The sequence below is a fragment of the Sminthopsis crassicaudata genome, chromosome 3 (genome assembly GCF_048593235.1).
Source record: "Sminthopsis crassicaudata isolate SCR6 chromosome 3, ASM4859323v1, whole genome shotgun sequence".
Lineage (NCBI taxonomy): Eukaryota > Metazoa > Chordata > Mammalia > Dasyuromorphia > Dasyuridae > Sminthopsis > Sminthopsis crassicaudata.
Genome location: NC_133619.1, coordinates 172,823,718 through 172,892,762, shown reverse-complemented (window position 1 = coordinate 172,892,762; position 69,045 = coordinate 172,823,718). Strand labels below are relative to the sequence as shown.

Genomic DNA, 69,045 nt, shown 5'->3' with positions numbered 1-69,045 from the left:
ATGGTGAATTCCTTATTACTCTAACATTCTCTAGGTTTTTTATAAACTTAGAATATAATTCTGTGGGTTGGATAGTACTTAGAAGAGCAATGTAATTTTTTTTTTTTCTTTTGTTATTTTCTTCTATTTTTTGTAAATCATATTTTTTCACTTACATGTAGTTTTTAGTATTCATCTTAAAAAAGAGTTTTAGTTTCAATGTTTCTCCTTCTCTCTCCCTTTCCAAAAGATAGTAAACAATCTGATATAGATTATACATGCATAATAATGTTAAAATATTTCCATATTAGTCATGTTCCAAAAGAAGAAAGAGAAAAAAAACCCAAAGAAAGTGAAAATAGTATGCTTTGATCTATATTCAAACCATCAGTTCTTCCCCAGATGTGGATAGCATTTTTCATCATGTGTCCTTTGGAATTATCTTGGATCAACATATTGCTGAGAGGAGCTAAGTCTTTCATAGCTGATCATCACATAAACTTGCTCTTACTATATACAATGTTCTCCTAGTTCTACTCACATCATTGAGCATCAGTTCATGTAAGTCTTTCCAGGTTTTCCTGAAATCTACCTGCTCACCATTTCTTTTTAAAAATTTTTAAAATTTTAATAGTGTTTTATTTTTCTGAATACATGCAAAGATAATTTTCAACATTCACCTTTGCAAGACCTTGTACTCCAAATTTTTCTCTCTCCTCTCCCCTCCCCAAGACAGCAAGCAATCTGATGTAAGTTAAGTTTGTGCAATTCTGCTAAACAAATTTCCATATTCATCATACTGAGCAAGGACAATCAGATGAAAAGGGAAAAAAAGAATGAGAAAAGGAAAAAAATCCAGCAAACCACAGCAAAGATGAAAATATTATGCTTTGATCCACATTCAGTCTCCATAGTTTTCTCTCTGTTTGTGGATGGCACTTTCCATTACAAATCTATTGAAATTGCCTTGAATTACCTCATTATTGAAAAGAGCCCCAAATCCTTCAGAACTGGTCATCACATAATAGTCTTATTACTCAGTTTTAAGTTCCTTGTCATTATAAAAAGGCTGCTACAAACATTTCTGCATACATTGCTCCTTTTTATTCTTTTATGATCTCTTTGGGATATAGATTAGTAGAGATAAAGAATACACATAGCTTGATAGTCTTTTGGGATTTCAAATTGCTCTCCAGAATGGTTGACTCATTTCACAATTCCACCAACAATGCATTAGTATCCCAGTTTTCTTACATCCCTTCCAACATTCATCATTATCTTTTCCTGTCATCTTTGAGAGTGAGAGGTGTCTTAATTTTCATTAAACAATAGTGATTTAGAGCATTTTTTCCCCTATGATTTAAAGTTTCTAAGGAGTTAGTTTGGAGGTATTTGCAGTTAAAATTCACATGGGTTAATCCCAGCTCCCAGTCTTTCTTCAGATCTTTTCAGATTGTATCAGTAGGACCCCTGTTCTACCTCAAGTCTTCTTGATTTTTCAGGAGTTCATGTTAATCCTGAGGTAATTTATTTTCTATTTGTTGGGGAAATCAGGAGAGCTTGAAATTTACCAACCTTCTCAGCTATTTCCCCAGAATCTTCCCCAAATCACTTAATCCTGATAGCCTCTCCACCCTCATCCTCCCAAAAGAGAAAGTTGGCCACTCAATCAGGAAGAATGTAGGTTGAGGCTCTGCTCTGCTGCTATCAAGTCACTTAAATGTTCAGTGACCATATCTTTTTTCTCCCTTTTCTTTTTTATTAAAGCTTTTTCTTTTCAAAAACATATGCATGAATAATTTTTCAACATTGACCCTTGCATAACTTGTGTTCCAAGTTTTCCTCCTTTCCCTCCACCTCCTCTCTTAGATGGCAAGTAATCCAATTTAAACATGTTAAAAATTTATGTTAAATCCAATATATGTATACATATTTACACAATTATCTTGCTGCATAAGAAAAATCAGATCAAAAAGGAAAAAAAAACTGAGAAAGCAAAATGCACTCAAACAACAAGAAAAAAAGTGAAAACGTATTGTGATCCACATTCAGTTCCCACAGTTTTCTCTCTGGGCAGATGGCTCTCTTTATCACAAGATCATTGGAACTGGCCTCAATCTCAGTGACCATATCTTTGAAGAAAATATCCCTTTGTACTTTTACAATTGATGTTGGTTAGCTAAATGGACTGGGAAGCTAATCAGTGTCCAATGGGGGAGAAAACACATATGGAAGTGCGGCTCAAACCCACTGCATTAGAGAAAGATACCCTTATGTATCAGGGTTAGCCCTAGAATTCTTCTAATTTTTCCTAATTTTAGCACTAATAGGAGACCACAGATCTAAGAGTAGACAGGTACAAGTTAGATCCTGGAACAAATTTAAGATTTCAAGAGAAACGAATTTCCTGAGTCAAGTCCTACCCAAGAAACTGCTCTTCTGCGAGAAGACAGAGTTCTTAGATTGCAATATCTTGGAAGCGAATACATCCTCCCCCACCTTTCTCTCTCTAGGAGGCTGTGATTTAGGGATTCTCAGTGCTTGGACCTCAGTTCTCCTTTCCATAATTGCTGGGTCATTGAGAACATGTTTGCCTTAGCCATGTTTTTTCAGTTAAGGGGTTTAGTTTAGAAATTTTCTGTCCCAGCTTCTATTATCTTTTGGGCTCAAGAAGCTATCTCTGGGATTAAGTAGAATGCCTGAGGGTGACTGTGCTAATGAGCACAGGTATCTAACGGGGCCCAAAGGCTGCTCTCAGATCTGTGGTCTCCTATTAGTGCTAAAATTAGGAAAAGGCAAATTAAAAACAAAATCAAAAACATCAGTATCCAGAGACTATGATATCTTGGTATAAGTCAGCTCAAAAAAGGGAGCTCTAGCCACAAACAAATTTTATCTGATGTCCAGGAAATGTTCCTACTCCTTTCCAGAAACTTTTCAATAGATAATGCTCAAACCTTCCTAGTGAGCTGCTATCAAGTCCCATATGGAGATAACACAGTATAGTGAAAACAGTCAATACAGACAGCTCCATTAAAATTCAGACTTTCCTATTTCCTATTCACACACTCTTGGTGTGACACTGGGCAATTCCCTTTACCTCCCAAGGACTTGGTTTTCTCTTCTGTAAAATGAGGAAAGTAGAGGAGAAAACCTATGAGGTCATTTCCATAAATTAGGAATATTATGACAAGAGCTCACCTTGGTATAAGCTTGTCAAATTGATCTGGGAACTCTCCTAATCACCTTCTGTTCTGAAATGAGAAGGTAAGGTAAACTACTGAAACACACACACACACACACACAAATAAATCATTTGAAAATCATACATAAATAAAAAGCAATTTTGAAGGCTTGTAGGTTCTGGTTTGTTTTTTTTGTTTTGTTTTGTTTTTGGCAAGAAGCAAAAACTTTATTAAATTTCCTCTTAACATCACCACTTCTAGTTCAATGCCCACCTCCAATAACGTCTCACCTGAACAAAGTACAGTTTTATTTTTAAAATAATATTTTCTTGATGTATTTTTTAAAAATGCACTATAGTTGTTTCCAGTATCATTCCCCCCTCCTAGAGAGTCATCCCAAAGGATAAATTATATTTTAAAGACAAAAAAGAAAAAGATGGAAAAATCAGCATAGCTGATCAATGAATCAGAAAAATTTGATGTCCAACAGTTGTGGACCTCCTACCTCTACAAAGGGGTGGAATGGGGAATGTTTTGAGCCATGATAATTTTTAATAAGTCATCCTTCACTTTTGATTTTTTCCTTTTCATTTATATTGTTTTCATTGTGTATATTATTTTCTCGGCTCTATTTTACTTTGCAAAATTTACAATAGTTTTTTAGTAATGTCTTTCCTTACTATGTTCCACACATTGCCTATTTTCTGCTGCATTAGATTGTAAGCTCCATGAGGTCAGGGACTGTCTTTTGCCCATTTATGTATCCCCAACTATTATCTGTTTGGAATATACTAGATGCTTAATAAATGTTTATTGGTTGATTACCAAAATGATTTTCCTAAGGTGCAGATCTAGCTATGATATTTCTTTATTCAATAAATCCAATGGCTTTCCATGACCTCTAGTACCAAAGATAAACTATTTTGACAATTAAATCTTTTCATGACCTGGCCCCTACTCTACAATCCAGCTGTACTTCTGTTTCATATACATAATTCTCACCTATGAGCCTTTACAAAGGCTTTCCCCATGCCTCTAAGGCTTTCTCCTCACTTTATCTTTTTAGAATCTCTGGCTCTAGCTTTCTTCAGGACAAAAGTTCAAGCTCCATTTAGCAATGAAGACCTTTTCCTGGGGCCCTAACTATTGTTACTTTTTTTTTATTATTATTAACATTACTTTTCATCTACTATCTCTCTTATATGTGCCTATTTATTATATATTTTCTCCTCCATTAGAATGTAAGTAGGTCCATGAGCTTTCTCTCTCTCCTTCCTTCCTTCCTTCCTCCCTTCCCTCTTTTCTTCTTCTTTCCTTCTTTCCTTTCTCCTCTATTTCTTTTTTTTTTTTTTTTTTTTTTTTAGTATTTAAATAGTATTTATCAAAAAAATCTGATAAATTATATTAACTAATACAAAGTGAAGTGAGCTGAACCAGGAGAACACTGTACATAGTAACAGCAATATTATAAGGATAATCAACTATGAAAGACTTGAGTTTGATCAATATAGTCATTCAAAAAAATTCCAAAGAACCCATAATGAAAAATGCTATCGTCCTCCAGAAAGAGAACTGATGAGCTCTGAGTGCAGTTTGAAGCACATTTTTTCGCTTTCTTTATATTTCTTATTTATCATTATCATCATCATTATTATTATTCAGCTAACATGGAAACATCTTTTGCATGACTCTGCATGTATAATTGATATCATACTATTTGTCTTTTCACTGTATTGGGGGAAGGGCAGAACAGAAGAGAATTTAAAATTGCAAATAAAAATTAGTATTAATTTTTCCACTTAATTGATAAATATTTAATGTAATAAAAATAAAATGATAAAACAATAATGATAGGAATAAAGAAAAGAGAAAAGAGGAGAAAAGTAAGGAGCAAGAGAGAGGATGATTGGGAAAGATACTCTACTTGGGCAAAATATCCCAAAAGAGATTCCTTTTTATGGATGATAGGTTGGAGTAAATGACCTCTAAGGTTCATTCTAGTCATGAAATTCTAGGACTCAAAAAATAAGAGAGAGCCTCTTGTCTTTTTTTGATGGTGTTCTAAACGGCTCTTGGGGTAAAATGTTTTTTTTAATTGCCTTTCATTCATTCTCCTAGTCTCCTCCTGTTTCAAACAGCTTTGTGAGCTAGAGCGGACAAGGTTATCATGTTTAGAGACTATGATCCCTTTAGAGATGGTCCCTGTGTGGCCAACAAGACCCATCCCTGGAGTGTTAGTGTCTGTCTAATAACTTAATCAGTGCTAGATCCACTCTTGATAGCCCAGCTGGGATTTCCTTTGTGCCCCTGCAGATGTTGTTTTGCAAAAGCTAGAAGCTTTGGAATTTTTCTCTTTTTTTCTTTCTTTCTTTTTTTTTTTTTTTTATTATATATATATATATATATATATTTTATAATATTATCCCTTGTATTCATTTTTCCAATTTACCCCCCCTCCCTCTATTCCCTCCCCCCGACGACAGGCAATACCATACATTTTACATGTGTTACAATATAGTCTAGGTACAATACATGTGTGCGAATATCACTTTCTTGTTGCACAATAAACATTAGAATCCGAAGGTACATGCAACCTGGGCAGACAGATATTAGTGCTAACAATTTTCATTCCCCTCCCAGTGTTTCTTCTCTGGGTGCAGCTACCTCTGTCCATCATTGATCAACTGGAAGTGAGTTGGATCTTCTTTATGTTGAAGATTTCCACTTCCATCAGAATACATCCTCATACAGCATTGTTGTTGAAGTATACAGTGATCTTCTGGTTCTGCTCATTTCATTCAGCATCAGTTGATTTAAGTCTCTCCAGGCCTCTCTATATTCCTCCTGCTGGTCATTTCTTACCGAGCAATAATATTCCATAACCTTCATATACCACAATTTACCCAACCATTCTCCAACTGATGGACATCCATTCATCCTCCAGTTTCTAGCTACAACAAAAAGAGCTGCCACAAACATTTTGGCACATATATGTCTCTTTCCGCTCTTTAGTATTTCTTTGGGATATAATCCCAGTAGTAGCGCTGCTGGGTCAAAGGGTATGCACAGTTTGATAACTTTTTGGGCATAATTCCAGATTGCTCTCCAGAATGGCTGGATTCTTTCACAACTCCACCAGCAATGTATCAGTGTCCCAATTTCCCCACATCCCCTCCAACATTTGTCATTATTTGTTCCTGTCATCTTAGCCAATCTGACAGGTGTGTAGTGGTATCTCAGAGTGGTCTTAATTTGCATTTCTCTGATCAGTAGTGATTTGGAACACTCTTTTATGTGAGTGGATATAGTTTCAATTTCTTCCTCTGAGAATTGTCTGTTCATATCCTTTGACCATTTATCAATTGGAGAATGGTTCGGTTTCTTATAAATTTGGGTCAGTTCTCTATATATTTTGGAAATGAGACCTTTGTCAGAACCTTTGTTTTTAAAAATATTTTCCCAATTTGTTACTTCCCTTCTAATCTTGTTTGCATTAGTATTATTTGTACAGAAACTTTTTAGTTTGATGTAATCAAAATCTTCTATTTTGTGATCAATAATGATCTCTAGTTCTCCTCTGGTCATAAATTCCTTCCTCCTCCACAAGTCTGAGAGGTAGATTATCCTCTGTTCCTCTAATCTATTTATTATCTCCCTCTTTATGCCTAAATCATGGACCCATTTTGATCTTATCTTGGTATATGGTGTTAAGTGTGGATCCATATCTAATTTCTGCCATACTAATTTCCAGTTTTCCCAACAGTTTTTTCCGAATAATGAATTTTTATCCCTAATGTTGGAATCTTTGGGTTTGTCAAAGATTAGATTGCTATAGATGTACCCTTTTTTGTCCTTTGTATCTAATCTGTTCCACTGATCTACCGGTCTATTTTGTAGCCAATACCAAATGGTTTTGGTGACTGCTGCTATATAATATAGCTTTAGATCAGGTACACTTAGACCACCTTCCTCTGAGTTTTTTTTCATTAGTTCCCTTGCAATTCTTGACCTTTTATTCTTCCATATGAATTTTGTTGTTATTTTTTCTAGGTCATTAAAATAGTTTCTTGGGAGTCTGATTGGTATAGCACTAAATAAATAGATTAGTTTGGGGAGTATTGTCATCTTTATTATATTCGCTCGGCCTATCCAAGAGCACTGAATGTCTTTCCAATTATTTAAATCTGATTTTATTTTTGTGGCAAGTGTTTTGTAATTTTTCTCATATAATTCCTGACTTTTCTTTGGTAGATGGATTCCCAAATATTTTATACTCTCAACATTTGTTTGGAATGGAATTTCTCTTTGTATCTCTTGCTGTTGCATTTTGTTAGTGATATATAAAAATGCCGAGGATTTATGTGGATTTATTTTGTATCCTGCCACTTTGCTGAAATTTTGAATTATTTCTAGTAGCTTTTTAGCAGAGTCTTTGGGGTTCTCTAAGTATACCATCATGTCATCTGCAAAAAGTGATAGTTTGATTTCCTCATTTCCTACTCTAATTCCTTGAATCTCTTTCTCGGCTCTTATTGCCGAGGCTAGCGTTTCTAGTACTATATTGAATAGTAATGGTGATAGTGGGCAACCTTGTTTCACTCCTGATCTTACTGGGAAAGGTTGCAGTTTATTTCTATTGCATATTATGCTTACTGACGGTCTTAAATATATACTCCTGATTATTCTAAGGAATAATCCATTTATTCCTATACTCTCAAGAGTTTTTAGTAGGAATGGATGTTGGATTTTGTCAAATGCTTTTTCTGCATCTATTGAGATGATCATATGGTTCTTATTAATTTGATTATTAATATGGTCAATTATATTAATAGTTTTCCTAATATTAAACCAGCCCTGCATTCCTGGAATAAATCCTACTTGATCATAGTGTATTATCTTGGAGATGATTTTCTGAAGTCTTTTTGCTAATATCTTATTTAAGATTTTAGCATCAATATTCATTAAGGAGATTGGTCTATAATTTTCTTTCTCAGTTTTCGATCTACCAGGTTTAGGTATCAGTACCATGTCTGTGTCATAAAAGGAATTTGGTAGGACTCCTTCATCCCCTATTTTTTCAAATAATTTATATAACATTGGGGCTAATTGTTCTTTAAATGTTTGGTAGAATTCACATGTGAATCCATCTGGCCCTGGGGATTTTTTCCTGGGGAGTTGATTAATAGCTTGTTCTATTTCTTTTTCTGAAATGGGACTATTTAAGCAATTTATCTCCTCCTCTGTTAATCTAGGGAGCCTATATTTTTGGAGAAAGTCATCCATTTCACTTAAGTTATCAAATTTATTGGCATAAAGTTGGGCAAAGTAACTCCTTATTATTTCTCTAATTTCCTCTTCATTGGTGGAAAGATCCCCCTTTTCATTTGTAAGACTATCAATTTGATTTTCCTCTTTCTTTTTTTTGATCAAATTTACCAAAGGTTTATCTATTTTATTGGCTTTTTCATAAAACCAACTCTTGGTTTTATTTATTAATTCAATAGTTTTTTTACTTTCAATTTTATTGATTTCTCCTTTTAATTTTTGTATTTCGAGTTTAATTTTTGGTTGGGGGTTTATAATTTGGTCTTTTTCTAGCCTTTTAAGTTGTAAGCCCAATTCGTTAATCTTCTCTTTCTCAATTTTCTTCAAATAAGCCTCTAAAGATATAAAATTTCCCCTTATTACTGCTTTAGCTGCATCCCAAAGATTTTGATATGATGTCTCATCATTATCATTATCTTGGGTGAAATTGTTAATTGTTTCTATAATTTGCTCTTTCACCCAGTCATTCTTTAAGATGAGATTATTCAGTTTCCAATTACTTTTTGGTCTATTTACCCCTAACTTTTTACTGAATGTAGCTTTTATTGCATTGTGATCTGAGAAGAAGGCATTTATTATTTCTGCCTTCCTACATTTAATTTTGAGATCTTTATGTCCTAATATATGGTCAATTTTTGTATAGGATCCATGAACTGCTGAGAAGAAAGTATATTCCTTCCTATTGCCATTCAGTTTTCTCCAAAGGTCTATCATACCTAGTTTTTCTAATGTTCTATTTACTTTTTTAATTTCTTTCTTGTTTGTTTTGTGGTTTGATTTGTCTAAATCTGAGAGTGCAAGGTTGAGATCTCCCACTATTATAGTTTTACTGTCTATTTCTTCTTGCAGTTCTCTTAACTTTTCCTTTAGAAAGTTAGATGCTATACCACTTGGTGCATATATGTTTAGTATTGATATGGCTTCATTATTTATGCTACCTTTCAGCAGGATATAGTTTCCTTCCTTATCTTTTTTAACGAGATCTACTTCTGCTTTTGCTTGATCTGAGATAAGGATAGCTACCCCTGCTTTTTTGGCTTTACCTGAAGCATAATAAGCTCTGTTCCAACCTTTTACCTTTACTCTGTATGTATCTCCCTGCTTTAAGTGTGTTTCCTGTAGACAACATATTGTAGGGTTCTGCTTTTTGATCCAATCTGCTATCCGTCTCCGTTTGATGGGATCGTTCATCCCATTTACATTTACAGTTAAAATTACTAATTCTGTATTTCCTGCCATCGTATTATCCCCAGATTATACTTTTTTCCCTTGACCCCCCTGATCCTCCTCCCCGATATTTAATTTACAGACCCCCCTTGTGACGCGCAACCCTCCCTCTTTTTTTTTTTTTTTTTTTTTTAGGATCCCTCCCCCCTCCCTCCAAGTCCCTTCACTTATTCTCCTTTTCCTTTCCCCTTTTCCTCTCCCCCCTTTTAATGAGGTGAGAGAAAATTCTCTGAAAAACAAATATGTTAATTATTTACTCTTTGAGCCTCTTCTGATGAGAGTAAGATTCACACAATGATTCTCCCCCTCACTAAGTTCCCTCAGATATGGTGTATTTTCTATGTCTCTTCCTGGGATGTAGTTTCCCTCTTTTTATCACTCCTTCCCCTTTTTCTGAACCGACCTCCTTCCCTTTACCACACCCCCCTTTTTTTCTTTTATATCAGTAAAATCAAATTATCCTTGAGTATTTTTTATATACCCACAACAAAGTTACAGTTCTCAAGGGTTCTGTGTACCTTTTTCTGTTTCTCTTCAGTCTTGTGGATGTAGATCAAATTTTTTGTTTAAGTCTGGTTTTTTTCTTAGAAACATATAGAATTCCTCTGTTTCATTGAATGACCATCTTCTTCCATGGAAAAAGATGCTAAACTTAGCTGGGTAGTTCATTCTTGGTTGCAGTCCTTGATCTTTTGCCTTTCGGAATATCAGGTTCCAGGCCCTTCTATCTTTTAATGTGGAGGCAGCCAGATCTTGGGTGACCCTTATTGTGGCACCTTGGTATTTAAATTGTTTTTTTCTAGCTGCTTGCAGGATTTTCTCCTTTGTGTGGTAATTCTGCAGCTTAGCCACAATATTCCGTGGTGTTCTTTTTTTAGGGTCTATTTCAGAAGGGGTTCGATGAATTCTTTCCACATCTACTTTCCCTTCTGTTTCTATTATCTCTGGACAGTTCTCTTTGATAATTTCCTGTAAAATAGAATCTAGGCTCTTTTTTTGGTCATAGTTTTCTGGAAGTCCAATAATCCGCAGATTATCTCTCCTAGATCTATTTTCCAGGTCTATAGATTTTCCCAGTAAGTATTTGACGTTGTTCTCCAGCTTCTCATTTTTTTTTGTTTTGTTTGACTGATTCTTGGGTTCTCTGTGAATCATTCATTTCTATTTGTTCCATCCTGACTTTTAAGGAGTTATTTTCTTCTTTCACAGTTTTTAGTTCTTTTTGTAAATGCCCAATTTCGTTTTTAAATGAATTATTTTGCTCTATTGAGTTTTTTTCCATTTCCCTAATTTTTTTTTTTTGAGAATTATTTTCTTTTTCCAATTCAGAAATTCTATTTTCTTGAGACTTTTTTATCTTTTCCAATTCAGAAATCCTACTTTCCTGTGTTTTTTTAACCTTTTCTAATTCACTAATTTTGTTTCCCTGCATCTCCTGTGAATTCTTTATTTTTTCCAACTCCAATTTCAGGACGTTGTTATTCTCTATCATAACTTCCCTTTCCTTTCCCCATTTTTCTTCGATCTCCCTCAATTTCTTAAGAGCTTCTTCTAGGAGAGAGTTATGTGATGGGGGGCAGGAATCGTTCCCCTTTAGGTTGTTGTCTGCTGACTCTCTGCTGTTAACTTCCTCGGGGTTGGATACCCGCTCTTTCTCTGTATAGAAGGAATCTATGGTTTTTCTAGCTTTTTTGCTCATACTTAAAAAAAATCTTTTGGGGTCTGTCTCTGGGGTAGGAAATTATTTACTTCTTTACCAGCTTCCTCCCAGACGGGATGGATGCAGCGGCTCCTGAGCCTGAGCTAAGAGAGAGCTCTGGGAGAGAGTTCCCCACCCCCTCCCTGGAAGCGCCTCAGAGGTGATTAGCACTACTGTGCTTCGAGGGCGTAGAATAGTGAAGACAGCAAGAAGCTCAGCCTATGTGTCCGGGTGGGGAGTGGGTGTCTGCAGCAGGTGACGTAAGAAGCCCCTGCGCTCAAACTGGAAGTGTCTGCCAGAAACCGCGGTCCCTAGTTCAAAGGTTCCGCTTCTCTGGGACTTCCTGGAGCTGAGTTCCACTCCCTCCAGCTAAGCTAGGCAGTGTGTGTTGCCTTGGGCCGTATCCACCCACTTGTCAGTCTCTTAACTATTCTCAGGAGGTAGCTGAGGCCACACCCCCTGGTGCCTGAGTCACCCCCAGGGTCCGGGGAAAATCTAATCTGAGTTTTAAAATATTTTGGCTTTCTCTTCTGAACTGCTAAATAATTAGCAGAGAAGAGCTAACAGCCTGTGCCAGATTCCTTTACCTCAGTGGCTTCTCTGATCCCAGAGCCCCTCCCAGCGCAATGGGCGCAGTGTGCCACTACCCCACCGTCTGTGCTGGTCTCTCTTATTCCTCCCCTGAGAACTGATCTTTCCTGTTGAAACTCCAGATTCTCTTCAGCTGGTAAGTCGTGCTTCCAGTCCTTGTGGTATCTATCAGTCCTGAGCTAATTTTGAGACTTAATTTATCTAATTGGTTGTGAGGGAGTGAGGACGTTCACTGAGTCGTGTGTTTCCTCTCCGCCATCTTGGCTCCGCCCCCTCTCCTCTATTTCTTTAGCACTCATTACCTCTTTTTCTCCTTTACCTTCTTTTTCTTTCCATTTACATTATATTTAGTCTCTATATCTATTGTTTTATTAAACTAATTTTCTTCTAGATTGTGCATTTCACCTAGATTCTCTAAAATAAGTACAATTATTTAGCATGATTTATTACATTTTGTATATTATTTTATACATTTTTGCATATTATTTTGTATATTATTTCTTCTTTTCTTTCTTCTAAATCTTGGTACTTAGAAAACCCTTAATAAATGTTTTCTCATTACTTAATTAAATGGATCAGTAGAGGAGAGAAGGAAAGAGAATTAAAAAAAAATTCAATTGATCACTTTAAAAAATTCAATTTTTTCACTTAAATTCAAGTTAGAGACTGTATTTCAATTCTATATTGTGAACAGTTCAGAGAGACAAGGAAGAAGAAAGGGGAAAAATCTAGGACAAGAAAAAGAGTAACAGAGAGAGTCATTCAGGAAAAAAGAAACAGAAAAAAGGGAAAAAAGATACAGAAGAAGAAACAGAAGAAAACTTAAGGGGAAAGATGAGAGAGAGACAGAAAGATGGGGAGGGAAGAGACAATAAGGGGGATGAAGTGAACTTTTTCATTTTTCTAATTTCTACTTTGTGCCTGTCCTACCATAATGTGTGGTCAACCCTGTTTTCCTCACTTGGGTGGATAATCTTTGCTTTTTTGAAAAATGAATTTTATGGTCAAAGAATATTAACAGACAATTTTCAGGTGAAGAAATTGAAACTAGTCATTTCTAGTCATATAAAAAGATGCTCTAAATCACTATTGATCAGAAAAATGCAAATTAAGACAACTCTGAGATACCACTACACACCTGTCAGACTGGCTAAGATGACAGGAAAAGATAATGACGAATGTTGGAGGGAATGTGGGAAAACTGGGACACTGATACATTGTTGGTGGAATTGTGAATGGATATAGCCATTCTGGAGAGCAATTTGGAAGTATGGTCAAAAGTTATCAAACTGTGCATACCCTTTGACCCAGCAGTGCTACTACTGGGCTTATATCCCAAAGAGATCTTAAAGGAGGGAAAGGGACCCACATGTGCAAAAATGTTTGTGAGAGCCCTCTTTGTAGTGGCAAGAAACTGGAAACTAAGTGGATGCCCAACAATTGGAGAATGGCTAAATATTGTGATATATGAATGTTATGGAATATTATTGTTCTGTAAGAAATGACCAACAGGAGAAATACAGAGAGGCTTGGAGAGACTTACATCAACTGATGCTGAGTGAAATGAGCAGAACTAGGAAATCATTATACTTGTAAAAACAAGTTTATATGATGATCAATTCTGATGGATGTGGCTCTCTTCAACAAAGAGATGGATTCAAACCAGTTCCAGTTGTTCAGTGATAGACAGCCATCTACACCCAGAGAGAGAATTGTGGGAGCTGAATGTGGATCACAACATAACATTTTCATTCTTTTTGTTGTTGTTTGCTTGCATTTTATTTTGCTTTTCCTTTTTTCTTGTGAGTACGATAATTATATATATATATATATATATATATATATATATATATATATATGTATGTATGAATATATTGGATTTAACATATATTTCTATCATGTTTAACATATGGACTATTTGCCATCTAGGGGAGGGCATGGGGAAAAGGGAGGTAATTGGAACACAGGGTTTTGCAAGTGCTAATGTTTAAGAATTGTCCACACATATGGGATGAAAAATAAAAAGCTTTAATAAAATAAAAGAAAGCAAAATGAATTTTTCTCTCATTGGCTTGCTTATTTTAATTTCACTGTTTTACTTCATGTTATCCCATATTCTCCATGTGGGCTCAATACGTTGATCAAGCATTAATTTCTCTTTGACTTCCAATTTGAAATTTTAAGGAACTTTCTAACTATGTGGTTTACTAATATCTAAAATTTTCATTTCCCCCCAGTTCTTAGATTTTGTTACATTTTCTTTTTCTATAGATAATTGTGATATAATGAGTTTCTTTGATTTAAAAACATTTTTTTTTTTTACCAGGATATGAAATTTGGTTATGTGGCTGGCCCACAAAGAATAACTTCCCCTTTGTTGGAGCAGCACACCCATTTTGTGGATTTTAAGGATATTAATGCTTGATACTTTAAAACATTTATTATTTCTATTAGAAAAAATAGATTTTAATAACAGGAAAGAGTCACTTGTATGGAAAGAATTTATCTGTATGCATATACATGTATATGTGTGTACATATATGCACAGATATGTATACAATTCATACATATGTATTCTATTTGGGGGTACTTTAGCTCATGCTATCTGATACACAGAAGAAAAAATATTTAAAAATACAAATGAATAAATATAAATATAGTTTATCATTGTGGATAGAGAGGTAGCACTGAACCAGAAAAATCTGAATTAAAATTCCACCCTGGACACACATCAGTCATATAACCCTGGTCAAGTCTCTTAACTGCTCTACAATCCTAAATTGCAGGGAAGACATTTACCTGCATTGCTGGAGTGAGATTTCTCATTTAGGAATTCTCTTTAGTAATGAAATCACAAATTTAGTTCCCATCTCTAATATCTAGGGAAAGTCCCCCAACAGATAATTAATTTTAGAAGACTATCCAAGTGCCAGATAAAAATAAGAAAAGTTTAATCATTTCCCCTCCAGAAAAATTTTCCTGACTTTCAAGTGGGAATCTTCACATAAGTCAATAGATAATTGACTATAGTATGTACTATATTATTTTTTTTTTCTTTCCTTCTCTTGCAACCATATTCCTGGATCTTTTGATTTTTCTTTTCATCTTTACAATTTTCCAGGCCTAGTTAATCTCTCAATTCTCTTATCTTTCCACTTATTTTGCAAATTTAAAACTAATTCTTCTAACCTAGTTTTACCAGTTTAATGTGGCTACATATACTTGGAAGGATTCCTTCTTTCTCCACTTTTACTACACTGTCTCTTTTTTCCCCTTTAAACAGCCCCCCAAAGCTTGTTTAATTTTTCTTCTCTTTTCTTTTTTTTTTCTTTTTTGATAAGGCAATCAGGAAATGACTTGGCCAAGGTCACACAGTTAGTGTGAAGTATCTGAGGCTGGATTTTAATTGAGGTCCTCCTGACTCCAGGGTTGGTGGTGCTCTATCCACTAAGCCACCTAGCTACTCCTTAGTTTTTCTTATTAGATATTGTGACATTTACCCTTTATATCCAAATTCACAATAAATAAAACCTAAAGCAAATGTTTACTAATTTTATTTTAATTCCACTGGGTTTTCTTTGTGACCAGATATTTACTTTTCTTGTGCTAAATTACATTTCCCTAAGCCTATCTAGATGTTGATTTTGCACAGTAGAGCCAGCAGATACCAGTCTTATTTTATTTGAAAATGGGTTTGGCTTAGCCAATGTAAGAGCTTAATAAATATACCTTCTCAACTTTTTTTTTTCCCCAAAGTTAGGACCTTTATTATATCACTGATCTGAAGAAAAGCAGAAAAACACCTAAATAATAGAAGAAATCATACTAGGAAAAAGCACAGAGCTACTTGCTAGTCAGCTCCCACCAAATTAATTTAAGAGAATATTAACATAAAAATGATTAGTTTTGTCCACGTCTAAATAAACCGAATTAATTAATGAGAAGAATTAAGTTCTTACCAATTAACTAAAATAAGCGGTGGCCAAAGAAAAGATCATGTTGGGGCAAAAAGAAAATTTCAGTTTTCTCTGCAACCCTTAATAAGCTACTATGAATTAGAGGGCATTCATCTCTTAAACAGTGACCAATCATGATTGGATTAAAGTTTTTAAAGTTAGAGGGCTAAAAAAAGCATAACAGAAAGGAAGAAAGATGGAATGGAAAAATGAGTCAATTTATTGGTTTTTTGATCCAATTTTGATACTACAAAGACAGAAATTATCTGTGAGACATTCATATGTTTCACTCAAAGATTTGATAATGTATGATTCAGAAACTTTCTTTATTTGGCCCTTGGAATGAATTTTATCTTTCTCTTAGCTCAAGGTTATATTTGACTTGAGATAATATTGAGAGCACTGCTTTATTTCACATGTTTTCTGGAGAGAAACAAACAAAAGTCCGAATAAACCAGTTACATAAGTTTTCCTTCTGGACCACAAAGAACAAAAAAAGTATTATTCTTATTATTATTGTTTAGTAGTACTTCCAAGTTGATGGGTGTCTAATTTGTTTCTAAATCTTTGCTAGTAAAAAAAAAAGTGTTGCTAAACATATTTTGGTGTATATTTGATCTTTCTTTCTGCCTCTGACCTCTTTGGAGTCTGCCTAGTCATAGGATCTCTGACTCGAAGGAAATTGGTGTTTTAGACATGTTTTTAGCATAACTCTAAATTGCTTTCTATAGATGGATCAATACTCAGTTTCACAACATTTTATTACTATGCCTATCTTTCTATTTTTCCAAATACCAAAAAAGCAGATTTCCTCAGGAAAAGCATTCCTGTTCTTCTTTCCCATTACTATACCTGCCACAGCTGTTGGTTGCAATATATACAAAACTATATACTGAAAAAAAATCAATATTTGTCCTCCACAAATTGGGTAACTCTTTTCTTACTTTTTTTTTCCTTTTTTTTAACTGGAAGAAGATTTCCTCTTTAAAACTTCCTTGTAGTACAAAGAAAGCATTTTCTAAGAGACTTTCTCTGAATCACAGTAATCAAGTGAGATATTGGGTTAGCCAATATGCCAAGTGCTCCAAAACCCTGTCTGATAATTCATTTTCTATAAATGTGGCAAAAGTTTAGAGAGTGGGAGGAATTGGACTCATACAATTCTTTGGATTCAGTGCAGTGTTGATAACAATGATGAGGATTATACAGTTTAGTTGTATCTTTTTTTTTTTTTTTTTTTTTTTTTAATCCTTGATTTAAAGAACTTGAAATTCAGGATTTTTGTTATCCGAAAAAAAGAGTTGATTTTCTGATTTCTCATGGCTGTTCCCATTATTCCCAACTATTGTTTTTTTTTTTTTTCCCTACCTTGATTTAGATAAGTAGGCAATTATATTTTTCTGTCTTTTCAGCTCAGATTACTTTCATTCTTTACGTCAACCACTTGATGTCAGCATATCCAAAGGACCTGATAGTTAAACATAAACTGGAACATAATCTGTAAAATTTAGGTTTATTGAGTGTTATTGTCTCATTGTTCAGCAAGTTCTAGTGTGGGGATTCTCAGCATATGGTTGTAAGAGAACTAGAGAGGATCTTCAAAACCATATATAAACCAGTCATTTCATTAATGATTCCGTATCATATAAAAGCTATCACTATCGTTCTTTCTAATAATAAGAATAATAGCTAATATTTATAAAGCACTCTAAGAGCTTTATAAATATCTCACTTTATCCTCACAATAACCATGGGAAGTAGGTGCTATTATCATCTACATTTTACAAATGAGGAAACTGAGGCTGAGACAAGTTAAATGACTTATGTAGAATTACAGTTAGTAAATCTCTGAGGCAGGATTTGAACTCAGGTTTTCCTGACTCCAAGTTCAGTACTCTTAATAGCCCTTCCATCTCTACATAGATTGATAATAACATATCTTGAAGATGTTCTGGTATCTCAAGGCTACTATTCCAGAGGCAGTTAAGGTAAAGAGAATGACAGAGGATCTCATCATCTAGTGTCTTTTAAAAGCTTCTATTTCCAGCTATGCAATCAATCAAAAAGGCTCCTCCATATCATGTGTTTAGCAGACTATAAGCAGTTCCAAAAATGTTCCAAAGTCTTTCCAAGAATCTTCCAGTCCAAATCACCACAATTCTCCAGGAAGCAGGCTTCTGGACCTTTCCACATAGGGGAATTGCATCAGCGGCACTCTGGACATGCTCAGAAGGCCCGGGTTCCTTGGTCAGTTCCCCATTACAAAATAAATTTTTCAATTTTTCAAATACATGTTATTGTTGGGATGCTTTACTTGGGCACAAACTGGCCAGCCTGGCAGATTTGTTTAATTGTTTTGACCAGCTTGTGACCAGTGAAAATATGTTTCACAAGGGATGGGAGGGCATTCTTTCCCAAGTGAGTAACTTGAGGTAGGCCAGAAAGAAGTTTCCACTGGTTTACCTCTGGGATTAGACATTGGCCCGAAGGTGTTGGAAGCCACCCAGAAGGAGAAAGGGTGTGTCCCCTTTCTTTAGCAAAGGCCTGTTCTTGGGACCTATATGAGGGAGTGAGGAGTCAGGGAGCTGGAGAACCAAAGGTACCATGGTCAAGGGCAAATGGGCAGCAGCATGGGCAGCTGAATCTACAAGCATATTTCCCTTGGCTTGAAGTGAATCTCCCTGCTGGTGTCCTTTACAAAACATAACAGAGACCTCTATAGGACTGTGGATAGCTTGCAGTAATTGTAGAATTTCCTTTGTAAACTTAATAGGAGAATTTTTTGCTGTTAAAGATCCCCTTTCTTTCCATATAATCCCATGAGCATGAAAAACATGAAAAGTATATTTGGAGTCAGTATAGATTTTCACTCTCATTCCTTTTCCCAGTTCCAAAGTCTTAGTAATGACAAGGAGTAATGGGCAGAAGTCCCAGGAGATAGTGGCTGAGCCTCCAAGGGGCTATGGAGACCCCCCACAGAATAACCTGGCTTCCTTTCCTCGTTTTCAAGAAAACTGAACCCACCAGTAAACCATTCACTGGGTTGTCTAGAGGAATATCCCTCAAGTCAGACTCATTGGAGAAGGCTTCCTCACAATTGTGAATAATGTTACTTAACTGAATGCTGTCAAGAAGCAGAGTGGCAGGGCTGAGAGTGTGACACATCCACACAGTCAAGGTGGGGGGTCTAGCAGGAGAGCCTCCCACCATGAAGCCTCTGATGCCCTTTGGCTTCCAAAATGCTCTGAACCAATGGGGAGTTAGAACCTCCAATGGTTGGCCTAGGGTGTGCTTGGAGACTTCCTCGATTAGAAGGGCCATAGCAGCCACTGCTCTAAGGCAGGAGGGCCACCCTAAGGACACTGAGTCGTTTCTTTGAGAAGTAAGCAAGGGGCCTTGGATTGGGGCCCAGAGACTGAGTCAAGGGCCTGGCCCTGGTTTTCATCAACATACAGAGTAAAAGGCTTTTTGTCTAAATTAGGAAGGGCTAAGGCAGGGGCAGAGGTCAATTTAGCTTCCAAAACCCTTGATCTGGTCAGGGACCCAAGTTTGTCAAGCCTTGAATAGAATCACAGAGGGGCTTAGTAATAATCCTGAAATTAGGTGTCCAGATTCTACAAAATGCGCAGGAGAGTACGCAGTTGTTTCTTAGAGGCAGGTTCAGGAAGGGATAAGAGGGTCTAGTTCCTTTCTGCTTTGAGAGAATGGGAGGTGGGAATTAATTCATAGTCCAAATATTTAACAGACTGATAAGCAATGTAGGCTTTGGATAAAGAATCTTTATAGCCCCTGGAAGCCAGGAAGTTAAGAATCTTTATAGCCTCAGCCAGAGAAGTCTCTGGTGGGTGGCAGATTAAGATATCATCTACATATTGAATAAAACTGCTATCAAGCAGCTCCAAATCCCTGAGATTAATTTTTCCTTATAAAACATACTGATGAGGTGCAATTGATGAGGTAAGTGGTGGTGAAGAGATGTGAGAATTGGGGTGGGGAATCCCCTCTGGTCAGTGCAGGTCCATTGTGAAAGAATTCACAAACCGGAAAAGTTTGTATGGCAAAAGTGAATTATATTGTTCACCAAGAAGCCAGACTGTTAGGATGACAGACTTCTTAGTGGCAAAAGGTCCTGTCAGGGAAATAACAAAGGTTAACACTGAGAATCACAGAGGGCAAAAGTCCTGGCAGGCAGCCTTGCCAAGAAGAGAGCTTCCTTAACAACACAAGTTCCTGTTTCAGATTTCTGCAGAGATTTGGGGTTCAGAGTTGTCTTTTATTAGCAGTCTGAGGCTTGGGCTTCCATTCAAAATTGAATGAGATTCCTTCAATAATGTCAATGCCAGTTGTAAAGAGATTACCTATCTTTGAGTTTCAAGCCACTCAATAGGACTATCAGGCCAAGATCTCCAACTGATTGAGACCACTTAACTTGGGAGGGTGTTGTCTGGAAAAGGTATGCTTTTCTCAGGGGAGAGCCTGAGGCCTCGAATTTCCCTTCTTTTACAGATTAAAGGGGTCACAGTGTCAGGGTTCACTCCCATCACTACTTCTGGGCCATCCCATAGCTGCCACCCTCTTCTGGGTCAGTCCGTCACAGCATCCTGCCTTGTGGTATCTTTTCCTTCCCCCCATACTACATGGTATCTCTCATAACTTCATATACTTTCCAACCTCATTTCTTCATCCTAAAAAGTGTTAATTTAACATCCTCCAATCTAGGAGTCCCTGCAAAATATAAATAACAGGTACAACATCAATATTGTTAAAATTCCTCTAAGCACAAACATTCCCACCTCCCACCAAAACATTCCTAATTGCAAAGTCAATTTTAGAGATTATAAATTGTCCTTAACAATCCATTCTTGAAGTTCCTCCATAGGTCCTTTAACCCTGGTGTTCTCAGCCTCCAGACTGCATCTGTAACATCTGGTAAGGTACTTCCCATTCTACTTCTTCCAGGACTCTTGGAACCACAAACTTCAAAGGTGTTGTCTGGGTCAGCAATAATTGTTTCGTAAAGGCTGAAAAGGGATGAGAATATGGCCAGTATGTAAGTTCTTAAAAACTTATCCTTTGTTTCAAAAGAGGGTATTTCCCTTTTCCTCCCCCCCAAAATTAACCAATCTCATAGAGGGAAAGTCACAAATCACTTCTGGGAACAGTTCTAATTCTTTTAACAAAGCATAGGCAAACATTTGGTTCAAGGAAATTTAGTCTCCAATGTCAATTTAGTAAGAAGCTATTAATCAACTCCCTAAGAAAAAAATCTCCAGGGCCAGATGGATTTACATGTGAATTCTACCAAACATTTAAAGAACAATTAATTCGAGTACTATACAAACTATTTGAAAAAATAGGGAAAGGAAGAATCCTACAAAATTCCTTTTATGACACAGATATGGTGCTGATATCTAAACCAGGTAGGATGAAAACAGAGAAATAAAAATATAGACCAATTTCCCTAATGAATATTGATGCAAAAATCATAAATAAAATATTATCAAAGAGATTACAAAAAGTCATTCCCAGCATAATATACTATGACCAAATAGAATTTACACTAGGGATTCAGGGTTGGTTCAATATTAGGAAAACTATTAGCACAGTTGACTATATCAATAACCAAACTAACAAAAATCATATGATTATCTCAATAGATGAAAAAAAAAAGCATTTGATAAAATCTAACACCCATTCCTATTAAAAACATTACTAGGCAACTGTGAATAAGTCACTTCATTTACCAATTTTGGCCTCCACTCCTTCATCTGTAAGATGAGAGAGTTGGGCTAAATTATCCTCTGCAACTCTAAAACTCTAAGATATCATTTTTATGTCACCATCAATGCTATTCTACAAATAGCAAGTGTCTTCATATAAAATGCTAAAGACACCATTGGTGGTCATTTCTGGGGCCTTCTGAGAAGGAGATATCATAAATTCCTTCTGAAACTCATTCAATTCTACAAAGATTTTTTGAGTGATTACTTTATGGAAGGTATTGAGGATAAAAAGGGAAAAGAAAGTTACCTATCCCTGATTTTACAAAGTTTACATTTTATTGGTAATACACAGAAAATTTGAGAATTTGACAAAGGTAGAAGAATTACACTTAAATCTCTCCAACTCTAAGCTAATGCCTATTTATTTATTCTCAATGGAAGCAGAGCAGTTGGCCCTACTCATCATATTAATAATCATAGCTAGTATTTGTATAATTGTTTAATGTTAGCAAAGCCCTTTTATAAGTGTCTCATTTTATTTTATTGTATTATTTTTTATTAAAGCTTTTTATTTACAAAACATATGTATGGGTAATTTTTTCAACATTGACCTTTGCAAAATGTTTTGTTCCAAATTTTCCCCTCCTTCCTCTCACCCCCTCTCCTAGCTGGCAGGTAGTCCAATATATGTTAAATATGTTAAAATACATGTTAGATCCCATATATGTATGTATATATATATATGCAGTTATCTTACTGCACAAGAAAAATCAGATCAAGAAGGAAGAAAAAAAACTTAGAAAGAAAACAAAATGCAAGCAATTCTCTAATTGATGGGCATCCATTCAGTTTCCAGTTTCTTGCCACTACAAAAAGATCTGCCATAAACATTTTTGCACATGTGAGTCCTTTCCCTCCTTTAAGATCTCTTTGGGATATAAGCCCAATAGAAACACTGCTGGATCAAAGGATATGCATAGTTTGATAACTTTTTGAAGCATAGTTCTGAATTGCTCTTCAGAATGGTTAGATACGTAGACAGTTCCACCAACAATGCATTAGCGTCCCAGTTTTACCACATCCCCTCCAACATTGGTCATTATCATTTCCTGTCATCTTAGCAAATCTAACAGGTGTGTAGTGGTACCTCAGAGATGTCTTAATTTGCATTTCTCTGATCAATAGTTATTTGGAGCACCTTTTCATGTGACTACTAATAGTTTCAACTTCTTCATCTGAAAATTGTTCATATCCTTTGACCATTTATCAATTGAGAATGCCTTGAACTATTATAAATTTGAGTTAGTTCTCTACATATTTTAGAAATGAGACCATTATCAAAACCTTTGAATGCAAAAATATTTTCCCAGTTTATTGCTTCCTTTCTAATCTTGTCTGCATTAGTTTTGTTTGTACAAAACCTTTTTAACTTAATATAATCAAATTTATCTATTTTGTGATCAATAATGATCTCTAGTTCTTCTTTGGTGACAAATTCCTTCCTCCTCCACAGATCTGAGAGGTAAACTATTCTATGTTCTTCTAATTTGTTTATAATATCATTCTTTATGTCTAGATCATGAATTCATTTCGACCTTATCTTGGTATACAGTGTTAAGTGTAAGTCAATGCCTAGTTTCTGCCATACTTGTTTCCAATTTTCCCAGCAGTTTTTGTCAAATAGTGAGCTCTTATTGCAAAAGCTGGGGTCTTTATATTTCTCAAATACTAGATTGTTATAATCATTGACTATTTTGTTCTGAGAACCTAATCTATTCCACTGATACCAGTACCAAATGGTTTTGATGACTGCTGCTTTATAATATAGTTTTAGATCAGGTACAGCTAGGCCACCTTCATTTGCTTTTCTTTTCATTAATTCCCTTGAAATTCTTGACCTTTTGTTTTTCCATATGAATTTTGTTGTTATTTTTTCTAGATCAGTAAAATAGTTTCTTGGGAGTTTGATTGGTATAGCACTAAATAAATAGATTAGTTTAGGTAGTATTGTCATCTTTATTATATGCACTTGACCTATCCAAAAGCACTTGATATTTTTCCAATTGCTTAGATTTGACTTTATTTGTGTGGAAAGTGTTTTGTAGTTTTGGTCATATAGTTCCTGACCCTCCCTTGGCAGACAGATTCCCAAATATTTTATCTTATAAATAGTTATTTTTAAATGGAATTTCTTTTTGTATCTCTAGCTGTTAGATTTTGTTAGTGATGTATAAGAATGTTGATGATTTATGTGGATTTATTTTGTATCCTGCAACTTTGCTAAAATTGTGGATTATTTCTAATAGTTTTTAAAATTGATTTTCTAGGGTTCTCTAAGTATACCATCTGCAAAGAGTGATAATTTGGTTTCCTTATTTAAACTCTTTTCCTTCTCTTATTGTCAAAGCTAGCATTTCTTATACAATATTGAATAGTAATGGTAATTACTATTAATACAACCTTGTTTAAACTTTGATCTTATTGGGAATGGTTCCCCATTACATATGATGCTTGCTGATGGTTTTAAATAGATGCTACTGACTGTTTTAAGAAAAAGTCCATTTATTCCTATAATCTCTAATGTTTTTTAATAGGAATGGATGTTGGATTTTATCAAATGCTTTTTTTCTGCATCTATTGAGACAATAATGAGGGTTTTGTTAATTTGGTTATTGATATAGTCAATTATGCTAATAGTTTTCCTAATATTGAACCAGCCCTATATTCCTGGTATAAATCCTACTTGGTCGTGGTGTATTATCCTGGGGATGATTTTCTGTAATCTCTTTGCTAATATTTTATTTAAGATTTTTGCATCAATATTCATTAGGGAGATAGGTCTATAATTTTCTTTCTCTGCTTTCATCTTACCTGGTTTAAGTATCAGTACCATGTTTGTGTCATAAAAGGAATTTGGTAGGACTCCTTCATTCCCTATTTTTTCAAATAGTTTATATACTATTATCAAATAGTTTATATACTATTAATTGTTCTTTAAATGTTTGTTAGAATTCACATGTAAATCCATCTGGTCCTGGGGATTTTTTCCTTAGGGAGTTGATTAATAGCTTTTTCTATTTCTTTTTCTAAAATGTGACTATTCAAGAAATTTATTTGTTCTTCTGTTAGTCTAGGAAATCTATATTTTTGTAGGTATTCCTTCATTTCACTTAGAGTGTCAAATTTATTGGCATAAAGTTGGGCGAAGTAACTCCTAATGATTGCTCTAATTTCCTCTTCATTGGTGGAAAGTTCTCCCTTTTCATTTTTAAGACTAACAATTTGATTTTCCTCTTTCCTTTTTCTAATCAAATTAACTAAAGGTTTATCTATTTTGTTGTTTTTTTTCATAAAACCAACTTTTAGTTTCATTTATTAATTCAATAGTTTTTTCAATTTTATTTTTAGAATTTCAAGTTTGGTATTTGATTGGGGGGGTTAATTTGTTCTTTTTCTAGCTTTTTTAGTTGCAAGCCCAATTCATTGATCTTCTCTTTCTCTGTTCTATAGAAGTAAGCAACTGGAGATACACAATTTCCCCTTATTGCTTTGGCTGTAACCCACAAATTTTGTATGTTGTTTCATTATTGTCATTGTCTTGGATGAAATTATTGATTGTGTCTATGATTTGCTGTTTTACCCATTCATTCTTTAGGATGAGATTATTTGCTTTCCAATTGCTTTTTGGCTTATTTTACCCTGGCCTTTTATTGAATGTAATTTTTATTGCATTGTGACATAAAAAAATGCATTTACTATTTCTGCCTTTCTGCATTTTATTTTGAAGTCTTTATGTCCTAATATATGGTCAATTTTTGTATAGGTTCCATGAACTGCTGAGAAGAAAGTGTACTCCTTTCTGTCTCCATTCAATTTTCTCCAAACTCTCTCTATAATATCTAGTTTTTCTAGTATTCTATTTTTCTCTTTAACTTCTTTTTAATTTGCTTTTTTTTTTTTTTTTTGGATTTATCTAGTTCTGAGAGAGCAAGTTTGAGATTTCACACTATTATAGTTTTGCTGTCTATTTCTTCTTGCAAATCTCAACTTCTCCTTTAGGAATTTAGATGATATATCACTTGGTGCATATACGTTTAATATTGATATTGCTTCATTATCTATGGTATCCTTTAGCAAAATATAGTGTTCTTCCTTATCTCTTTTAATTAGATCAATTTTTGCTTTTGTTTGATCTGAGATCAGGACAGCTGCCTCTGCTTTTTTTTTTTTTTTTTTTAACTTTACCTGAAGCATAATAGATTCTGCTCCAGCCTTCTACCTTTACTCTGCATGTATCACTCTGTTTAAATGTGTTTCTTGTGGGGGCAGCTAGGTGGTGCAGTGGATAGAGCACCAGCCCTGAATTCAGGAGGACCCAAGTTCAAATCTGGTCTCAGACACTTAACACTTCCTAGCTGTGTGACCCTGGGCAAGTCACTTAGCCCCATCCTCAAAAAAAAAAAAAAAAAAAAAAAAAAAGTGTTTCTTGTAAACAACATAGTTGTTTCTGGCTTATGCTTTATGGGAGAGTTCACTCCATTCACATTTACAGTTAAAACTACTAATTCTGTATTTCCTGCCATCATATTAACCCCAAATTATACTTTTCTCTTTCCTTTTCCCCTTTTCCTCCTCCCCAGTATTTTACTTGTGAGCACTACTTGCCTCAAGTAGTCCTCCTCTTTTTGAGACCCTCCCTTTTTCTTATATCTTTCCCCTACTATTTCTGTTTTCCCTTCCATTTAGCCCATCCCTTCTTTTTTCCCCTTTCCCCTCCCACTTTTCTCTATAAGGTGAGAGAAGTTTCTCGGTGAAATCAAATATATCTAATATTCTTTCTTTGAGCCAAATCTGATGAGATTAAGATTCACATAATATTCACCACTCTCTTTTCTTTCCCTCAATTATAATAGATTTTCTTTGCCTCTTCTTGAGATGTAATTTCCGTCATTTTACCTCCACTTTCCCCTTTTTTGGGTATAATCCCCTTTCCATCTCTAGTTTCTTTTTTATATTATAACAGTAAAATCAGAATATACATGCACTCTCTATGTATACCCATAACAGAAATACAGTTCTCAAGAGTTTTTTTTTTCCTTTTTTAACCTCTTTATGCTTCTCTTGATTTCTATATTTGGGGTCAAATTTTTTGTTTAGCTCTAGCCTTTTCATCAAAATAAGTGGAATTCACCAGTTTAATTGAATGTCCATCTTCTTCCCTGAAATATGCTCAGTTTAGCAGGGTAATTTATTCTTGCCTGCATCCCAAGTTCCTTTGTCTTTCAAAACATCAGATTTCAGGCCCTTTGATCCTTTATAGTGGAATCTGCTAGACCCTGAGAAATCCTTATTGTGACTCCTCGGTATTTGAATTGTTTCTTTATGGCTACTTGTAATATTTTTCCTTTGGTCTGATAGTTCTTAAATTTAGCCACAATATTTCTTGGAGTTTTAATTTTGGGGTCTCTTTTAGGAGGTGTTCAGTGAATTCTTTCAATGGTTATTTTACCTTCTGATTCTATGACATCAGGATGCTTTCCTTTGATGATTTCCTGAAAAATGTCTAGGCTCCCTTTTCCTCATGGTTTTCCTGAAACCCAATAATCCTAGATTTTTCTCTCCTAGATCTGTTTTTTAGGTCATTTGTTTTCCCAATTAAGTATTTTACATTTTTTTCTATTTTTTTCTTTTTTTTTGGTTTTGCTTGACTGATTCTTGTTGCCTCATTGAGTCATTCATTTCCATTTGTTCAGTTCTGAATTTTAGTGAATTATTTCTTCATTTACTTTTCTTAAACTTATTTTTATATTTGTCCAAATGAATTTTTAAATGACTTGTTTTGTTCTATGGTTCACAAATTCTGTTTTTTAAGGAGGGTTTTTTTTTTGTTTGTTTGTTTCACAAATTCTGTTTTTCTGGGAGTTGTTTTCTTTTCCCATTTTTATCAACTCTATCTTTTAATGAATTATATGTCTTTTCCAAACCCTCTTGCAAAGTTTTCATTTCCTTTCCCCATTTTTCTTCCCCATTTTTAAGATCCTTTTAAATTTATTCTAGGAGAACCTTGTGTGATGGGGTTATATCACCCTTTCGGGGCTTCATCTGGAGATGATCTGCTTTTAGTCTCTTTGGGTTTGAAATCTGTTCTTTTTCACCATAAAAGCTGTCTATGGTCAGAGTTCTCTTTACTTTTTAAAACATTTTTAACATTTAAAAAATGTTAAGGTCTGCTTTTAGGTTAGAAAAGGTTTTCCAAGCTTCCTCTACAAGCAGCAGCATCCTTTATAATCCACTGTGGCTACCCTGGATCAGTGCTGATTCACTCTTGGTGCTGGGTAGGCGTGGTCAGGTCCTGTGAGATTTTGGCATTTGGAGGTTCACTATTTACCTTTTGTGTTAGTATTGGATGGTTTATAACTTCTCTGCTGATCTACTAGGACAGAGTGCCAAACACTACTGTAGATTCCTCCCCATAGATTCTCCACTTTGAAGGGTCTACACTGTCCCGGGACTCTGAGTTTTCTGTGCTGGCATTTGTCCTCAGCCTGCCTCTCTCTTGTTTCCAATTGAAACAGACCTTTTTCTGGTGATCTTTGAAATTTTTTTCTGCTGGTAATTTGTTACACTCCCAATATTTGTGGGTTCTGCCAATCTAGGGCTAATTCAGAGGCTGCATTTGGTAATCAGTCTAAGGGTTATAAAGAAGTTCAGAGAGAAACATGTCCTCTCCACCATCTTGGCTCTGCCCCAAGAAGGCATCTCATTTTATTTTCACAAGAACTCTTAGAGGTGGTTGCTTTTATTCCTGTTTTAAAGATGAGGAAACTGAGGCAGTTAAATCACTTGCTCAAGGTTATAAACTATTGAGTATCTGAGGCCAGATTTGATATCAATTATTCTTAACTCCAGTCCAGTGTACTCCTAAACTATCCCTACTGTACAATCTGTGCCATAATCTGCAAAGTAAATGTTTGTTATTGAGCTATTAATCTTATTTGATGGCTAACTAATACCATTTCCTTTAATATTTCCATGTGAATCTTATTCCCTAATCTTTTAACCATCATAACCACTCCCCTCTAAAGTCTTCTAACATTTTCATTTCTAAAATCTGTCCATGGAAATGGATGAATAAGTTGTGGTATTTCATTTTGATGAAATATAATTGTATTATAGGAAATGATGCTTTTGGAGAAACCTAGGAAGACTTACATGAAGCAATGCAAAGTGAAGTGAGCAGAACCAGAAGAACACTAAACACAGTAATGGTAATATTGTAGTGATTATCAAGATTTAGTTTTCTGTTGAAAACAATGATGATGTTCAAAATAAGTGAATTCTCGTTGGGAACAGACTTAATAGTGGTATTGCTACATCAAAGGGCACAATTTTATAGCCCTTTGGACATAGTTTCAAATTGCTCTCAAGAATAGTTGGAGCAATCAGTTGTGATGCAATTCTAATAATGCTTTATATCATATTTTATACAATTAGCAAGAGATTTTATTTATATTAATACTCTATTTAATCTTTACTATAATTTTTTTGAGGGAGGTAGGGCAGATATTCTCATTTTTCAGATGAATAAGTTAAGGTTCTGAGACACAAAATGACTTTCCTGCTTCACTCTGAAAAGATCTTAACCGGGATACATGGGCACATTAAAAAATATTTAGTCCTCTTTCAAAATGAATGTAAAGCCAACCTTCCTTTGCCAATGATTTCTTAATAGCATTCCAGGAAATGGAATACTCACCTTGATTAGTGTTGATTTTTCTGTATTGTCTTGTTTATGTAGTTTTATGCCTCTAATGGCCCTGTTTGAGATCTTTGTACTAGAACTTTAAACTTTGCTTAGCAAAATTGTGTAAGTGCAAACTACATACAAACTCTGGTAAAAGAAGTTAGAGAATTGATTTTTGTTAATAATATCTTCTTTTTCTTCTTTTTCTCCTTTTCTTCCTCCTTTCCCTTTTCTTCTTTTTCTTTCCTTTAATATATCTTACTGTTTTGATTCAGAGAAATTCAGATACTTTTGAATGCATCCTAGCCAAAAGAAACTTTTAAAAAAATGATTAGGGTTATTAGATTTAGGGAAAAAATGAGAAGTGGATCCAACCTCTTATCTTTTCCAGAATATACATTTTGCCTTTCCCTATCTTTAACCAATGGATTAACAAGAATTGATTAAGCACTTTCTACGTGCTAGACATTGTGTTTGTGGCTGTATATATAAGTACAAAGAATGAAATAATCCTTACTTGTCATGAGATTACATTCTAATGAGGAAGACAAGAAATATCTATCAATTATATATACAGCATAAATATAAAGTTATTAAATATTCAAATACATACTATAAATACAAAGTAGATAAATGTAAGGTACTATGGGAGAAAAAGCACTAGAAATTGGTGGAATCATGCAGAAGATAGTATCTGAGACAGGTCTTAATGGAAGAGAAGGACCCTATGAGATAGGAGTAAAGAGAGATTAGAGAAATGAAGTATCATTAGTGAGGAACAAAAGGACCACAGAGTGTAGGAGAGAGAACAATGCCTAGCAAATCTAGAAAGGCAGATTGGGGCTAAGCTGTATAAGGTTTTAAAGATTAAACCAAGTTTATATTACATTTTGCCAGCAATAGGAAGGTACTTCCTCACTCTCATCCACATGACGGCCCATTTTTGGTCAATGCATTGATTGATCATGGTTAGATGGTTAGATCTGCTCTTAAAAAAAAATTAGCCTAGAGAGCAATTTGGAACCATGCTCAAAAAGTTATCAAACTGTTCATAACTTTTGATCCAGCAATTTTACTACTGGGCTTATATCCCAATGAGATATTAAGGAAGGGAAAGGGACCTGTATGTGCAAGAATGTTGTGGCAGCCCTCTTTGTAGTGGCCAGAAACTGGAAACTGAGTGTGTAACGTGCTCTCCTGGCAGTTACAATTACTAGTCTGTCCTAGACCCACCAGAGTATCTTTGACCACTGTCCTTTGCAGTGTGAACTCTACCTGGCTCGCCTCCTCTGAGGCCTTCAAAGGTCTCTGGCCACAATCTTGAATCTATAGCTTAATAACCGGTAGCGCACTCAAGAACAGCCACGTGTAATCTTAACAGCCTTTATTATACCTACTCACATAATGCCCTGACTGATGTCCTGACTTGTTGGTTCCCGAGTGAACACCTGGTCAGAAGACCCACGTGTTCACTACCAAAATCCTTACCTCTTTTGGCTACCCATCTTGGCTTGGGCACCCAGGCTAGGGAGCCAGGGTGAAGAGTGCCAGGTTAAAGAGAGCGATTGCTGCCTGCAGTGGGCTTACATAGGGCCTGTGAGGTCACATACACAGCCAATCAAAGAGAGTCACCCATTACGAAGCTATCTCAATATGGCCAGGATCCCGCCCAAGGGCAGTCCTAATATCCACAGAAATTACTTCCGGACCACTCAATCTCCCGATTTGCTGTGGCACCCATTTAAAGGCCCCTTACAATTCCCTTTCTCTTGTTTTGCGGGAACCACACATCTCACCAAGCTAAACTTTTAGCACCAGCTATAGTTCACTTGATCTATGAGATGACAGTGTTATGCCCAAGGAGGTACAAAGCAGCAGATCAGTAAACAGAAGTATGACAATGAGAACCAGGCTCAACAGTGGCCCAAATGTTCAACCCATTCATCAAAGTCATACTCGAGATAATAAGCCAAAGAGGTTGGATGCCAATGAGGTAGGATGTCAACACTGAGGTGGGAAGTCAACAAGGTAAAACATCACAATTCTAGTTAACAAATATCAGTGTAGGTAGGTTGTCACAATTCTAGTTACATTTTATACACAGTTCTAGACCAATTCTAGTTTCTTACTATTTTCTGTTGCACTTTTCACACTCCTAGAACACATTCTAGCTTATCACAATTCTCAATTGCACTTTTCACAATCCTAGAACAATTCTAGCTTATTCACAATTCTCTATTGCACTTTTCACAATCCTAGAACAATTCTAGTTTCACAGTTACACATAAGCAAAGTCATGTCCAATAACATTGTATCAATAACAACGGCAGGTGGGTGTGTTGGTTTTTCACCCACTAATTTAAAAGCATAGTCCTTCAATAGAAAGCATAGGGCAAAGCCTCTTCCCAGGCCACCATATGGAAAGTAGCCACGGGAGGAGCAAGCAGGCCCATTGTCCATTTATAGTCTTTATATTGCGTATCACCCAAAACAGTCCATTTCAGCTGCAACACTGGAACTGTGTCTGGTGTCTCTGGTGTCACGGTCAGGAGGGGCATTGCTGCCATCAGCATCTGGAGGGCTGTGGACATCTGGCTGGTCCCTCTGGGCTGTTGTCTGGTCCTTCTCTTGGATCCCCAGGTTACAAATGTCTCTGGTGGGGATGAACTCTACTGCTGGATCTGCACCTAGGAAGGAATGTCCCCGGGGCCCAACTTGGGCCTTTCCAAATGCCATCCAGGCCTTTCCACATCACAGTGGAAACAAAGTTGTTGTCAAAAAGATTAACAAAAGTCAGACAAAAGTTAGTTAATCTGTCACTTAGCTGCACTTTCTGTGTATGCCCGAAGTGCATACACTTTTGTGCACAGTATAAGATTTTACATACCACGGGCATACCCTTTAATCCTCAAGGGCAGGCAATAATAGAGAGAAGAAACAGAGATATTAAGACACTCCTCCAAAAACAAAAGAAAGGGGGAGCCACGGGTAACCCTAGAGAACTTCTAAATTTAGTTCTCTATACCATTAATTTTTTAATTTTTGACAAAGATGCACTGGCTCCAGCAGATAGGTTTTATAACTCACTGGAAGGGCAGTGTCCAGTGCGAGCAGCTCCACTGTCTTTAGATAATCACCAGGTGATGTGGAGAGACCCAGAAAGTGGTGAATGGAAGGGACCAGATAGGTTAACTGCTTGGGGGAGAGGGTTTGCTTGTATCTCTACAGATGGAGAAGGAATCAGATGGGTGCCAACGAGCCATATTCGCCTTGTCCATCAGAGAGAGACAGAGCAGACCCTTGAAATGAAGGAGAAGACCCAAGAAACATCAGGTGGTTCCGTTGCTGACTGTGCCCACTACTGAAAGAACCTGGCAGTTATGGCGTTTGACCCATGGACATCAAAAACTGTTGGACTTGAAAATCCTCAGGAATCATTGGATTCTCTGAGACATCATAAGACTATTGTAGGACTTGAAAGTCTCAGGAATCATTGGATTCTCTGAGGCATCATAAGACTATTGTAGGACTTGAAAGTCTCAGGAATCATTGGATTCTCTGAGGCATCATAAGACTATTGTAGGACTGAAAGTCCTCAGGAATCATTGGATTCTCTGAGGCATCATAAGACTGTTGCTGGACTTCAAAACCTTGTGGGGATCATTGGATTCCCTAACATATAAAAAGACTGATGTGGGATTTCAAAAACTTGTGGGAATCATTGGATTCCCTAACAGTGAAGCAATGGACAATAGATTGGTTTTGGACTATCTCTTGGTTGCTGAAGAAGGGGTATGTGTGACTGTTGTTTACATACCCTCCTTCTAGGACTTCTGGAAATCTCTTACAATACCATGTTGATTTATATTGTTTGTTATATCACTAATTGCATGTACAATTCCTGTTTGTTACACCACATCGAGTCTGCACTGACTGTGGGGAGAGTCACCACTAATAGCCTCTGCGTTATTGCTATGTGCTTGTGTAATAACTCCCATGCTGATGGGTTTGTGCATACTTGTCTCTAATAAGGCCCTTCAATCCAGAAACCCGCTAGCAAATCCCCACTTCTCTTTGGTGCTTTTCATCTCCCTTCCTGAGATGTCAGGGGGGGCGTGATCACCTCCTTTTTGGGGTTCTCATCTCCCTGAAAAGTCAGGGATGGCACGACCTCCTGTGGTCTAAAACAAAAGAAAGCGGGAGATGTAAAGGGCTAGAACTGAGCAATGCACTTGGATGATGAAGCACGTGAGACCAATTGCCAATTGGACGGTTCCCTATTAACTTGTTTAAGGTTGACCCTCCCCAGCTGTTCTGTGCTGACTTGATTGGTGAGACAAAGAGAGGGAAGTGACTTGTGTGGGAGGAGTAAGAGAAACTTGGGTGGTGGAACTCACACTCACTTGCACTCGTGACCTGGCATTGGAGGTGACGGAAAAGATCTAGAATAAAGACATTTAGTGGTCCTGAATCCTGCTGATTTCTGGAAAGATAGAGTTCCAGCATGAGTGGATGCCCATCAATTGATGAATGGCTGAATAAATTGTGGTATATGAATATTATGGAATATTATTGTTCTGTAAGAAATGACCAACAGGATGATTTCAGAAAGGCCTGGAGAAATTAACATGAAACTGATGCTAAGTGAAATGAGCAGAACCAGGAGATCATTGTTCACAGCAACGACAAGACTATATGATGATCAATTCTGATGGACATGGCTCTCTTCAACAATGAAATGATTCAAACCAATTCCAATTGTTCAGTGATGAAGAGAGCCATCTGCACCCAGAGAAAGGACTATGGGAACTGAGTGTGGACCACAACATAGTATTCTCACTCTTTTTGTTGGTGTTTGCTTGCATTTTATTTTGCTTCTCTTCTTTTTTTACTGGTTTGATTTGATTTGCTTTTTCTTGTGCAGCATGATAATTGTATAAATATGTATGTATGAATTTAACATATATTTCTATCATGTTTAACATATATTGGACTATTTGCCATCTAGGGGAGGGCATGGGGGGATAGGAGGAAAATTGGAGCACAAGGTTTTACAAGGGCTAATGTTGAAGAATTATCCTCATATATGTTTTTAAAAATAAAAAGTTTTAATAAAGAAAAAAATTAGCAACAATTTATATAATAAATTGAAGTAGTCAGAACCTTGAAGTAGGGAGAAAACTTTGGAAGATGTTACAGTAATCTGGTGAAGAGGTGATGGAAGTTTTGAACTAATGGCTATTAGTTATATATTAGTCATATATGTAATATATACATATATATATACATATATATACTATATACAATACTAAACCTTTATTGAAGAAATTTAATATAAAGCTTTTTTCTCTATTTGACCACTTCTTTTTTTCTCCTAAATACATTAATTTTGTCTCTATAGGCTTTCAATTTCAAATAATCAAAATTATCTATTTTATCTTTCGTAATTGCTTCTTTTTCATGGTTGCTTAAGAACATATCCATCTCCATCCATAGCTGTGAAAAGTATATGATCTGTTTCACTTCTAATTTTTCTTTTATAGTATCATCTTTAATATTAAAGATTCCATATAACTAGTTGCCTATTAGATTTTTGAAACTGAATGTCCTGGAGACATCTTTAATTGAACATATTTAAACTGATTGATTAGCTTTCTCTCAAGACTCTCCCATCTCCATGCCATCTCAAACTGACCTCCTATAGATATACAAGTATTAGCTTCTTGGGGTGGTTATATTCTATTCTCTCTTTAGATACCTATAGGAGCCACACAGGGAAAAATTCCTTTTTAATGCTCAACATCATTACACTTTTTATTCAGATTACTTCATGCTTGCTCCTCAGTAAAAGGGCTTTAGGCTACATACAAGACAATGACCAGTGGGAAAGATTCCCCCAATCTCAAACACTAATTTGTGGTGTGTGTGTGTGTGTGTGTGTGTGTGTGTGTGTGTGTGTGTGTGTGTGTGTGTGTGTGTATTATTATATTATTTTCCTTCTCCAAACTCACCTCTCTTCTAAACTCCCCTATTTCTGTTGAGGGCATCCCTAATTTTCTAGTCTTTCAGGTTCTCAATCTCCTTGTCATCTTTGACTTTTCACTCAACTGAAACTGTTCTCTTCAGAGTTACTGATGATAGGATAAAAGGAAGTAAACATTTATTAAAACACATATTTTTATCTATTTATTTTATTTTTATTTTTCAGGTTTGTGGGACTCTTCATGACTTTTTTTTTTTTTTTTTTTTTTTTTTTTTTTTAGCAAATGAAAAGCTTCAGCAGTTTTAAAATTCATTTGTTCAAAAAATAAAAATTCAGCGTCTTCTAATTAGTTTGCAAGAATAGTCAATTGACATCAGAGAAGATGGAACATCAGAGAAGATGGAAACTGACTGCATTTAAACAAAAACTTTTACATAAATGTTGGGTGAAATTGAAAAATGATCACCATGATTTAGTAAAGTCAATCAATGATGCATTTCTGCCACTTAGATCCAGAAATCTTTGTGAAATATCTTTTTCAGTTAACAGCTATTAATATTTTGAATCAAAATAAACCAAATTTATGACTAGGCTTTGAAATTGCTGTATCAACAAATGTTATATGAAGATTTTAAAAAATAATGAAGCATGGTCAAAACATTGGTTTCACCAAATATATCTTTATTGATGATAATATTTAAGTGAGAATAAGAAGTTTTTAACTGTAGTAAGTAAAATATTTCCTGTCATTTTTATATCACTTAAAATTTTTATATATCCCATGATATATAATTATTAACATAGTAATAATGCATGTGATTTACAAATAAGTAAATATACATACATTGTTGTGCACATTCAAAATGTTTACTAAAAGAAGTTAATGATAAGAAATAGTTTAGAGACCACTGCTCTAATTAAACTAAGGGTTGAAGTCAAAATCAGGAGGTTTTGTAACTGTGAAAAATTATGACCAGTTAGCTAAATAATTTAAAACAAATGAAATGTGGCATAGTTCATGAAGCAGCCTGGAATAGTGAAGAGGAAGCTGGCATTGGAACGAGGAAAACTTGTCTGACACATCTTTTCATCTAGCAATTAAGAATTGCCTAAATTAAGAATTAAGTTGGATTGATGGTGCAGACCTTCACTTGAAATTTATTCAACTTTTTCTTTCTTTCTTTCTTTCTTTCTTTCTTTCTTTCTTTCTTTCTTTCTTTCTTTCTTTCTTTCTTTCTTTCTTTCTTTCTTTCTTTCTTTCTTTCTTTCTTTCTTTCTTTCTTTCTTTCTTTCTTTCTTTCTTTCTTTCTTTTCTTTCTTTCTTTCTTTCTTTCTTTCTTTCTTTCTTTCTTTCTTTCTTTCTTTCTTTCTTTCTTTCTTTCTTTCTTTCTTTCTTTCTTTCTTTCTTCCTTCCTTCCTTCCTTCCTTCCTTCCTTCCTTCCTTCCTTCCTTCCTTCCTTCCTTCCTTCCTTCCTTCCTTCCTTCCTTCCTTCCTTCCTTCCTTCCTTCCTTCCTTCCTTCCTTCCTTCCTTCCTTCCTTTCTTTCTTTCTTTCTTTCTTTCTTTCTTTCTTTCTTTCTTTCTTTCTTTCTTTCTTTCTTTCTTTCTTTCTTTCTTTCTTTCTTTCTTTCTTTCTTTCTTTCTTTTCTTTTCTTTCTTTCCCCTAATAAGCTAACAATTTGTGTGAAATATGCCAAGCAGATGCCTGAGGCTTCAGAATTTTCTATAGGTGTTCTACAGCTTGGAACAGCAATGGGGCAATGAGTACTATCTATCATCTATCTATCTATCTATCTATCTATCTATCTATCTATCTATCTATCTATCTATCTGTCTATCTATCTATCTATCCTCAAGTGGTACTGGTGATTGGGCCACCTGAAACTGGTGGAAAGTGGAAGAGGAAGTGGTCTCTTCTTTTTATATTATATGTGACTGTAACAATGAAATTCATGTAACCTGCTATTATGTACCCTGAGAGGCAGTTAGGTGGTAAAGTGGATAGACTCATCTTCCTGAGTTCAAACCTGGTCTCAGACACTTCCAAGCTAGGTGACCTTGGGAAAATCACTTAATGAGTTTCCTCATCTATTAAATGATCTGGTGAAGAAATGGCAAACCATTCCAGTATCTTTGCCAAGAAAAACCCAAATGGGGTCATAAAGAATCGAATACAACTTAAATGACCAAACAAAAAATGACCTACTGACCCTATTAATACATGGCTAATTAAATAAAACATTACCAAGTAAAGAAAAAGACTATACTAATACAAATTTAAACTTTTCTTTTTAAATGGTACTTCTTATGAAACAATAGAGGCAGTCAGAATACATAAATGTCTCCCAAAATGTAATGGGATTTCTAAAAGAAAATCTATCCAAGTTGGCAAAGGAAAATAAGCTGTCTAGACAGGCATTTTCCCATTCAAATTGAATATGAGAAAACCAACGTCAACAACAGACAAAATGGTAATTTAGCAATTTAAGAAAAACCTGAAATGGAGGTGGAATTATATGGAATCTTCTCTTTTGAAACCTGGAAACCTAACCATGGATTCAAACTACAGAGAAAGAGCATAAAATATATCTCAAAGGCTACGAGAATATCACTTGAATAGAATTCTTTTTAATCAGAATGTTCTCTAGTAACTAGAACTAACCTATAGAGGAAGTACTTGGACAGATGGAAGTGACCACTGCTGCAGAAGCCTCAGTCAGTTCTATGGAGCTTTCTTTGTTCTCATGGACCTTTTTATCCATCCAAGGTAGGCAGTGACTTTTGTGTAGACTCCATATTTTCCCTTCCTGGCACACCCTTCTCCCCAGCTGACAATTCCAGTGACAAAATAAGTGTCCTTAAACTTTGTCACATGTGGGCCACCACTGTCTCCCTCGCAGGCGTCCTCAGATTTGCTTTCATAGCCAGCACAGAACATGTTGGATGTGATGGTGAAGGAACTGGACAATTTACATGTGTTCCGATCCACATAGGGGACTGTGAGCATCTTGAGAATATTGGAAGTGCGGCCTTTCTCATGGATTCGCCCAAAGCCGCTCACCACACCTGCTTTCTGATTCATCAGGACGGCCTCGGCCCAGTCCTTTTCTGGTAAGCAGGCCGGAGCTACATTCCTTCGGAACCGGATGGGTTTCTTTAACTTGATGAGAGCAATGTCGTTGTCAAAGGTTTCTAGGACGAATCCTTTGTGTGTCAAGATCTTCTCCACTTCATGAGCCTCTTCGTTGCCATCTTCGATTTTTGTGTCCCGCTCACCTATGAGGGAGTGATTAAGAGTTCATAAAGTATGTATTATTTATTTTCATTTAGGAGACTTCTGTGGATTTTCCTCCCTAACAATAATAATAGTAATAGCAGCAGAAATTTAGTTAGTGCTTATTTCACACAGACACACACACACACACTTTTTGCTCCAGTTGGACTACAAGTTCCATGAAACAAGTACTGTGTCTGAGCCAAACTTTGCCTTTTCCAGGGACTAGCACAACAGATGGTAGGCACTGAATATATATTTGTAGAACTGAACTCAATAAAGCAAAGTCGTGAGAAAGGAAATTACAAGGGTGCAGATTTTTATTACACTTTTCTCAGAGATTCTATGAAGGGAATAGCATATTATTACTGAGGCATATAGAATCATAGTTTGAAGGTATTAGAGAAGGGATTCTACTTTCTTGACTCCATGTCCAGCACTTATTACATATAAGGAGAAACTTGGGCTTAAAATGTCGAAGGGACTTGCTTAAAGCCACATAAATAAAAGGATAAAAGTAGACACTCAACCTCAGGTATTCCTACTCATGTCCATTTGTACAATTCTAGGACAGGGACTATGGTAGAGTCCTAGCTTTGCAGCCTAGATAAAAAATTAGATTTCTTCTAATTTGCTATTTCTTCAGCTCATTTTATAGATGAGGAAACTGAGGCAAACAGGATTAAGTGACTTGCCCAGAGTCATATAGCTGATAAATGTCAGAGGCCAGATTTGAACTCAGGAACATCAGTATTTCTCATTTCAGGCCTGTCATTCTATCCACTTTGCCAGCTAGCTGCCCCCAAGGTTATAGTGAATGATCTTTCTAGTCCTAAATCCTATGATACCACTTTATATTTCTTTTGTCTCCCTCACAATGCTGAGTATAGAGTCCTTGGTATAACAGGTGTTTAGGAAGTGCTCAGTGATTGATCCATCTAGGCAGCTAGTTGGTATGATGACTAGAGCTGAGTTTGAATCCTTCCTTATTATTAACTAAGTGGTTCTTCTTAACCTGAGTGTGAGCTCTTCATCTATAAAATGAAGGCAGTAACAGGACTTACCTTATAGGGTTTTTATGAGAATCAAATGAGATGACATGTAAAGTGCTTTGCAAATTTTAAAGTGGGGAAGGGTCTAGCACCTACTATGTGCCAAACACAGTTAAGTACTTTAAGAAATAATTATTTTAGGAAAATATTATATACATGCTAGCTATTACTGTTATTGTTATTATGAATGCTAGCTATTGTTATGCATTATTATTATTTACAGAGATATCATACCGCCTGGTGCTACAGACAAAGGCAATTATATCTAAATTTTAAACAGATAGCAAGCAGCCAGACATGGTGGCCCATTTCTGTAATTCTCATTCCTGGAAAGGCTGAGCTGGTGAAAAACTTGAGTGTGGAAGTTCTGAGAAACATATGACTAAAGGGATCCGCACTAAGTCCAGCATTAATAGGATCAATCTTTAGGAATTGAGGGTCACCAGGCAGTCAGTCAACATTTATTAATTGCTTACTGTGTGCTAGGCATTGGACATAACAAAGAAAGACAAAAGACTGTTCTCAAAGGGCTCACAGCCTAAGGAGGAACAAACTGTTTCTGGTCAGAAAACAAAGCAGGTCAAAGCTTCCACATCCACCAATATTTGAGTGCAATAAGAGCCCTATTTCTTAAAAAAAAAAAAAAAAAGACCAAAATAGAACCAAATACCACAACAAATTAAATAAACAACAACAACACAGAACCAATTAGCAACTAAAGATGAGTCTCAAACTCCTGCCAATTCTTGATGCCTTAAGATGAGTTGTGTAGTTTGTAAAACCAGCCTCTTTTTGTCCCATTAGTCCTGGCCATTTAACTTCCCTTTGTCCAGAAAATAAACAAGAGCGGTCACATGGTCTTAGAACCAGATGCAGAGTCAGTATTTAATTAGGATCTGCTAATTGACCATGAAGAGAAGAATATTTGAAAAACAAGGTAGAGTAGTAAAATGAGAAATACACTCAGAATCAGATGATCGGGGTTTTAATCATGGACTCCAATGCTTTTTAATTGTGCCACTGTGGGCAAGTTCATAAGTTTCTATTTCCTCATAAAGTGTGAATTAGTTATAATTGCATAAGTCACAGGATTACTAGGAAAGTCTTTCATGATGCTCCCTCTACTCCACTTTCACTCACTTCTGTTACTGTTGACCCCATAATTTCATCCAATGGAGAAATACCAATATGGGAAAGTCAATTGTCACTTCTAGTCTTACAGAGATGTCAGGGCAACTAAGAGTTTAAATGGCTTGTCCAGGGTCACGTAATGTGTCAGAGGTGGGACATCCTCATCTTCCTGACCCTAAGCATGGCTCTCTAAGCCTTGTAAACATGAAAAACTTTGTGTTCATAAGCTGTTATAAGTGAAACAAAGTGAGCTGCTTTGGAGTAAACTTCACATTTGGATTTCCTACCTAAGAAGTGATGTTGAATATTTATGTGTTTGTGTGTGTGTGTGTGTGTGTGTGTGTGTGTGTGTGTGTGTATGAGAGACAGAGACGGAGAGGGGGAGAGAGAGAGAGAGAGAGAGAGAGAGAGAGAGAGAGAGAGAGAGAGAGAGAGGAGAGGAGAGGAGAGGAGAGGAGAGGAGAGAAGAGGAGAGGAGAGGAGAGGAGAGGAGAGGAGAGGAGAGGAGAGGAGAGGAGAGGAGAGGAGAGGAGAGGAGAGGAGAGGAGAGGAGAGGAGAGGAGAGGAGAGGAGAGGAGAGGAGAGGAGAGGAGAGAGAGGAAAGGAGAAGAGGGAAGGGAGGGAAGGCACTTAATTAAGTACTTATTGGATTGGATTGGTAAGACATTCACCATGACAGATTTATGGCCTTTGCTCTTATTTCCTTCAGTCTTTGAGCTGATCCATAAATTGTAATTACTTACCTACTAAGACTTGGAATCTTTTCAATGGGTACATGCAGTGAGCAGCAGAAAGGACAAAATACTCATTCAATATTGTACCTCCACAGAATCCTTCTTTGTTCTCATATATGAGAAGAGCCTAGAAGGAGAAGAAAATTAACTTCAAAACCAATATTCAAATAGAAGATTGGACCTCTCTCTCCAAAGGTCATAGAAAGTAGGTGGCAAATGTCAGATAAGTTGGTTTTATTTAGCTATTTTAATTTGTAGCAGGGGATATATCCAGGGTAATATATATTAATAATATAATATATATAATTGGTAATATAAAATAAACTCCTTAAGAGTAGGTTCATGTTTCCTTTTGTATCACTGATACCTAGCACAGAAACTGGCACATAATAGGAATTTAATAAGTGTTTGTTGCTTGATTGATCTAAGGGAAGGCTTCTGAAAGCAAAATCATCCCTATTCATTAAAAAAGAGGAGGCAGCTATGGCTGAACTTTGTCTTTCTGATTAGTATACTAGTTCTTAGCACAATGCTTGCACATAGTGGGCACTTAACAAATGTTTATTGATTGATAAAGTCATTTGGGTTGGAGAGGTTGTAGTATTCATACTGAACAAATCACAAGAGGTTTTTTTTAAAAATAAAATTAATTTTCCAATTTTAAAATTACAAATAGTTTGAAATGTTTGGGTCAAAATTAATGAAATTGTACTGAAAAAATCACAGAAGTTTTTTAAATAAATAAAAAATCAATAAATAAATCAGTTGGAAACAAGTTGGGAACAGCAGATGAATTAAGGGTGCCAGCCTATAAAGTCCTTTTAGTGGAAAGTTATGATGAAGTTCCTCAAGGGTTGATGATGAGCAGGGATGTCCTATTCAATTATGGACTATTATAGTGGTCTGTGAATATCCTAACCACTCTGGTAGCCTGGGATTCTATTCTAATTGTACAATTTGAGTCTAGTTAGAGTCTTCTCACTTTATATCTGAACTCTTAGTTATTCTTTATAAAATGCCACTTTATTCATTCTATTTTCTGATGGCAGAATTCAAAATAGTTTATGGCATTGATTTTAATGTTTTACCCCAAATTTCCCTTAGTAAAGCCTATCTTTAGATTATGTTTGTTATATGAAGAGTAAGGACTTTTTTCTACTTTTCTAACATGTTCTCATTGTTGTGGAGACTACACAAAACTGGGCAGGTGTCCTGATTTTTGAGTAGATAGAGGAAATATCTGTTTATGTAGTATAATTTTGGAGGCATTAGAGAATTTGTAATACCCTTAAATGTTTAGCTCTCTCAAATGCCACAGAGTCTAAAGCTCAGCCACCAAACATTTTCTCTTTGTATGTTTCTTTCTACTGTCTGATATTAAAATGCAAATATTCTGGAAGGGATAATATCAAATTGATTCACAATTAGTGACATCACATTTTCTCTCATCTGTTTTCCTCTTTATGAGAATTGTATAAGGGCTCAGGTGCCTTGGGGGAAAAAGTGGCAGAGGTACCAAAGTTACCACAGACTAAGTTCAATTATCTTATACCATGCCTGTTTCTGGTACGAAAGTTTTAATTCATATTTTCTTTATCAGAAGACTAATAGCTCATATTTTCATAGTGTTTTGCAACTTTCAAAGCCATCACAAGAACTCTGAGGTATAGATAAGACAAGTATTATCATCCCCATTTTCAGGATGAGGTAATGGAGGCAAAGAGAGTTTTAAGTGACTTGTCTCATGTGACATGGCTGGTAAGCTAGAGAGATAAGACTTATAATCTCCCTACTATTCTTGTCATTTACCACTAGATGCTTATCTGTGTGCATCAATGAATTACTTATTACAAAATGCTCTGAAGATACAAACAAAGGCTTTCATTACTACAATCTAACTAGCAACTTTTTAAAGTTTAAGTTTTAAATTCTGAAACTTAACACCCCTGCCCCAAATTTCATATATGCAGTTACTACACAAAAAAGGACTCTTTTCATATATGTGTGTTTTTCAAAGTATATAGTAACTTCTATATGTAACTTTCAAAACTATCCTGTTTGTGCTCCCTCCTGAACTTCCTTCTCTTCCTTTTTGTTGATTTTTTAAAAAAAAACTTTCAAAGGTTCTTTTTTGGTTATCACTATCCCTTCCCAGGGGGAAAAAAAGTACCAAAAAACTTTTTTTGCCTAATTGAAAATTGAGAGGAAATTTTTTTATGATAAATACAAATCAAGCATAGAACTTTAAAAAAGGTCTATTAATTCATAATCTGACCTATGTAAGGACTATCTTTCCAAAAATTTGATAATAGCTTTTCTTCTGAAAATGAAAGTAATGAAATTCTTCAAAACTTTAAATTGGCAAAATTTCTACCTGTTAAGCATTGTTTTCCGATCAAAAATTATAAGGTTGTCAGCACTGAGCCATGGTTATAGGATTATATAACAAATTATATTACATAACTATTAACAATATCAATAAAAGTTTTTACCATGTCCTTTTTTTCTTCCTTCCCCTTCCATTAAAAACACTTTTTTTTTTCTTTCCTTATCCTTTGCAATGGTGAAAATAATAGTATCTCTCAATCACCATTATTACCAAAAACTAAACCAGTCTGCCATGCAAAATCATAGAAGAGTAAAAATAGCAAAAATCAAAATATGCTAAATAAGTGAATTTCAGAAAATTTGTCACAATCTCCTCTCCATGATTTTGCTCTTGTTCTTTCTGGTTGGGCAGTCCCTTTTCACTAGATGGTGAGCTCTCCAAGCTCCATTTATTGAAATCTTACCTATTCTTCTAGGTTCAACTTCAATGCTACCTTCTCTATGAAGACTTTATTTATGTCCCCAGAGAGATGTGATCTCATTCTCTTCTGAACTGCTAAAGCACCTTGTGTCTTTTTCTACCTGATGGAGTTGTTATAAAGAAATCTTTTCACAAACCTTCCCATTGTATAACTGTACTATTATATGACATTATATGACAGTATTATATTATACTATTATTATATATATATATTATATATTATACTATTATATATTATATATGTCTTTGCACACATATGTATGCTGGGTGTGTATTTGATGTGGTGCTATGATTACCCACCTACCTTTAGTTCATTACTTTACTTTCTCCAAACTGCAGAGAAGCAGGCTGTCAATTAATAAAGTGATTAATCAAATATCCAAGTATGGAGGGTAGTATATATTTTGGCCACCAGATAATGCTATCCTTCGGCCAACAATCCAAAGGCAACATTGGGGGATAGTCAGTGCAAATATTTTGGTATTCTCAAAGACTGTAATTTTCCCCTTTTTCCACAGACCATATTCAGTCTACATACTCTTAATCTATCCTCCTCTCTCAGCAGAGCTCTTGAGTAGATCTAGAAGTATAATCTAGCAAATATTATAAATTATTTGAATGCATTAATTCCTCTTCTTTGCTCTGAGCCTGGAGCCTGCATTTGGCAAGCTTTATCAAATGACGTCATTTATAAGACTTATATAGATGGTTATGTAGATATGATTATATAAATGATTGGATTGTGACCAGTTACTTTTAAAAAGTAGAAAATTTTGAGAACTGGTTGGGTATGCAATCCAGATTTAATTACCTCCAGAATATCTTATTATGTATGGGTCACTGAAGAAAAAGTTGGAAGAACATTTTTTGAATATAACTAATGAGGGAATTTGTTTGGCTTAACTATGCATATTTGAAACAAGGATTTTGTTTTTATTTTTTGTTTTTCAATACAGAATGAGGTGGGAGAGAAAATAGATTTCTTTTAATTAAAAAAAAATTTAATTAAAAACAAAATAAAACTAGATAGCTTATTTTTTTTTTTTTAAAAGAATATAAGCTGAGTGAAGGCAAGGACTATCCCAATTTTATGGTTGTATTCTTAATACCTATATCAGTGTCTGGAACAAAGTTGACACATTGATATTATTATATTATTACATATTGATATTATTACATTATTGATATTATATATTAATCATAATAATTAAAAAAACAAAAATCACTTATTAATCTTAGGGATTCCTTGATGAGCAGCCCTAAACAACTGATGGACAATTTGGTTAACTATACTCTAAGAGATTTCCAGCCAGTTGTAGAGAGGCTGAATCAAGTTCAGAAAGTGGAGTTTCCACTAAAGAAGACACTAAATAATATAAGTACCTGCTATCCTAGATTGAAAGACACCTTGGTTCTGATAAGGGAAAGGGGTGGCTGAACCTATAGGTAGTTCCTTTTCTGTCTATTCCTTCCACTGGGGAGACCCCAATCCAATCTATAGTGTTTAAAAAGTTAATAACTGACTGGGACCATTTACAAACCCAGGTTTGGGAATGGAGACTTTTAGGTCTGGGAACCGGCTGAAATGTTATCTATCAGTTTAGGTAGAGCTACTGAAAGGTCAGCAGGTCCCCAAAGAGCCAGATTCACCTCATCTGTGATCATATTAGATAGAGATTTTACATTGGGGGAGTAGGGGCAGGGCAGGAAAATTGGTTAGACATATGGCAAATAATATTAATGCTTATGCATATAAATTAATATATCTCATGTTGATAAATGTGTCTATTATTTTCAAAGATTTTATTTATATGTTTTATTATTATTATTGTGATGTTAACATTTAAGTTTATGCTGTGGCTATATTTGACAATTAGTGATTAATCCTTTTGATGCTTGTTATTTATTTTCTAATATACTAATAATTATGCTTGGGTTTTTGTTCTAGCACTGTTTATATTCTGCACTGTTTGCTGCTAACTGTGCCTTGTTTTTGCTGTTTATGCTTAGCTGCTTGCTTACTCTGGGTACACACACACCATCTCTATGTGTGCACCTGATATATCCTATAAATAATTTAGTAATTTTATTAATGAAGCAACTGGTCACTATTGAGGTAATGTTAATGTGAATGTGATTCAAACAGTCCTGAAATGCTTACCAATGAAGTTGGGATAATTATTCTTGTTCTTATGATTCTTTTGATGTATTCCTGCAACTAGGTGGTATAGTGTGTAGAGTGCTGGGCTTGGAGTTAGGAAGACCTGAATTCAAATTGCCTTCCCTGACACTTAGTAGCTGTGTGATCCTGAGCAAGTCACTTAACTGCTTTTTTGTCTCAGTTTCTTCATCTGAAAAATGGTGAGAGTAAGCCTACTTCCTAAGGATCAAATGAAGTAATATTTACAAAGCCCTTATCATGGTGCTTAGCACATAGTAGGTGCTATAGAAATGCTAGCTCTGATCTATTATGATGATGTTCAAATGTATTCAGGTAATTTGGTAGGAACTTCACTTTGGGTGAAGTATAGAATATAATAAACCTTTTGAATGCCTCCTACAAGTGAGACCGTGGGGAACCATGAGCACTCCATTTTTTTGCCCTTGGAGCAAATTCCAGTCTACAATTCTATCACATTTAAGTTGCTCTATTTAGCTTTTAAAGTCCCTCATAATCTGACTCCAGTCTGCAGACTGGATATTTCACAATATCCCCCTTCTCAAACTTTATTGTCCAGTCTTTCTATTCCTTTCATTTCCTCATTTTTATTCCTCATACACAACTCCCATTTCCCATCTCTAAGCTTTGCATTTATTGTTCCCTATGACTGAAATAGATCCTCACCTCATCACCACCTCTTAGAATTTCTTGTTTTCTTCAAAACTGTGTTTGTGTGTTACCTTCTACACCCCCCTACTCCAATTTATTTATTTTTTTTGCTGAGGCAATTGGGGTTAAGTGACTTGCCCAGGGTTATACACTAGGAAGTGTTAAGTGTCCAAGGCCAGATTTGAACTTAGGTCCTCTTGACTTCAGGGCTGGTGCTCTATCCACTGCACCACCTAGCTGCCCCACTCCAATTTATTTTTTATTTATTTTGTATATAGTTGTTTAGGCATGTTTTATCTCTCCTGATAGAACAAGTAAGGGATTATTTAATTTTTATTTTTATTTTCTCAGAGCCTAGCAGAGTTCCTGGTAAGTATGTATTATATAATTATTATATCTAGTTATATGATTATTGATTAATTGATTGGCTTGAGGAAATTCAAGGTACCATGTTTTAAAGATCTGGTTTTTTTTTTTTTTTTGTATTCTTATAACCCTTTTTTCTATTGAGTTTGCCTTTTAACACAGTGGACAGAGCACTGGGTTGGGAATCTTTCTGAGTTCAAATCTAGTCTCAGATACTTAGCTGTGCGACTATAGACAAGTCCCTTAATCTAGTGTTTGCCTCATTTTCCTTATCTATTAAATTAACTGGAGAAGGACATGGAAAACTACTCTAGTATGTCTGCCAAGAAAACCTCAAATTGAGTCACAAAGAGTCTAAATAACAATATAACAAAGAACAATATAACAAAAAAATAACAAAGAACTAAATAACAATAGCAATATTGCCTTCTAAGGCTATGAAACCCATCTTAGGCTAAGGAACAAACACATTGTGTATTTTGTAAGCCACACCTGTAATACATTTTGTATTTCCACAGATGTTTTTATTCTCTTGTCTTTGTCCCAGGTGTGTACCCCTGTCAGAAAGTCTGGGTAAGATAGAAAATTCTTAGATTATAGGAGCTCACATTTAGAACTAGATGGGACTGTGGAAGAGATCATTTGGTCTAACCATCTGATTTTACAGATGAAGAAAATGCAGTCCACATTTGCACAAATGGCAGAACAAGGATTTGGACCCAGGTCCTCTAGTTACAAATCCAGCATTCTTCTATTTCCACCAATCTAGGGCCTAGGGCAGTAGTTCTCTTTGGTCCAACACTTCAAGAATAAGGATAGCTTACACAATAATAAGGATTGATGGAGCATGTTTAAAAAATGACCATTGATGACAATTTTAGTTAACTTCATGTAATTGAGAGATATCAAACCAAATTTCTGACAATATTGATACAAATAGTAATTACCTGCCATGGACATTCTCCCTCTTTGCAATCTCTTCCTCCAACAATCCTTGTTAAATCATCTCCTTTATCATTGCTTTCTGTGTAATTTGGGAAGAGTCCCTTTAAAGGATCCTTTGTGGGAGCCAGGGTCTCTGTCTCTGGCTCTGAAGATGGATCCTCATTTAACTCTCGAAAAGGAATACTTTGTATGTCAGGTTCTATGACTGACCTCTTCCTTCTTTCCGCTGTGTATTTTCCACATGGGTAGGGTTCTGAAAGAAGAAAGAAAATAATTGATGTCTTAAAGTATCCCTAATTCATACAAACAACTCCTCTGTCACAGTTAGCTTCAATGATACTATCTCAACTTTTTTGGTTCCATTTTCTTTTTCTTTTTTGCTAGATATTACATAGTATTTTATTTTTCCAAATACATGCAAAGATAATTTTCAGCATTCAATTTTGCAATAGCCTTTGGTTCCAAATTTTTCTCCCTCTCTTCCCTTCTCTCCTCTTCCCTCTCCCCTCTCCCCAATTCAGAAAGCAATTCAATATAGATAAAATGTGTACAATCCTTCTAAACATACTTCCATATTCATCATGCAGCACAAGAAAAATTGGATCAAAAAGAAAAAAAAAGTATCTCATTTTCAAAGGGAAAGTTTCTTAGCTTCACAACTAGGTGTGAATTATTTCTTAGATCTATTTATTCTGAGGTTGATTATTTGGTGATTGTATCAGTCATGTCCCTCTCTTTGTGATTCCATTTGGGATTTTCTTGGGTTTGTCATTTCTTCCAGATAGATTAAGGAATTTATTCAGGATCACGTAGCTAGCGAGTGCCCGAGGGCAGATTTGAATTCAGGAAGATGAGACTTCCTGACATCAGGCCCTGGACTATATCCCTACTTCTTTATTAAAGCCTTTTGCTTTTCCTTGCTTCTTAGTATTTTTGGATAGTTCCCTGGTGTCTGTGTGTGTGTGTGTGTCTGGTGTGTGTGTGTGTGTGTGTGTGTGTGTGTGTGTGTGTGTGTGTGCATGTATGTGTGTGAATTATGCACAACCAAAAACCAGCTTGTTAGGGAAGAAATAAAAAATAACTATTTTTTAAACTTTTAAAAATTAATAATAGGGAATAGGAAAAGCTAATCATAAGAACTAGCATTTAAATGGCACTTCAAGATTTTGCAAAGTGCCAGATATTTGAACCTCACAACAATCTTATGACTTAAGTGTTATTATTATTATTATCCTATACTATAGATAAGGAAACTGAGGCTAGGAATTGCTAAATGACCTGCCCAGGGCCACATAACTACTAAGCATCCAAGGAGGAATTTGAGGTCAGGTCTTTTTGATTCCCTGTCCAGGGAGGTGTGAATTGATAATTTTTCCATCCATTATTCAGTTCTATGTCAAGAAGGATTTCCAGTGGATTTGGGCCGGAACCCTGGTACCAGGGGATATGTTATAGGATAGCATGGCTGTATTCTTCCCCAAGAAGGTAAGGATGCTGCCTATAATAGTGGTGTTATACTCAAATAGAAAGTGGGCTACTAAACCATACATTAGGATCTTTGTTGCATATTGATTTAGAAAATCACATAAAAACATTATCTATGTTCTATTCTATTTTTACTTATTTTGTTAACTATTTCCTAATAACATTTTAATCTGGTTTGGACTACACTTGGAACTCTTGTTTGGGTTGTGTGTTTGTCATGTATAGCCTAAAACAACTTCCCTTCCCTTAATAAACCTTGGATGTTTTCAGTTAGCCTGAGTTTCTTCAGTGTGATATCTTCTTCTGTTAGGTTGTAAGCTCCTTGAGGACAGGGACTATTTTTTTTTTCAGTGACCTGGAAGGGCATCCCAACACCAGTGAAATCATCTTTTCTCCCACTAGTATTTTTTCCCACATCTGTCACAGAGGCTGTGTTGATGTTTAGGCCAGAGCTTATTGATTCAAAGTCATTTCTCTATAGCAATCTCCTTGCCTGATGTTACTGGACCGTGGTAATATGGATCTATTATTAATTGTATTAAATTATATGACATATGTAATATAACTGATACTATATTTTAATATATATATATAACATACATAATATAATACATTATATTACATGTATCATATGTAATATAATATAAATAATATATAATACAATACTATATATATAAAACATTATATTAATTTATATCATCATTGAACCTGTTTATACTTCAGTTTGCACTGCCTCTCAAGAAAATAGTAATCGCAATTCTTGCTTACATTTACATTGTATTTTGCCAAAGTGTCGTTCCCCCCCCGTGCCTCTGTGAGATACACAGACCTCATGTGTTCACATTTTATTTTTACAGATGGGGAATTTGTCTAAGACAGGTGGAGTGATTTGCCAATATTTACTATTCACTATGTAAAGTGTCCTTTTGTTGCCAAAAGTGGATGACTCCCAAATTTCCAAGAAATGGCTTCTTTTCCCTAGTATTTAGGGCTTTGGGGAATAAGTCCATATTCATCCCATCTGCATTCATCATAATTTTATATTTTTTCATGTTTCATATTTATATATTTTTTGAGAGTCCCCATGACTTTGTGAGTTGAATGAGGGACTAAGAATGGAGGACTTGGATTTGAGACCTACCTTAGAATTGAACACCTGATTAGGGTGATGCTAGTTAAATTATTTCATTTCTGTCATTCACTGTGTCCATCCAATAAAACAGGGATGCATCTACCTCACAGGCTAAATGAAAAAACTCTAAAATTCCTTATAAATCTTAAAGTGCTTCATTTTATAGAAGAAAACTGTTATATTGAATGAATATCACATGAAAATCATTTTTCAAAGCACTCTCCTTTATATCCATCCCCAAATCTCTTAATCATTTAATTTACTTTCTCCTTTAGACATTTATTCCTTGGAACCATCTATATCCTTCTCTATTCTCTGTTTCCCATACTCTAGCCCTCTTAGAGACTTAGAGCTTAGAGGATACTCTGAAACTTTCTACGCCAAACTCATTTTCAAGGATGAGGAAATAGACACCAGAGATGTGCTCAAGATCACACAGATGGCAAGTAGGAGAGCCAGAATTTGAACCCAGGCTCTTTCAATTTAGAGTCCTTTCCAATCACTTATATTGTGTGTATAGTATATTGGTTTCCTATCTTGACAAGACAGCAGCCCTGCTGCTTCATAGACCCACACAACTTCCTACCTGTAGGGATACAGGATTTGCCATCGTCTCCCAGGATGTAGCCACTGGCGCAGCTACATACCACAGTGCTCTTTTCTTCTTTGCAGAACTGGTCACACTCTCCATTATCCAAGCTACAGAGTGTTAGTTTTGCTGCCCAACAAAGAAGTGTGTTAGACTTGGTGGAAGTATCAGTATGGCCAAAACTCAATTTACTTTAGTACCTTCAGGAAACCATTAATTTTTCCAGAAGGGGCAGCCATAGCAGCAGGCTGTCATGCTGTGCCCCTATGTCCTTCAATTTTGAAAACTCTACCATTCCAGAAGTTTTAATCAGACAGAAATTCCTCCCTTCCCCCACCTCCACCTCCACCTCCATCATCATCATCATCATCATCATCATCATCATCATCATCATCATCATCAATAGCATTCTGGTGTGCTGATCGAAAGACTCATAAGATTAGAAATTTAGAACTGGAAGAGACTGGTAGATCAGCTAGATCAACCCCATTTTTTTATAAATGGGGAAACTTAAATCCAGACATATCAAGTGACTTTTCCCAGGATGCATAGTTGGTAAGTAAGCAGAAACCAGACTCGAACACACATCTTCTGACTCCAAGAGTAATGTCCTTTCCAGTGCCCCATGCGAATCCTTCCCCAGCTTTACTTAGTAACCTTCTACAATATTTTTTTTTTGCTTATTTTATGCCTTTTGATATTTTATTCTGGTTTTGCTTGCATGTATGCTTTGAGGACTTATATTTAACACTGGAGGCAGTCTATCTATTAACTGGGAAGGAGGCTGCATTATTGGGACAATATTTTATGTTCCATAAAGACATTGACCACAAAAATAAGAGTGAATACAATATGTTTATGGAAACCTATAAATTTAACTTGTAGATATTTTCCATAAACTTATATGCATATTGTTTCCCTTGCAGAATGTAAGCTTCTTTAGGGCAGGAACTATTTAATTTTTGACTTGGTATAACCAGTTTATAGTACCTACAAGGTACTTAATAAATGATTGTTGATTGATTGATAATTCTATCATCTAAAATTCCTTCCAAAGTTAGACTATGTCTAAAGAACATATTTATATACTTAAGAAGATATATTTAATGCATATACAACCATGCCCCAAATTTCTTATTTTATTTAATTAGGGACATTATAGATATTTTAAAAGTATAGTTGTCCCTTCCACATTGTGGGAATTAGAGATATGTTGTCCTTTTTCTTGCATCTGGAAAATCAGTTTAAAAATTTTGACCTTCCCTTCATACCAGAAAGCTCTGAATTATTATGATATTAAATGTAAAATATGTTGATATTATATAATACTATATATTATGCATTTATGAATTACTAAATTTTTTCTGTATCATTTGCTGGCCTTTGCATATTGTCTGTGGCTTCCGTAAAACTTACCCCAAATTTCCAATTCATTTCTGATGGTGACCATATCCATTATGAACCACGAGAGTCCATATCCAAAGTATCATGAAAAAAATTATGATGTTGGAGAGATACCTGTAATCTGTTTCTGTTCTTTAGCAATAGAAACAAACACTAAAATACCTTTTGGATGAAGATGTTTTTGTTTATTGACACATCATCCTTCCCTCCAAATTCCTACTTCTTTCTTCTTTTCCCTTCTCTCTGTAAGTCTTCCTCCCTTCCCCATTCCTACAGTCCCTTAGTACAGATAAGTATTCAATGTAATGTGTAAATCTGAAAGGCACAGCATTTAAGAACTCATGTGTTAATCTTTTCTTCATCTCTTTTCTCCACTGCTTATTCCTTAGATAATATGTTAAGATACTATTATAAATAAGACTTACAAAATTCACAGTTTTTGCCTTCGAATCCTTCCATACATATGCAGGTGTATTCTCCAAGTCCATCTTTACAGTTCCCTTGATTCTGACAAGGGTTGTTTTCACACTGGTCACCATCTGCAAAGAAAAGTCTTGGAAACCAACGTTTTCAAAGGTTTTCCATCATCCCTAATGGAAACTCCTTGACTTTGCCAACAATATCGCTTTTAGACAAACCCGATGACCTTGCTAACTGTGCCCAACAAAGTTCCATCAGCTACTCCCTTACCTTGTCATAGCTATATGTTCCCTCTCTACTTGCTCTTATATGACATTCCACATGTGGGATTGATGATTCAGGATACCTGACCTGACCTGAATCTTTCCAAAGGGAAGTTTTGGTTGAAAACACAACCCAAAGGCAAAGCTATTCAGAGGTGGGAAAACAATTTGACTTTGTAAAGGGAAGAAAGTAAGTAAAAAATATTTATTAAGCATCTACTATTTGCTGGGGATTGTGCTAAGTGCTTTATAACCATTATCTCATTTGATGCTTACAATAACCCTAGGAGTTGGTGCTATTATTACCCCCATTTTTCAGTTGAGGAAATTGAGGCAGATAGTAACTTATCCGGGATCACACAGCTAATAAATGTCTGAGATGGGATTTGAATTCAAGTTTTCCTGATTCCATGCCTAGCATTTTAGCTACTGCTTTACTTTGGCATAAGAGAGTATTGACACCATTGTATTTTGATAATGAGTCTCTAGGATTCCTTGCAAATGACGCTCTATTTTCCAAAAAGATCACAAATTATAAGAGCTAAGAAAGACCTTTAAGATCATCCAATCATGACCTCATTTTATCAGTTAAGGAACTGAGGTCCAGAGAGAGGAACTGAGTTGCCCAAGACCCAATAATGAATTAATGGAAGTGTTGGGTGGAATTAAAAACAATAACCTAGCTTTGAGTCTAGGATTGGCTATGCCATTCATTTGCAGTAAAATCTTAAAAAGTAAGTTAAAATGCAAGTTCCTTGAGGACAGGAACTAATTTTTTTTTTTTTTCACCTTTGTATCTATGCCTTAGACAGTAGGGGCTTGATAAATGTTTGTTGATTGGCTGATGGCAAGCACAGCAGGACCCTAGGTCACCCACATGGTGGTGTTGTAGAACATAATTCCTTCCCTTTCCTGAAGTTATTACCCTATTTCATATATTTGTATGTGTGTTTGTATACACACACACACACACACACACACAAACACACACTCATACATACACAATCAAGCAAACTCTAAGGTTGGACCTGACTGAAATAGCATGTATATACACACAGAGATAGCTAAATGGCTCAGTGGATAGAGTCAGGAAGATCTGAGTTCAAATCCAGCCTCAGATATTTACTAGTTGTGTGGTTCTGGGCAAGTCACTTAATCCTGTTTCCCTCAATTTCTTCATCTGTAGAGGCAGCTAGGTGGTGCAGTGGATAGAGCACAAGCGTTGAATTCAGGAGGACCCGAGTTCAAATCTGGTCTCAGACACTTAACACTTCCTAGCTGTGTGACCCTGGGCAAGTCCCTTAACCCCAGCCTCAGGGCAAAAAATTTCTTCATCTGTAAAATGAGCTGGAGAAGGAAATGGCAAACTCTACACTATCTTTGCCAGGAACACTCTATAGACAGACAGTATTAGCATGCTATGGTCCATAGGTTCAAAAAGAGTTAGTAATGGCTGAACAGCGAATATACATATATGAACACACATACATATATTATGTTCAGATATTTCAGTTGCATCTAATTCTTTGTACCCCTATTTGGGGCTCTATCCCCTTTGCCATCTAGCTGCCCATATGCTTAACACTGCATTAAGATTTTTGGGATAAAAAAGTTATCAAACTGTGCATACCCTTTGACCCAGCAGCGCTACTACTGGGATTATATCCCAAAGAAATACTAAAGAGCGGAAAGAGACATATATGTGCCAAAATGTTTGTGGCAGCTCTTTTTGTTGTAGCTAGAAACTGGAGGATGAATGGATGTCCATCAGTTGGAGAATGGTTGGGTAAATTGTGGTATATGAAGGTTATGGAATATTATTGCTCGGTAAGAAATGACCAGCAGGAGGAATACAGAGAGGCCTGGAGAGACTTAAATCAACTGATGCTGAGTGAAATGAGCAGAACCAGAAGATCACTGTACACTTCAACAACAATGCTGTATGAGGATGTATTCTGATGGAAGTGGAAATCTTCAACATAAAGAAGATCCAACTCACTTCCAGTTGATCAATGATGGACAGAGGTAGCTGCACCCAGAGAAGAAACACTGGGAGGGGAATGAAAATTGTTAGCACTAATATCTGTCTGCCCAGGTTGCATGTACCTTCGGATTCTAATGTTTATTGTGCAACAAGAAAGTGATATTCGCACACATGTATTGTACCTAGACTATATTGTAACACATGTAAAATGTATGGTATTGCCTGTCGTCGGGGAGAGGGAATAGAGGGAGGGGGGGTAAATTGGAAAAATGAATACAAGGGATAATATTATAAAATATATATATATATATAATAATTAAAAAAAAATAAATTAATAAAATTGAAAAAAAAAAAAAAAAAAAAAGATTTTTGGGATATGCTACACATTTACACCTCGATATACACACATGTTATGCAAGATACCTGAAATAAAATTCTGATATCCAATCAATAGTCAATAGTTTTTTTTTTTTTTTTTTTTACTTGCAGTTCAAGGTAGATTTACAAGGAGATATCTCTTCTTTTATGCATCTTTTATTTAGGGGAAAAATAAAGGAAGTGCTTATCTGCTTGGCTATGCTAACAGGACCCAAAAAGATACGAAAGCAAAAATATTCTTCTTAAGATACATCAGAAATTCATAGGACTAAAAATATTCTGCTTTTTTTTTTTTTTTTTTTTTTTTCCTGAAAGTGACTTGCCCAGGGTCACACAGCTAGGAAGTGTTAAGTGTCTGAGACCAGATTTGAATTCGGGTCCTCCTGAATTCAAGGCTGGTGCTCTATCCACTGCGCCACCTAGCTGCCCCTAGAAAAATATTCTGCTTTAAGAAGATATGGATGATATATGGTTCAAACAATTAAAGCAGGACACAGGTAATATATAGTATAGTCCATTAAAGAAAAATTAGAGATATATAGGATCCCCAAAGTCTTAGTGCAGTCTTTTCAATAGCTTAAATAACTATTTTTAAAACTGCATTAAGACTTTTAAGATGGTCTATATAATACAGATGATTAAGTATAGTTAAGAAATATCTTTTTAATAGGATACTGAGTAACAGGCATTCTTCACAGATAAACATTGTTTTTCTTTTCCATCAAACTAAGGCTGAGCAGTAATTACTTAAAACCAAGATGGAGTTTCTTTGTTTTGAAATTAAATTCCATTCCTATATATATATATATATATGCATCTAATCTTACTTGTAAAAATAAAATTTAAATGTAACTCACCTCTGTATTTATTCCAGAATTCCATCTGATGAGGAAAAATAGATTTATCAGATTAGAAAAGCGCAGACTATCATATGTTTTCATACAATTAAGGAAAGATAATCTAATTGGAGGACTAAGAGAAACTGAAAGTGATATTTTGTTTCCTACTTTCCATAAATTGATCTTCCCAAATGATAGCGAGTGAATAAAAAATGAAAAATCATTCTACTTTTATGAAAGTGAGACAATGTCACAACCACTGACATAATAATTAGAAATATATCTTTAATCTTTCTTGAAAATCAAAAAGTTATAAAAAAGTTGTATTATAACTTCTCTGAGGTTTTTTATCTTGTCCAGTACTCATCCAATGACTTGAATGTAGGAGGCATTTAATATATGTAAGATGAATGTTAAATGAATTCATATCTCAGTAATACTATTCTATCAGATGATGAGAAAAGAATGCAACTGTAAATGTGTAGTATTTTTTCTACATCTTATGATCTAGTCCAATCCTTTCATTTCACAGATGAGAAAACTGAGGAGGTGATTTGTCCAAGGGCACTCATACAGTTGGCAAAGGACAGAGCTGGGACTAAGGATCAGTTCTGTGGATTCCAAATCCACTGTTCTTTCCACTGTACTTTTGATATCAAGTAAAGAAGTTAGGTGGTAAAGTAGATAGAGAGTAAGTTCTGAAGTCAGAAAGGTTCATCTTCCTAAGTTCAAATAGATCCATAGACACAAGTTGTGTAACTCTGGACAAGCCACCTAATCTTGTTTGCTATAGTTTTCTCCTCTGAGAGCCTGAGAAGGAAATGGCAAACCATGCCAGTATCTTTGCTAAGAAATGTTCAGAGTTGGACACAACTGTAAATAACTGAACAAGAACAACAAAAAAATTTAGATGAATATGAGGAAGGGGACAAACAAAGCTCTCCCACAAATATAGTATACTGAAAATCTCTTAGATGGAGCACAAAATTAGTTAATCCTTTAATTAATTTAGTTAGGTTCATTAATTCTTACCGTTTTTTCTTGGTTTTCAAAGACTTCTCTGGCTTCTTCAAAAGAACAGGTTTCTTCAAGACATTCTCTCTCGAGATTTCCTTTCTTTAGTTCTTCAAATAGTGTATTAGCCCTCCGGGTCCTCTTCAGGACATGGTTAGCCTTTTCTTGATTTAGGAAAACTATAAAATAATTAGCAACACACAGTTAGTGGGATTTTATACTCCTTTTTTGGTATAAAATCAGTCAAAATCTTCTCCTCCTGAGTCCTCAATAGTACATTCTTCAAAGCAGAGAGACATGGTGCCCTTTTCCTCAGCCTTTGGAAAGTTGCTAAAGGTTATAGTTAAGGTTGTAGAGGGAGTGTTATGTAGAGAAGACCTGAAGGTTGTACAAAGTATGGATCTGGAGGTCAAATGGGAGGACATTTGTGTAGGTCAGATTTAGGCTAAAAAAATCTCTAATTGGGAATAATCTTAATAGGGGAAAATATGAGTCTGTGAAACTGATTTTCATCTTATGCTTTTCTCCATGACTATCCAAAAGCTTGGTTTCAGACTCTTGTGTTGGAGAATTCAATTGAGATCAGACAGTTAGTAAGCATTTATTAAGCACCTACTATGTACCAGGCACCGTGCTAAGTGCTAGCGTTAACAATAATATTTAGGACTGATGTAGTTTTTACTGTGTGCCAGGCACTGTGCTAAGCACTTCACAAATAGTCTTTCATTCAATTGTCATAACAACCCTGTGAAATACCTACTATTATTATCCCCATTTTACAGTTAAGGAAACTGAGGCAAATAGACATTAAAAGACTTGTCCAGGATAACACAGCTAATAATTATCTAAGGGAAGTTTTGGTCTTAGGTTTTCCTAATTATCCATTGTATTAACTGTCTATTTGGGGATATAAAAACAACAACAACAATAACAAATGATGATCTCTGGCCTTGAGGATCTCATAATCTAATGGTTAATATTTATTTTGTTGAAAAGTATTCAACTGTGTCTGATTTTGTGACCCTCATGGACTATAGTACACTGATACTGTCCATGGGATTTTCTTGGCGAAGATATGGAAATAGCTTTCCATTTCCTTTTGCAGTGGACTAAGGCAAACAGGTTAAGTGTCTTGCTTAGGGTCACAGAGACAGCAAGTGTCTGAGGCTGATTTTGAGTTCAGACCTTCCTGACTCAAAGCCCAGAACTCTATTCACTTAGTTAGTCACCTTGTGGCCCATAATGGTTAAAATACAATCAGTACAAAATGGGATTCTGTTAGTTTCAGAACAATTTTTAAAAAGCTGATTTGTGTACAACAGTTTCACTTAAATTTATTTCTTAAGATCAAACTAAATCTTCCTATAGTATTAACACTTTGCTCTGACCCAGAGATTAATGATGGATGAGATGATCTTGACATGGCTGGATATCCTTCCTTTCTTGAAATTCTTTCCTCCTTTGGCTTTCATGTTATGATACTTCAATTCATTTACTATTTCTGAGTATCAGTTTTCTCATCTGTAATGTGAGGAAATTCAGTGATATGATTGTTAAGATTCCTTTCTTTGTTCTAGGCTTCCTCTTTCTGAGTTCCCTGGTTGCTCCTTTTCTGACTCAGCTTATTAGCTCTTCCTTCTTTTAATATCTCCTAAATGTGGCCATTACACTCAGCTTATCCTTGACCTTCTAGGCTTTTTTCTCTGCTCTGTTTCCTTTAGAAACCTCATCCAGTTTTTGGTTTCTTGTATTGCCTCTTTGAGAATGATTCCTAAACAGAAATGTTTACCCTCTCACTTCACCTTCAGTTCCATATTTGAATTATCTTCAGGACATCTCTACTTGGATTCCCTCCATAATCTTAAAATTATTCAAATTAAAAACTGAATTTATCTTCCCATCTGAATTGACTATTACATTTTGGCCAATTAACATTCTTCAAGATCCTGAGGTTTAAAAATGTAGCTTATATACTATGAAAAATGTAATTCTTACTTTATAATATCACCTAGATTCAATCTTTCCTGTCTCTTCTCACTGTGGCTATCCTTCTCTAAATCTTTATCACCTCATGCTTGAATTATCTATAGATTATTGCATTTTGTTTCACAAATTTAAAATTTTTTTAAATTTCACAAATTATTTTTTATGTGTTTTGTTTGCTGTCTCTTTAAATTATTTTATTTTATTTTCAATAAATGGTTTTATTTATGTTTGCTAGCTCTATACATTTTCATTTTTCTTATTCAATAATTTTTTTTATTTATTCTGTTTGCTATCTTCATAAATGATTTTATTTTTTATTCCATAAATTTAAATAAAATTCTATTTTTAAATGATTCTAGATAGTATTTATAGGTACGTGTTAATCTCATGTTATTGTGTTTTATTCTTTTCTTTTGTTGTTTTTAAAATTTTTTAAATTGTGTTTTATTCTTATCAAGTAGACATCATAAAACTTTGCTATGAATCATTATACAATAATAATACTTGCAAATCTGTCTATTTTAAACATTTTTTCAATAAATGTTTTACTTTTTTTCAAATGATATTTAAAAGTCAGAGATTTTTAAATTAAATTAAAAATAAGAAATCTTTCGTTTCTCATCTCATTGAATTTATCTTTACCTAAATCCTTATCATCTCATGGTACAATAGCATGTTCTCTTCTCCCAGACTCTGGTCTTTTGTGACTCCAAATTTTCTTTTTCTACTACCATTTTATTGGATTCAGATTAGTGATTTGATTGATAGGGGAGAACTCCTGGTATGAAAACTCTCTCCACTGATGGAGATTTAATTAATGTAGATTAATTTGTATTCTTGGAGAATTTACAGGGTCCCTGGCTTAAGTAACTTGCCCATGGTTAGTATATGTCAGATGCCGGGCATAAACCTAAGTATTCCTGCTTGCAGGCTTGCTTTCTAAGCTACCTTTCCAGTTACTACTCTATACTGCTTTTTAATTTTCCTAAATACCTCTTCTTTAATGTCTTTTACAAAAAACCTGAACAACCAGTTTTATTTGTCTCTAGGGTCTAGTCACTCAATTTAGAATTCAAGGCTCTCCACAATTCATTCATAGTTTACCTTTCTAGCGTTAAACTGCTAATTTACTAATGTGTATTGTCCACTGCAACCATGTTCACTATCAACTCTGCTCATTTTTAGCTCTGCTATTGCTCATGTTCTTGCATCTTTGTTGGAACTTTCTTGTCTCCCTCCACTTAGTATTATTACAATTAATTATTACATTAATTTATTATTACAAATACAAATTATTTGTATTAATACAAAACTTTTTAGTAAGTAAAGCACTTTCCTCACAATAACTTGTGAGGTACAAAAGGATCATCACCTGACAGATTTTCCACATGAGAAAACTGAAGTAAAGTGATGAAAGAAAGAGCAAAGTCGGAAGTCATATGGCAAGCAATGGCAAAGTTGGAACAAAAATAGACACACTGTTATTTCCCAATGACTGCCTCTGACCATCTTTTTTACCAAGTGATGGAGAGATAAACCTTCCCTTGAAACAAAAATTGCAGTTAAAAGAAATTCTACCTTATGCCTTTAAAACATTTTGGAATGATGTCATAAGTTACTTGCAAGTATCTTTAGACTTAACAACACCATTATTAGGTGTATACTTCAAAATAAAAAAAAAAAAAAAGAAAGGACTCATATGTACAAAAATATTTTGAAAGACTTAAAAATTCTATCAACTCAATGATGTACAATGGTACCCACCTCCTGACAGAGAGCTGATGGATTCAATGTGTGGAATATTGTTGTTTAGTTGGGAATTTTGGCAAAAATACCAGAGTAGCTTGCCATTTCCTTCTTCAGCTTATTTTACAGATGAGGAAACTGAGGCAAATAGTTAAGTGACTTGCTCAAGGCCACACAGATTGTGAGAATCTGAGATCAGATTTGAACTTAGGTTTTCCTCACTTCAGACCAGCACTTTTTCAATGGCATTTTCCTTTTGCCATTGTGGTAATTGTGTAAATTGTTTTTTTCTGATTCTGCTTACCTCACTCTGTAAGTTCATGCAAGTCTTTCCTCAAATTTCTCTAAATTCTCCATATTAGTCATTTCTAATGACACAATATCCCAAAAAAATTCACATATTGCAATTTGTCTAGTCATTTGCAAAAATGGGCATTCACTTGCTTTTCCAGTTCTTTACTGCTACAAAAATTGTTCCTATGAATATTTGGCATATGTGGAACCTTTTCTCTGTTTTTGACCTCTTTGAATCATAGGTCGAGCAATGGTATCATTGGGTTAACATGTAGAGTTTAAGAAACTTTCTTAGGTTTAACTCAAAATTGTGAAATGCAGATCATCTGGCTCCAAATCTAGTTCTGTTTTCCCACTGCCCAAATTCATTATCTTAGCATGCAAGTATCTCTATAATATGACTTCACTTTACCTCATCCAACCTTATCTTCTATTATACTTCATAACATGTGCTTTCCATTACAAATAAATTAGCCTCTTCGTACCCAAAATATACCATTCTCATTCACATTTTCATGTGAATTTCAGACATAAGTCTTGACCCCTGGATTCCTTTCCACTAAATCAAATTCTTCCTCTACTTTTAGGAAAATTATTTTAGAACTGGAATAGACTTTAAAATGTTATCTAGTTCAGTTCTCTCTTCTTACAGATAAAGAAACTGAGGCTCATAAAGTTTGTTATTTGCCCAATATCACAAATTGGGCAAATTTGTCCATATCCTGGACCTATTCTTCAAGATCAATGTCTATTCTTTTTTCTTCACAAAGATTCTCTGATTACTTTAACTTCAATTTTTTTTCCATGCTGATTTTTCCTCTTCTAACTGTATGACACAATAAATATGCATTAAATGGAACTGAATTATCAGGCAGGAGGAGATGTCCATGAGATGTCATGCAGATGGTGATACTTACATAAAATGGGAAGCAACTTTATCCAAGCCACAAGTTGGGGGCTGCTAGCTAGTGTAGTGAATAGAGTATTGGGCCAGGATTCAAAAACATTTGAAATCGAATCTAGCCTCACTAGTTTTGAGACAAAATAGTAACCTTCTAGGGCATTCCTTTCTTTCTTTCTTTTTTTTTTTTAATTCAGTTCAATTCAATTGAATTAATCTTATTTCCTGAAATATTATTGTTCAATAAAAAATGATAAACAAGCTGATTTTAGAAAGGCCTAGAAAGATTTACATGAACTGACATTGAGTAAAATAAGCAGAACCAGGAATACATTATACACAATAATAATAAGAATGTATGATGATAAACTATGAAAGACTTGCTTCTTCTAAGTGGTTCAGTGATCTAAAGCAATCCCAATAGTCTTTGGACAGAAAATGCCATCTGCATCCAGAAAAAGAATGATGGAGATTGAAAGTAAAACAACACATGCTATGTTCACTTTTTTTTCTGTTTTTTTTCCCTCTCCCATGATTTTTCCTTTTTGTCCTGCTTTTTTTCTCCCAGCATAATTTATAAAACAATATGTATTAAAATAAATATGTTTTTTAAAAAAGCTTGCTTCCTGAGCACCTATTATGTGCTCAGTGCTGTGCTGATTTTGTTCAGGATCATATATATATGATACATTGTCTGCCCTCAGGAAGCTTACCATTTTATTGGGAAAACCAGACTGATATTCTTGAAATTACTAGATAGCTATGCTAAATAATATATAATAAAATGTGTCAAGCACTAAAATACTTTACAGACAGTAAGGGCTATTCATGGTGATAATAATAGCTCAGATTTATATAGCATTTATTTACCAAAGTGCTTTCCTTATAGTACGATGCTTATTTTAACAAATGAGGAAACTGAAATTTGTCTATTTAGTTAGTGTCTGATGTGGGAACCGAACTCTTGTAGCACGACTTTATTACCTAAGGGTATCTTTATCCTAAGGTTATGAAGATTAGAGTTCAATATTGAATTAGAATCAGTTGTGTGGTATTAGACAAATTACTTAAACTTTATGGGTCTCAGTTTCCTTATCTGTAAAAAGAGAGAACTGGACTAGATGACATTCTGAAATCTATTCCAATTTTAAATCAGTTGTCCTAAAAGTGGGGATAGAATTTGATTTGGTTGAAAAGGGGAGAACAATCCAGATGGCAAGATTCTTGTCTGAAATTCATAAGAAAATGTGAATGAAAATGGTATATTTTGGATACAATGAGACCAATTTGGTTAGAATGGAAAGCATATATTATGAAATATAATGGAAGATAAGGTTGAATGAGGTAAAGTGAAGTCGTATTATAGATCTACTTGAAAGCTAGGATAATGAATTTGGAATTTATCTAAGAAGTAGTAGGGAGCCAGTAGCTTCTTGGGCAGAGTAAATAACATGAAGAAAATGATGTTTCAGGAAGATGTACCTGGGGTTGTGTGCAGGAAGGAATGTGAATTTTTTGTTATTTGAAAGTGTATTGGCATAGGCCTTAACTACATTGCTTTTATCCCCTGTATTTACCAACAGTGCATGGTTGAATTGTATAATAGGAAGAACAGTTGCAATTAGAAGCATGGAGTTTAAGTCCCATGCTCACCATTTATTAGGGTTGTTGTAAGGATCTCATGAGAGGATTGCTTTGTAAGTATTTTGTGAAATGTAAAGAATTCTTTCCATTTTTATTTCATTTTTTTCTTCTCTAAGAGTCCTTTTACAACCTATTATGTGGGTTGCTGGTACCCCAGGCACTATTTTTATCACATCCTATCTAACCCATGGATTAATGCCCACTTTGCCCGCTCTGTTGCGTCATTGTTGTTACTATTATTAGTTCTCACCATTATATCCTATTCCCAATTTCTTATCATTTTGGTTCCCTTTTGCAATGAACATTTTGTCAATCAGTTCTATTTATTCTCTGCTCATCTTTTATCTTTTCATTCATTTTGCTGGAAACAAAAACAAGCTCCCTTATGTTTTCAGCTCAGATTTATAGTGTCCCTTTCACCCTAGTTTCTTGCATTTGTCTGGATTTTCTCCTTGCATGAGTTCTTCTCTTCTGCTAGTCTCTTTCCTAGGAAGTGAGCTCTCTATTGAACTCAGAGCAACTTCTCTTATTTTAGCATCAAAGATTCACACAGAAATGAAACTTAGAGACCAATCCCTTCATTTCACCGATGAGGAAACCAAGGCACAGAGAGGCTTCTTGACTTGCCAGGTAGTATCGGAGCTGATACTCCTGACCAAATAGTCATCGTCCTACCTTACCATGCTGCCTTGTCTAATCTGGAGCCTGATTGAGTCAGCCTTCTTCCTGTTGTTTGCCACTTCTCTAGTGGTTACCCTCCATCTGTCATTCTCCATCCTCCCCCCCCCCCCACTTCTGTTTCTCATCAAAATCTTGGCAGAGACAGGAAAGACTTTTTCTCAATTCCTGGTAGTCAAAGCAGGGTTATTATTCTCAGATGACATTCAGAAAGAGGATGATAGAGTAATAAATTCAGAACTGAAAGGAAACTTAAAGACCCTCTGGTTCAAATCCCATTTTTTTATACATGAGTAAATTGAGGTCCAGAAAGAATTCACTTGACCAAAGTCAGTAGCGGAGCCGGGATTCAGGTTCCAGACCCAGCACTATTCCCACTGTTATTCCCCTAGAGAAGCAGCTGAACTGCCTCAGATCAGAAAAGGCGCTGAAACATAGAGCACGAGGCTCCCAAGCTGCCCACTCCCCCATCTGCCTCTTCTGGGGAGAGGTCCATCCTTATCCCAAGATGAAGTCACCTGGGAGCAAAAACAGAAATGTCAAAGGGCAGGATCCTACCGGGTTCCCCGAGGTGCAGGAGGCCTGCCAGAGAGGTGCCAAGGAAGAGGAGGTACAACCAGCTTGCCATAGTCTTTGGCCGAGAAAAGAATAGTGCTGCTCTGCCTTTGTGCTGCCGGCTGGCTGGGGCAAGGTTCAGCTCACACTGGGCTTCCCTGGCTCGCTCTGTTGTCCTTCTATTTATCATCGCAAGTCGGATGAGGCGTCTGATTGGTGGATGGGGCTTCCTGGTGAGGTCAGGCAGGCAGGGCCAGATGAAAAGGGTGGAGGAAGACGCCGGCCCTTGCTGGTTTCCTCATCTGTCAGATGGAGAGGAGAGAGGGTGTACGAGGTGGTCTAAGGTTCTTCCAGCTATAAATCCATGACTCTACTATCCTACCCCGACCATGATGACAAGGGAAAAGCCATTGCAGAGCCATAGAAAACTCAACTAATATTTACTAAATGTCCCTTAAGTCAGACACTGAGCTTATGAAATAGGAATCATGTCCTGCCCTCAAGGAGCTTAATTCTATTGGAGAAACAGCATAGCTAAGCATATACCTTATAGGTCCATGTGTATGGATGCATCCATGTACATAAATGCAGTACTTTTTCCTTTGGCTTGGGCCATCTGGTGGGCAAGCAGATAAAGTGCTGGACCTGGAGTCTGGAAGACTCATTCATCTTCCTAAATTCAAATTCAGCCCTGAACTGGTGGTTTTAAGTCATTTAACTCAGTTTAATTCAAGTGCAAAATGAGCTGGAGAAGGAAATGGCAAACCATTCCAGTATCTTTGCCAAGAAAACTCCAAATGGAGCCACAGTCAAAAAGGATCACAAAATGATTAAACATCCTGTTGGCTTGGCTGCTTTTTGAGCAAAGAGAAAGACATTATATACAGACACACAGATATGTGTGCATACGTTTATGTATATTTATTGGAAAGGATCCAGGATGTCATTGCTAATGGGAACTTAATAAAGAAACTATTCATTGCATGTATGTGCACCTGTATGCACATATACCTCCACTTCAAGCATCACCTCATATTTATTTTGTATATATGTAAGTATATATGGAAAGTAAATATATATGTATGTATGTAATATCTTACTATATATACATAGTAAATATAAAAGTTAATTTTGAAGTGGGAAGGAGACATTATCACCGGCAATGTATTATTGAGACTTAGAAGACTTACAAAATAAAAGTAAAAGTAAAATATGATCCTGTCCTTGAGAGGATAGAGGTATTTATATATGTAATTTTGGGCAATTGGACTTTAAGGCCACTCCTTGGAGCCTTCACAGACATTCCTAGCTGACCCAAGGAAGCCTGGGGAGACTGCTTCTGGTCATATTGTGGCCCGTTGGTGAGATGACATGAGTATCCCTAAGTCATTCATTAAGGATGAAGAGGTAGGGTGGTGCATCTGTTAAAAGAAGCTAAGTGTCACAATGGATATAGCACTGGATTTGGTGTCAGGAAAATCTGAATTCATATCTAGCCTTGGACACTTTCTAGCTATGTGACCCTGGTCCAGACATTTATGGAGGGAGAAAAAAACATTCATTAAGTATCTATTATGTGGTAGGCGTTGTGCTAAGTGTTTTACAAATATTGTCTCATTTGATCTTTACAACAAACCTGTGAGGTGGGTGCTATAATGATCCCCATTTTGTAGGGGAAGAAACTGAGCCAGGTTAAGTGCTTGCTCAGGGTCTCACACTTAATAAGTGTCTGAGGCTGGCTTTGGATTTGAATTTGCTTCTAAACTTCTGGCCTAGCATTGTATCTACTGGGCTATCTTATTAGTGTCCTTATCTGTAAAATGGGGATAATTGTAGCACCCAAATCTTAAGATTGTCTGAGGATAAAATGAGATTATATTTATAAATCACTTCGAAAAATCTTAAAATGCTGAATAAATGCTCTCTCTCCTAAATGAGCTGTCTTGCCCCTCAATCCCATGGATAGCAAGATATGACTCTAGTAGAGGCTATAGGAAGACAGAGTCCTTTTCTAACGTTATATGGTACTAAACATGTGGTAACTAGTGCCAGGGGCCACAAGTAGAGTCATTTGGGACTTCTGCCTTTTTTGTGTTTCCTTTCTTTGAGTGCTTAAAAAATCTGGAGGTATTTGAGGAATATTGGTAATGTTTACTGGTTTTAGGAAAAGGAAACTGGCCCCCTTGCTAAACTTCCTTCCCTTCCCTGGAAAGCTTTCACCAATGTGGTATTTGGATAGTGTGGTACAAAGGTGATATGCCAAAAGCCTAATTACCTAATTAAATGGTTTTATCCTGGAAAGACTTACATGAATTGATGCAAAGTGAAATAAGTTGAATCAGGAGAATGTTGTTTGTATACAGTAATAGTGGTATTGTAAGATGATCAATTGTAAATGACTTAGTTATTCTCTCTCTCTCTCTCTCTCTCTCTCTCTCTCTCTCTCTCTCTCTGTATGTGTGATTTCTCTCTGTCTCTCTGTCTCTCTCTCTGTCTCTCTCTGTGTATGTGTGATTTCTCTCTGTCTCTCTGTCTCTCTCTCTCTGTCTCTGTCTCTCTGTCTCTGTCTCTGTGTGTGTGTGATCTCTCTCTGTCTCTCTCTGTCTCTGTCTCTCTGTCTCTCTGTCTCTCTGTCTCTCTCTATCTCTCTGTCTCTCTCTCTGTCTCTTTGTCTCTGTCTCTCTCTTTCTCTGTCTCTGTCTCTCTCTCCCAGTACAAAAACAATCCTTAAGAAAATAAAACTTATATGATACAACTTTCCTTCAGAGATCTGCTTTTTGAGGAAAATGCTTCATAAATCTAAAAGAGATGTATAAAAGTAAATATAAATGATTGTGTAAATGTAAATATGAATTGTAATTTTAAATAATTCATCCTCTTCCTTGGCTCCCTCATCAGACAGTGAGCTCCTTGAGATCAAGGAGTAGTTTTACCATTAAAAAAAAATTTTTCAAGATTAGCATAGTGTCTGGCATAAAGTAGATGTTCTTCTTGCATAAGCAGTCGCCAATCCCTGGAATGCCTTTAAGGCTTGGACCATATGATAACTTCTACAGAAAGCTTTTCTTGATTTTCTTATCTCTTTTTTTCCTTCAAATTATGGTATGATTTATATTATATATTTAAGTTATATATAATATATATTTATCTGTATAAATATTTCTTTCCAGGGGAATGTAAT

General features: G+C 35.5%; 1 protein-coding gene across 1 annotated transcript; it reads right to left on the bottom strand.

Annotated features, from left to right (window-relative positions):
* Window positions 1-37,694: 37,694 nt before the first annotated feature.
* On the bottom strand, window positions 37,695-66,041 carry F10 (coagulation factor X). Its single transcript, XM_074299567.1, has 8 exons — window positions 65,868-66,041; window positions 58,079-58,239; window positions 57,065-57,089; window positions 53,588-53,701; window positions 51,756-51,887; window positions 48,555-48,805; window positions 41,612-41,729; window positions 37,695-38,687 (listed from the first exon to the last, which is right to left on the bottom strand). The coding sequence occupies exons 1-8, from the start codon at window positions 65,935-65,937 to the stop codon at window positions 38,134-38,136; spliced, it is 1,425 nt and encodes a 474-aa protein (XP_074155668.1). The 5' UTR covers window positions 65,938-66,041; the 3' UTR covers window positions 37,695-38,133.
* Window positions 66,042-69,045: the final 3,004 nt, after the last annotated feature.

Coding starts and splice junctions, on each gene's coding strand:
- F10 (XM_074299567.1), bottom strand. CDS start 65,937: ATGGCAAGCTGGTTGTACCTCCTCTTCCTTGGCACCTCTCTGGCAGGC. Junction 41,730..48,554: donor AGGGAGAATGTCCATGGCAG/GTAATTACTATT, acceptor TTCTCCTTCTAG/GCTCTTCTCATATATGAGAA. Junction 38,688..41,611: donor AAGATTCCAAGTCTTAGTAG/GTAAGTAATTAC, acceptor ACTCCCTCATAG/GTGAGCGGGACACAAAAATC.